This window comes from Bos indicus, chromosome 8, assembly GCF_029378745.1.
Source record: "Bos indicus isolate NIAB-ARS_2022 breed Sahiwal x Tharparkar chromosome 8, NIAB-ARS_B.indTharparkar_mat_pri_1.0, whole genome shotgun sequence".
Lineage (NCBI taxonomy): Eukaryota > Metazoa > Chordata > Mammalia > Artiodactyla > Bovidae > Bos > Bos indicus.
Window position 1 is genome coordinate 43,427,790 of NC_091767.1, and position 72,089 is coordinate 43,499,878.

At 43.1% G+C, this 72,089-nt stretch overlaps 1 protein-coding gene across 5 annotated transcripts; it reads right to left on the minus strand.

Moving 5' to 3' along the window:
* Nucleotides 1-23,733: 23,733 nt before the first annotated feature.
* Nucleotides 23,734-30,875, minus strand: DMRT2 (doublesex and mab-3 related transcription factor 2). 5 transcript variants are annotated; one of them, XM_019966027.2, is made up of 5 exons: nt 30,464-30,875; nt 29,105-29,664; nt 27,328-27,430; nt 25,633-25,713; nt 25,111-25,244 (listed from the first exon to the last, which is right to left on the minus strand). In XM_019966027.2, exons 2-4 carry the CDS (start codon nt 29,618-29,620, stop codon nt 25,658-25,660), a joined length of 675 nt encoding a protein of 224 aa, XP_019821586.2. In that variant the 5' UTR covers nt 29,621-29,664; nt 30,464-30,875; the 3' UTR covers nt 25,111-25,244; nt 25,633-25,657. The 5 variants fall into 5 exon arrangements, with proteins under 5 accessions (XP_019821585.2, XP_070650701.1, XP_070650700.1 ...); XM_019966026.2 differs by lacking the exon at nt 25,633-25,713 and having other exon boundaries at nt 23,734-25,244; XM_070794601.1 differs by lacking the exon at nt 25,111-25,244 and having other exon boundaries at nt 25,564-25,713.
* Nucleotides 30,876-72,089: the final 41,214 nt, after the last annotated feature.

The window sequence follows — 72,089 nt, forward strand, 5'->3', positions numbered from 1 at the left end:
AACATCTACTCCTGAGGTTACTTTCCTGGCAGGAGCCTGATGGCCCAGCTACCAGGCTTTCCTCTTTCAAATCTCCCTGAATATTCACAATGTTACCATCCTGGGAAGATATCATTTCTGTATTTATTCTCCAGTCAAGCTCACAAAGAAAACTCAAAGTAAGAAACCACAAATAAATATATGATTTCATGTTTACAAAGCACATTTCCAAGGAGATTCTCAAAAGTGCATAAGGTGGACTTCATTATTGCCTCTACACCATGGCGAGTAGATTTGGAAGCTAAGAAAAGCATTAACTTCTGGATGAGAACACAGACTGAAAAACTTTTGTACACAATGACAGCCAAAGTTTACTTTCAGAGTTCACCTCTTAAGTGCGGTTTTTCCCATGAATCAGTCCATCAGATTAGCTTGATCACCACAGAGTTCCCAGGGGCAATGGGACATAGGAAAATGTTAGGATTTGGGGAATTTGGAAAGCATACCACATTGTGGGAGAGACCAAAGCAGGATGACAGAAACTTAGTGAACTGGTAGGATTCAGAGAGATACAAATGGAAAAAGAGTAGCTATTCTCATACCTACAAAATAGGGCTGATAAGATCTCCCAAGGTGACTTGGAGAAATAGCTGAGCCAACATGAGTGAAAAGTACTCTCCAGCTTCAATTTGTCATAGATGTTAAAGTACTAATGATGACAATAACTGTAAAAAAAAAAAAAAAAAAAAGAAGTACATTAAGTTATACAAGAAAAAAAAGAGAACTCAGACTAACAGCTTTGCCCACGGTGGCCTAACCATCTTAGCCTAAAATCACTACGGGCAGGAAAAATTACGAAGCTGGGACAGACACATTCCACCTTACTGACAAAATTCCAATTTAGTTTTAGATAGTTATGTACTCAACTGAAACATTCCTCAGCCACACTGAAGCTATGAATGGCCAAGGGAAGTTCTGGACATTGAGGCATAAACAGAAACCAGACAAAAATGTCTGAGAAAGTTTTGTTTTCCTGTCATAAACATTGACCTTTCCTCTTTGTCTGCTTCCATGAATACGTGTATGGAGAGCAGATGTAATGGCTGGAACTGCAGCAGCTATATTGTATGCATGACAGAGGGCAAAAATTGACAGACCTCAATACTGAAATCCTTGAGCCACTGAATCAAAACAAATAACTTTCTATCTCTAGAGTTCTTTTTGCATGAGAAAAAAAGTAAGCCCTTAATTGTTTAAGTAGCTATTATGCCCATTCTTTGAATTTTCTCATCCTTGCACCCAAACAATTCTTTACTGATACAGAAGCCTCAAGTAGGCACTAGAACTGGTCCTGGGAAAACTTGTGCCTTTGATAAAATGAGGTTTTGACACTTTCCCAGCTTCACTCCCAAAGTCCATCTCTTTCATGATATCCCCTACTCTCTCCTCATTGGCCCACTTCTCAGAAAGCTCAAATCATTGAGATTTAGTGCAGTCCTGAAAAGTATCACTCTATTAGATTCCACCACCTAACTTATGAGACCTCTCTGTCCTGATGTGATTAAATTAATCTCTAGCATTTCACAGTGTTTAATAATTGTGGGAAATTATTTTATTTTATTTACATTATCTCACTCCTAAAACAAATCCTTAGAGCCATGATTTTCAAAGTGTGGTCCCTGGCCTGAGCAACATCAGCACCACTGTAAGAAATGCAAATTCCTCAGAAACCTTGAGGATTTGTGCAGCAATCTGTGCTTTATCAAGCCATCCAGGGGATTCAGATGTGTGCTAAAGCTTGAGGGCCACTGCTATAGAGTATTATGCACATTTTTCATATAAAGAAATTGAGGCTTTTGTGAATTATATTGATTTATCAAAGACCTCATAATAATGGGTTGGAAAAAGGCCTTCTGGCTCTTATCTCAGGGTTAGATTAAATACTACAAGTAATTTTCCATCCATATACATGCCATTCTAAAGGGAGCTGTCATTTTGAGAAAAAAAGAAAACCTTATAAACTCACTCACTCTAGAGTACTGATAACCTGATAATATTTGCTTTTCCTTCTCAAGGGAGTTTGCATTTAAAAGAAATCCAACTCAAATCACAATGAGATATATGCAATAGGATGACTGCTAGTAAAATAAAATGAAATAACAAGTGTTACAGAGGATGTGGAGAAATTGGAAGCTTTCTGTACTGCTGATGGGAATGTAAATTAGTGCATCCACTACAGAAAAAGTATGATGGCTCCTCAAAAAATTAAAAATAGAATTACTATATGATCCAACAATTCCACTTCTAGGTATATATCCAGAAGAACTGCAAACAGGGACTTGAACATAAATGTGTACAGCAATGTTCACACCAGCATTGCTCACAAAAGCCAAAAGGCGGACAAAACCCAAATGTCCATCAACAGGTGGATGACAAAATGTGGCATATATGTAGTAGAGTAATATTCAGTCTTGAAAGCCAAGAATATTTGACACATGCCCCATGGATGAAACTTGAAGACATTATGCTAGGTGAAACAAGTCAGTCACAAAAGTATAAATATAGTATCCACGTATATGTGGTACGTAGAGTAGTCAAATTCACAGAGACAGAAACTAGAATGGTGATTGCCAAAGCCTGGAAAGGAGTGCCAAAGGGGTGGGAAGAGGGAAGAAGGAAGTTACTGTTTAATAAATGCAGAATTTCAGTTTTTCAAGATGAAAAGAATTCTGTGGATGGAAGGTGATGAGAGTAGCACAGCAATACGAACGTACTTAACGCCACTAAGCTGTATGCTTAAAATGATTATCTTATAAATTTTATAGTATACATTATATGTATATCATCACAATTTTACATGTATTCACTACAAATTTTAAATTCATTTTAAAGAAAAAAATAGAAGTATTATGCAACTTACAGAATTTCTGTTCACTTCTAAGCAAAGCATTGGCGATAACACAATCTGGGTGACTTGCTTAGCACCACACAAAACACATCCCCAACATGACTCTGAGCTCCATGCAGAATCCTGGAGCACAGCAGAGACTAAACAAAAGTCAGTGGTTTTTCACTCCCCTCGGGTGCAGGGTGTCACTGAGGGTTGATTTCTTAAAGATTATTATTATAAATACATCAAATTGGGAAACAGAGTCTTGGCAAGGCTTAGGCTTGCCATCCACCATTCTGAGCAAAGGAAAACAATAAAAACCTCTATTCACTAACAAACGCCTCCTTTCCTTTTAATAATGGTACTGAATTTACAAGCAAGAGAAGGCAGATAACCAACAAGGAGCTTTCTGCTTCTAGAAAGTCCATCTCGGGGACAAATGTGTAATTTATGAGTGTCCGTCATCCATTCTGTGGGAAAACACAGATGGTATGGGTCAAATCTGTCAGTACTTTCAACAAAGGGCTTTACTAGTTCTTACTCAATATTTTTTTCATTCTGAAATAATTTCATAATTTCTGAAAATATGCAAAAATTGTACAGAGAACTTCCGTATTGCCTTTACTCAGCTTCACTAATTTATTACCATCATGCCACATTTGTTTTCTCATTCTTCTACCTGTACATATTTTATTATTTATTTCCTTTCTGAGCCATTAGAAAATGCTCCATTTCCCCTTAATATTTCAATATATAGTCCTTAAAAGCAAAGTGTTTATATGGTGCTACAATTGCTATCTAATTCAAGAAATTTAACACACGGTTTTATCTCATCTACAGTCAATAATCTAGTTTTATCAATTGTACCAAATGCTTTTTTTTTTTAATAACATTCCTTTCTCCAGGATAGGATATAGTTAAGGATCACAAACAGTATTAAATTTTATATGTCATGTCCTTTTCATCTCTTTTAAACTGAAACAGTTCTCAGTCCTTCAGGACAGGTCAGCTATTATATAGAATACTATTTTATAAAATATTCCTCAGTTTGGGTTTGGTTCATGTTTCCTTATGATCAGATTTGGTTATATACCATGATGCTGCACCCTTGAAGTATCAAATCTAGAGCCATACAAGCCCATTTTTGATGAAAATGATTTTTATTGCTAACTTAAGGTGTTGTCCAATTTTTCCACTGTATATTTATTATTTTCCTTCCTTGCACTAAAGGAAAAAAAAAACCTCTGGACAGACATTTCAAGACCATGCAAACATTCTGCTTCACGTGGGAATTTAGCATCCATTGATGATTCAAGCCTAAAACAATCTCTGCAGTGATGGCTGCAAAATAGTGATTTTCCCAACTACACCACTCCCTCCGGGTTTATCACGTGTACAAAAGGAAGAATCTTTTTTTCTATCTCAATTTATATATTTGTTAGTACAGACTCATGGATTCTCACTTTATTCAATGGATTACAACTAATTACTGTTCTTGTTTCTTTTGATGCTCAAATTTTTCCAGATTTGACCATCAGGAGCCCCTTTAGCTGGTTCTTGTACCCTTTTGACAGGTCCCTATCATTTTTTATGAGAACTTCTTTTACTTTCTGGCATAACAACACATTCCAAGATCATCTTGTACCTTCATGGTATCCTGAAACTGGTAATTTCTCAACGGAGCTCTAGTTCATTTTTCTTTTCCCCAAATTTATAGCATATTGAGATGGAATTGTTTTGTTTTGCTTTTGATGACTGACTGGGTTTCATCTTTATATCTCTTTCATATTATCAATAGAGATTTTTTAAGGAATACAATAACAGTGTGTGGGAAAGACATGAGCTTTGGAAAGAGATCTGAGTCTGAACACTAGCTCTATTACTTGCTAAGGCTCTGATGCTAGGAAAGATTGAAGGCAAAAGGAGAAGAGGGCGGCAGATGACCAGATGGTTAGATAGCATCACCAACTGAATGGATGTGAGTTTGAGCAAACTCCAGGAGTTAGTGAAGCAAAGAAAAGCCTGGTGTGCTTGAGTCCATGGGGTCGCAGAGTCGGACGTGACTTAGTGACTGAACAACAACAAAAGAGAATCTGTGAAATTTTCCCTTTTACTCCTTTTCCCCCATTTCCTGGTTCCTCTCCTCAAGGCAATCAGCATTCACAACATTCCAAGAAAACAAGAAGTTATTTAACTTCTTTAAGCCTTTGTTTCTTCTACCTTAAAATGTGAGAATAATTCCACCTCACATGGTTATTATGAGGCTTAAAGAGACATAACAGCTTTAAAGTTGCAAACTAAGATCCTGACACACAGTAAATACCCAATAAATTTACTTTTAATCACTATATTATACAATTTTAATGAGATTTTTTTTTCCTCTCACAATCCCTTCAACTGCTTCCTACGAAGCCCTAAAGAGCCATAGATTTAACTGCCCCTGGTACTATTCATTATCTCCAAAGAGTCTGCCCATAATCTCCAATTCTTACTTTATCCTCTCAGCATTCTTTGACATAGGACAGATGCTTAATGATGTGATGTGGGAAGGAAGGAAGAAAAATCATGTGATTACCTAAGAACATGCAAACAAAGCATTCAATAAAGATCAGTGATCCAAGAGAACTATTTCCCTGAGTTTAAATAAACTATATGCCACAAACCTATATTAAATATCACATATAATAGAGAAACATTTCACTTATTCCACTAATAATGAATACCAAACAAGAATGTCCCATATCACTTCTTCATTTAACAAGAGAAACTGACAAATGCTATAAGGCAAAAAAGAAAAAAAAAAGACTTAAAAAGTATAAGGATTAGACAAAGAAGATAAAACTTACTGTGCTAAGGTAATAGCATTATCCACAGAGAAAACTCAAGAGTTTCAATAAAGTATTAATATTAGAACTTCTAGAGTTTAGCAAGAGTGTTATAAGATAAATGTACAAAAGCAGTACTATCCCTCTATGCTAGCAATGATGAACTAGAAAGAAGATGCCATTTACAATAACAAAAGTTACAACGTATCTAGGAACTAACAATAGATGACCTTTATAAAATAAACACTAAAAATATTCTATTAAAGTACATAAAGGAAAATCTGAATAAATAGAGAAATACTGGAATGATGTCAATGCTTCTCAAATTAATCTATATACTCAAGGCAATCTCATCAAATTTCCAAGGGGATTTTTTAAAGAATTCCATAAACTCATTCTAAAATGTATATGGGAAAGTGAAATTCCACAAACAGCTAAGGTGATTTTGAAACAGACAGTCAAGGAGGAGACACTCACCCCACCAGATACTGAGACATATTACAAAGCTGTGCAGACAGCATGGCACTGAACCAGGAATAGGCAAACAGACCAATGGAAAAGAACAGAGTTTTTAGAAGCAGCACCACACATACACGGGAACTAATGTGAGATAAAGCTGGTACCACAAAACAAGAAGAAAAGGATGAATCATTTATAGTAGTAAATTCTGATGGGAAAGTAGGTCACCAAGATGAGGCAAAATAAGGCTGGACCTTATACGAGACTAGTGAAAAAGGGTGTACTTCAGATGGATTAAAGGCACAAATGTGAGACGTGACTTTATGAAGAAAATACAGATGAGATATGAGGGAACAAAAAATGTAAAGAAAATGTACAATAGTACATTTTTTATATAGGGTTAGCGGAAGACTTCTGGAACAAGACACTAAAAACATAAATGCTAACATTAAAAAACTGATGATTTGATTTTGTCAAAATAAAGTTCCTCGGGAACAACAAAAATAAAAACAATAAAATGTGTTTCTTGAAGAATAAAAAAGATGAAAGAGAAATAGGTGGTGGTAACCTAATGATTCCCCTGTGCTCCTGGCCCCTGGAATCCTATTTTGTCATCATTGCTGGCTAGTTTGTTACAAATTAGAAAAACAGGAATTTTGCAAGTTAGAAAAACAGGAATTTCCCAAGGCTGACTTCTTGTACAAACAGCAATGCTAGAATTTTTCAGGTAGAGAGGACAAAGCTACCTTGATGATGTCCCCCAACTGAGACGAGGTTGATCATGGGAGGTGATGAGCCACTGCCCACCTGCAAAGGAAAAAAAAGGATTATCAGTTTCCACTGTCATATGGAAATGCATCATCAACAATCAACTTCCCAGGGGAGTTTGGGGGAGAATTGGTACATTTGGCTGAGTCCTTTTGCTGTTCACTAGAAATTCACAACATTGTTTGTTAATCAGCTATACCTCAATACAAAACAAAAAGTTTAAAAAAAATAATAAAGAACACCATAGACAAATTAAGAGATGAGAATTTAGGGGGAAATACTTTTAACACAAAACCAGCAAGAACTTTGCACCAAATAATATCCAAACAACTCCTGAAAACCCATAAGGAAAAAGTGGGAATTCCAATTTTAAAATGAGCAAAGTATTACAAAGGTAATTCTCAGAAACAGAAGCCCGAGTAACTAAAAAGAATATTAAGAGATGCTCAGATTCTTTAGTAAACAAAGAAATTTAAGTGAAAATAAGACTATTACCACTGAAGAAAATTAAAAATAGCTAATTCTAGAGAAGGCAGGATATAGCAAAATAGAAACTTTGGGATACCTTTGGGGAAACTGTAAACTGGTACAGTCTTTCTAGAAAACCATGTATCCTCTATGATTCCAAAATCTCCTTCTGGTTCTATTAAGCCAGAGAAATTCTTGCACAGCTTCATGGGGGATCTATATGAGGTCATTGGTGGTGGTAGGGTTTGTGGTACTGGGACTTGCAAATAGCCTCCGTGTCCATCAGTAGGGGAATAATAAAATTCAGTAGATGCAATGGTGGTTGCCAGGGGCTGAAGGGAAAGGAGAATGTGGAGTTCGTGTTTAACAGTTAACTTTTGGTTTGGTAAAATGAACAAGTTCTGCAGAAAGACAGTAGTGATGGTTGTAGAATCATGTGAATGTACCTAATGCCAAAGAACTGTACACTTGAAAATAATTAAATGGTAAATTTTATGTGATGTATATTTTACCAGAATTTTTAAAATATTTTTTAAATACAGTGGATGCTCACTATGCAATACCTTGCAGTAGTTAAAAATACTGAGCTAACTAGCTACAGCCATATGATATTAAATACAAGATTGAATCACAATTAAAAACATAAATATGTTCCAAACAACACTCTATATTTTAGTAACACACACACATCTTTAAAGACTCATTATCAACATATTAGCTGGAAATATATTGGAGAGGGAACTTGAAGCGGAGGTTGGGGAATTAGGGGAAAAAAATGATAAAATAAGAGGGAATTACATGGACCAATAATGAATGACAGTAAAGTATTATGAACTGAAAAGTTTGCACCTTAAAAAGAAATTACATCATACACATGAAAACCCTTTGAAATGATATTAAGTCTTACAGTTTATAGTTCATTATTTCCTTCATTGACGAGGAACAAAATGAACCAAAATAGATTTGACTTCTAATTTTTTGTATCTTCAGTGAATTCTGAAAAATGGTGATCCACACATTGAATAAGCATCACACATTGGAAGTTCACCTATATTTTATGAGCTTGTAAATGTCTCCAGTGATCTCTCATTACCACAAATTTCTTTTTTTCTCTTTTTTATATTCTATTCCATACTGAGCCAGATTAAGAGGTAGGTCAGGAAGGAGTTGCCTGGGGTGCTAGTATTTAAGAGGTGCTAAAAATATCACTAGAATTATAGCAAGATGGAAAAAATTATTTTTCCTAGCACTCATGTTACCGAGAGCACTTTGCAAGGTTAGAAAAGAACTGAGTTATAAATTGTGTGAGGTGGGACTGTGTGTGGCCCCTCTCCCAGGGAAACACACGAAAAATAATAAGAATTATTTAAACTCAGTGAAACAAGATCATAATGCGAAGTCTGCACAACTCCAGCAGATGTCATTTACATATGACCTGCAAGGCTGTCCATGGTGACCTTGTTTAAACTGCCACCATAAGAGGCTTGCTCAATCATTTAGGTGAACAAATAACCCTACTCAATCAGAATGCAAGGCTTTTGTTTTAAAAAGATAAGTATGTTTGGGGCTGGAGTTGAATTATTTGGGAAAAGAGAGAAGCAGAGCACCACTCATGCTTCTCCCATGCAGCCTGAATAACAATTGGACACATATTTACAGAGCATCAAGGTACCAAGTATGAGACTGCCTGGGAAGCCACCTGCTCCTATCTAGCTCTGCTCCCCAACAAAGAAGGACAGATTCAACAGAAGCTCCTCTAGTTTGGAACACTGAAGCCCCATGTGCCAGACCTTCAGAGTCTAACTACCCTTCATCTGGCCATCCTTCCTTACATGGCAGGAAGAGGTAGGAGTAGTGGATGGCAGCTGGCCAACAGTGGTCAAGGGGTTCTCTGTGGATTGCATTCGCTTACTGAGCAAAACGCGCATAGCCATGCAGAAAACCAGGCCAAGAATCCCGGCCTGAGCCTACAAAAAGGGTGTTTTTGAGAAGAGGGATAGGCATCTTTATTTGATCCTAACTCGGGGAAAAATAGATGTGAGTCATTACTAATTCCTAAAGGCATTTGGGGACCATCAAGAGAACAGTTTGTTCACTAGTTTTGTTTGTTTGTGCATATTCTGTAGGATGTTTGGTAACCACAATCATTTAACCTTTCTTCTCAGTTTAACGCATCATAATCCTAGGTGTAAAGCAGACATCTAAAAAAGTATTTCCTAACAGCCTAAGAATGATTAGGGTTTCAACTGCACTGTCATACATCAGTTAGCAGTTTTCCTTCAAATATCCCATTTTTTTGTTCAGTACACATATTAGGCTGCTTAGTAATTTGTCTTATGTAATAAGAAGTTCACAATATTTTGTTCATTGACTCTTCAGAAAGACATAAAAGCTGAAACACAAAGCAAAAAAAATGATCTCTTCTGGTTAAAGTTTAGCATCCTTGAGTTTCATTTACCATCTGGACAAACTTTCACTGAACGCCAGGCACCATAACAGGCATTGAATACACCTCTGGGGGCCCTGCCCTGGTGGCACTTAGAGTCTGACAGTAGCATGGTTTAGCAGGAGCACCATGCTAAGGCTGAAATATGTGCCTTTTCCAGCCTATTATGCCCATCCTTTCCTGGGAAAAGCCACTGCCTCAAAATCAGGAAGTCTCTCAAAATGAGTAAATCGAACCAAATCGTTTCAAAGGTCCTTTCCAGCTTTTGAATTTAAAAAGTTGAATGAAGCCTTTCTTATATGTAATGAATTCTAATTTAAAAAAATACACTCTACACTAGAGCATAAGAAAATCATTTTACGCACACTACTGTTACTCATTAGCTCAGGAGGTAAAGAATCCACCTGCACTGTCAGAGCCACAGGAATGGCAGGATTGATCCCCGGGTCAGGAAGATCCACTGGAGGAGGAAATGGCTATCCATTCCAGCTTTCTTGCCTGGAAAATCCCATGGACAGAGTCTGATAGGTTTCAGTCCAAAAGGGTCACAAAGACGTGGACAGGACTGAGAGACCGAACACAGACGCACGCACTGTCATTCATCCTAAAAGTTCTCTGAGGCAAACACAGATAGGCCCAATTTTTGGGAGCAGAAACTAAATAACTTCCTCTGACTAGCAAGGGCTAGGTGGAACACAACCCAGGTCTTCCGGGACAGAACGCAAGACCTTGCACTCAGTGCCTTTTTAAACTGCCTCTGAGGTTTGTCCCTAGTTTTCAACAGTATCGTTTCCAGGCTCCGCTTGTGACCTACCAGCTGTCAAATGTCGGTGTTTCAGCTCTGTACAAGCCAACCACTTACTTTCTGTGAAATAAGCAGCCAGCCTCCAGAAGTGCATCCCTTTGTACCAAGCTCCAGCGAACCGCTGCTGCTGCCAAGTTGCTTCAGTTGTATCCGACTCTGTGCGACCCCATAGACAGCAGCCCACCAGGCTCCCCCGTCCCTGGGATTCTCCAGGCAAGAACACTGGAGTGGGTTGCCATTGGCTTCTCCAATGTATGAAAGTGAAAAGTGAAAGTGAAGTCGCTCAGTTGTGTCCAACTCTTAGGGACCCCATGGACTGCAGCGTACCAGGCTCCTCTGTCCATGGGATTTTCCAGGCAAGAGTACTGGAGTGGGGTGCCATTGCCTTCTCCCCAGCTAACTAGAGGAGCTATAATTTCAGGGATGTGCCCTGGTGACTGACAGCAGCGTGGCACATGCTCCTTGAGGCTCTCTCCACTGAGGGTTGAGAGGCGTTCGCATACTTTACGTGCTCTGCTTGAAATATACATGCTGAAGCACCAGTATGATACATCTGTTCCCTTGACTTTTTAACCAAAGAGTGCTAGTTTATTGCTGAGCTTAAGGATAAAAGAAGCAAGAAATGAAAGTTGGGTTGATTTTTTTTCAAGTTTCCTCCTCACTAAGTACAATCAGATGTTGGACTCTCAGACCCTGTTGCTGGGTGGATGTTCATTTCACTTTGCCTTGCAATTTATCAGCTCGTTTCTTGAGGTAACACTTTTCATCACAAAAGAAAACCCAGGACTCTATACAAATATTTTCAATTAAATGGATCGAACAGCCCTAATGTTGTGCCTGAAAAAAAAATCAAATCAAACAAAAACAATATCAAAACTGATTTATGAGGTTTTGTGGAAAAATAACTGTCCTTTCATCTCTGGAGACACAGTTTATCTTTGCCCTGGAGTACTCGCTGGAATTCTGGGCAAAGGGCACCTATTCAGAAGTAATCTATCCAAGACCTAAGGAGCTCCAACACGAACCAGAGATCAAACATGTTTTATGTTCTTTCTGGTCCAGGATTAAAACTGCAGACCTATTATATTTTAATGCACAAATAAAGAATCAAGCAGGGAAGTCTGCTGCCTCAGCAAACACCTTCATCCCAAAGAAAAAATTATTTGTGATATCAAAGCCAGTGAGTGTCTCCACTGAGTATTTCAAAGGTGGGGAGGTAGGATGAGCCTTTGCAAAGGAAGTTAGGGAAATGAATGTGTTAGTGGTTTGATATGTCTTTTTATGGGGAAAAGAAAATGCCAAAGTGATCATGTTCACCCCTGGCTCTAAGAAATGTGTGTTCCTTTAGGGTGTGTGGTGCAAGAAATTTCTCTACATCTTTATCCTATGGCCAAGAGGATCTTTTCCCCTGGGCCAGAGATTATTATGTGGTCTTCAGGTACATCATCCAGAGTTCCTCCAGATTTCTATACCTGGATTTCAGCATAGGAACATACCAAGTGTACAGGATTTTTTCAGGAAATGAAGAGATGCCTGAGCACCTAAAGAGACCTGGGACTAGCAAACTGTGGTTGGTACCAAATGGGGTCTACTTGACTCAGGAGTCTCTCTTCTGGTCTCTGGTAGCAATGCCTAGGCCCTATCTCTTCATCTTCCTGGCTAGGGTTGATTGGTCCAAGGTTGGTACTTTACCCAAGCCTGACCAATCAGAGTTCTTTCCCAGGACTTTTAAATGGAACAAAGGTAGGAATTCAGTATTCTCAGGGGTGAAAGCTATGAAATATGACGCTTGGGAGGGACTTGGTCTGCAATGAGAGTGAATGAAGGAAGAATACCGCAAGAAGAAGCAATGATAGATGTTAGACATGAGAGAATCCGGTACAGAGATAAATGTCCCAGTTCCAGTTGTTCCTGAAGGGAAGTCTGAACATTTCCTTGCTTCTTTTGAGATTTTATTTATAAATCCTTCTTCAATTATGTAAGAAACCCCTGTATTTCAAATATTCTCCATTTCTGTTTAAACTAAATGCTTAAGGGTTAGATTTCTGTCACTTGCAACACAAAGTATTCTAACACAACACCCAGTATACAATCCTGTCAGCAGGAGCTGGTGAGTGGATATTCTTCTCCCAGGCACATAATCAGTTTATGGAGTGCAGCGGTATTTCTGCAAACCCAAAATCTAGTCTACATCAAAAAACTTACTTTTTTTGATGCCCTAAATCTGCAGGATACACTATCAAAATTATTCAAGATACATTGAATTTTGAGAACAAGCATAAATGAATCATGAATATGCCTTTCAAATACCCCAGCCCCTACCTTCATTTCAGTGTCCTAGTTTATTCTGTATTATTTAGGGTTTAGGTCTCCTGCGAATAAAAGACCTAATGATTACAATAACAGTCTGGAAAGAGGAACATTCCTATCCTGTCCTGATTTGGCAACATCTAATAGCTCGCATTCTCATCCTCAGTAGGCTTCACCTTGAGTATAAGCCATTTTCAGTCATTACTTCATTATCAGAAAATTAGATACTGAAAAAAATTGAATTATTCTTTGCTCATAAGTATCCATGTTTTTATAGCAATGAATTATGAAAAAATTGCATCCTTTACTTTCTCAGAAAGAGTGTTGGATTCTGGTTAAGTGTTTCAAAATAGTATAGTCTAGGAAAATACAACTTGTTTAAAAATCAGCACTATGTCTAGCAGTGATCTGGGAACCTATTGGTTATGAACATCCACATTCTAAAAATCTTTCTTGATCACAAAGGTAGGCTGTAAGCTAAAAGGCTTTCCCACAAATAAAAAAGACAGGTTAGAACATAGAATATAGCTGCCAGGAAAATCCATTTTTGCAAAACTATGAACATCGATATAATAATTATCCAAAGTTAGCGTATACTTATTGAGTGCACACAATACAAGACCTAATTTAAATCTGTGTGACATCCCGGTGACATATATGTAAGTAATTCCACTTTATGGACAAGAACAGAAAGGCATAGAATATTCGTTATCTTGCACAAAATTATACAAAAAGTATGTACATCCAATAAGAGGTTTATGAAGCGTGTTCCCTTAGTTCCCCTAGCTGGATGGAAAAGCATGCCAATCCATGTTTCCTCAGTATCTATCTGATCCATGAGACCATAACTAATCACCACTGCCTGGTAGCAGGTGCACCAAAAGGCAAGCAGAGCTCTGGAGTTAGATTTACAAACTCCAACCCCATGAGTTTTCAGTGGGAAAGCTACAAGAGTTGTGAGTGATGAGGAACTGATTCATGAGATTATAGAAGTTGAAATTCTTCCCATCTGAAAGCTGGAGACCCAGGACAGCCAATGGTATAATTCAGTATGAGTCCAAATGCCTGAAAACCAGGAGAGCCAAGTGTAAACCTCAGTCCAAAGGCAGAAGATGAGATAAGATGTCTGAGTTCATGCAGTGAGGCTGGAAAAAGGGACTCATTCTTCCTTCCTCTGTCTTTCATTCTATTTGGGCCCTCGATGGACTGGACAATGCCCATCCCCAGTGGGGAGGGCAGTCTACTTTACAGAGTCCTCCAACTCAAATGCTGATCTCATTGGGAAGCACCCTCTCAAACACACCAAAAATTATGTTTAATCTTGGGCACACTGTGCCCCACCAAGATCACATGGTAAGATTAACCCTTTGTCAAACTGGCATCCACATGCATCTCTTTAAACCATACTTGATCTTTAAATAAAACAGTAATAAGGTCATAATTCTGCCTAACATGATATAACTATCTTGTGTAGGCTGAAATCACAGTAACCTCCACCTCAGAAGAAACAGGGGGTAAAGTCCTTAAGTCATGTTTACTCTTCATCATATCCCATAACTTATAGACTATGATGTAAAATAATAATAAATAATAAAATACTAAATAATAATATTTAAACATTGTGATATAAAATTAATACATTTTATGCTACGTGATAAGGGAATAAAAGAGGAAAGAAAAAAAGATACACACACACATACACACACATACTCACATACACACACATATTCAATGCAAAATAGGGAAGAAACATTCATGACACTACCTGTGAGCAGGGAGTGCTTTTCAACTTGCCAGAAAAAGGCAGATCCTGGCCGGAGGCAGCCAGCCACCATGGCTGTGGCCACATTACTATGTCATCTACTATTCACAATCCACTGTCATGGACACAGCCTTAGGATCCACTGTGATTCAGTGCTGCAAGGCAGGCCTTGCAGGAATCTAAACCTATAACATAAATGAGAAATACAGTGGTGTTTTCACTGTGAGTGAAGGTGGCTCGAATGATTTTGTCTTCCAAGTCTGATAAGGGAGCACATTCCAGGGGAAAGAGGGAAATGAAACTGGGCAACACATGCCATGGTTTAAAAGAAGAAGTGGGATGCTGACCAAGTTGGCTGACAGGTTTGGTTCTTACGAACAAGACGTCACTTAGCGGTGTCATTCTGAGAGAGCCTACAGACTGGGCTGTCATGAAGCTGTGATGCCCTCACCACACCTGCAGGCAACTTTGACCCACACTTCCTAACGACCCATCTTCCCAGCCACCCTCACCTCCGCCAATACAACACAATGTGCCTTTCCCTCAAGATTCAACAGAGTCATTTGTTTTACGGGAAGTATGTGTGTGCGCACTTAGTCGCTCAGTCGTGTCCAGCTCTTTGTGACCCCTGAACTGTAGCCCACCAGGCTCATCTGTCCATGAGGATTCTCCAGACAAGAATACTGGAGTGGGTAGCCATGCCCTCCTCCAGAGGATCTTCCCAACCCAGGGATCGAACTCAGGTCTCCCATGTTGCAGGAGGATTCTTTACCGTCTGAGCCACCAGAGAAGTACTTCACATTTAATCAAAATCTAATCACTTTACGCCACTTTGCATCCTTTGTCCCCACTTTCCTGAAACTGTTACCTCTAAGAAGAAGAGAGAAAGCTGGGTGCAGTGCCAAAGGGTATGGATTTTAGAGCCTGAGAGAACCAAAAACCTTGAACAGATTCTTTACTTAAGCTCACTCTCCTCATTTGTGTCTGTATCTCTTGTTATGACTTTTAAATGAAAGGCTTGTTATAACTTTTAAATTAAAGGTACCATGTCACAAGTAGTAGGTATTAGCTAACTCACTGGCCAGTGTGCTCACACACGTCTGTGCACACACCTATACTCATCCACAGCTTGGTGACAAGGAAAGCTCACCAGAATCAAAATTAAGGGATCTGCAACCTTGAACAGTTCACACTCCTGTAAGCCAGTGTCCTCCTCTACACAGTGAAAGTTTGCACAGTCCTCTCTCTCTGTATACAAAGGGAATGGATGGGGAGATTGGTTCTGAGAACCCCAACAGATACCAAAATTTGTGAAGCTCAAATCCTGTAGATATAATGGTGCAGTACAATGAATACAGTCACCCCTCAGTACTGAGGGTTCTGCATTCACTAATTCAACTGAATGGCAGCTCATTGGTTGAAACTGTGAATGTGAAATCCACGGATATAGAGAGTGGACTATACTGTGTGTTAGTCGCTCAGTGGTGTCCAACTCTTTGCAACCCCAGGGACTGTAGCCAGCTAGGCTCCTCTGTCCATGGAATTCTCCAGGCAAGAATACTGCAGTGGGTAGCCATGCCCTTCTCCAGGGGATCTTCCTGACCCAGGGATTGAACCTGGGTCTCCTGCATTGCAGGCGGACTCTTTACCATCTGAGAAGGTCATCTCTGAGAATCTAGTTCAAGACACAGAGTCTACATTAAGTCAACATTAAAGCAGCTCAACATGAATTGGCATGGAATGTGTCCCAGGATACAGTACTAAAGGCAAAGTGCAGAACTCTGCACATGTCATCTCCCATTCATGCATCTGTGTTCACAGATTATCTCTGGAAAGATATGTAATGAATGAGCAATAGCAGTTGATTCTGAAGAGGGGATTCAGGAGCTTACTTTACACTGTACATCCTTTGTAGTCTTGCACCATGTACATTCTTCACCTATTTTTTTAATAGTTTAAAATCTAGAAAAGAAGTCCATATTATGAGTGGGTACAAAATGGCTCACTTTTATTATAGCATTTATTATATTTTATTACAGCATTTATTTTATTATACACATGCTATAATAAAATGTTTATTATGTTATAAAATTAAATGACATAGTCTACAGTTCTGTAGAATCTTGAGGCTAAATTTTTCCATCTTAATAATTAGTCTTTAAAACCATGTAATTCTTGTAGCTGTTTGAAGTTACAGACTCCTGGTGAAGAGAAATACCTTCTAGGGAATATCACGGGTCAAAGGTAGGGAGAGCAACTTGATTTGGATCAAGCCCTTTATACACATTAAACTACTTAATCCTCTGAACAATTCTGATGTTATTGTCTCCACTGCGCAGAAGGGAAAAAGGAAGTTCAGAAAAGTGAGATGACTGGCCAAGGATGAGCTAGATTTTAAATTGCTTTAACCTAACTCCAAGCCTGTATGCATTCTAGTTTGCCATGCTGCCTCCTGGAAGCAATCTAAGGGAACAGGTTCATATTAAGAATATGGTCATTTAAGTGAGTGGAGAAAGGAAGAGAAATGCCATATAAAAAGTAGACTAGAGCTGACTTAGTGACTATGAGCCATGTCTGTTTCCTGTTGGAGGCTTTTCAGCATCAGGGTAAGCTTCTTAAACACATCCTCTGGTTCATGCTTCAGATGTCCCCCTGGACAACTTAGTTTTATTCCACATAAAGTGGGTTTTAAAGAGTCTCTTTCCAGAGGATTAACACTACAGATGGAGCCCAGGATGAATAGACCAGCCAGAGCCACCACAGCTCAGGGGTTCTGTTGAATCTTCTTGCCACGTGACAAGCATGTGGTCCACCAGGATTCAAATTCTGCCTTTCAACAGCCAAGTCTTTCAGGCCCATTTCACCAACCCTTGTTTTACAGATGGAAACAAAATCTGAGAAGTAAAAGGACAGAAAGAGGAAGCATGAATTGGAACTCACATCTCCCACCTCTCTGTCCTCATACACCAAGATATGGGCATGAAAAGGAGCTTCGTTTCATTTCTGTGAGGTTGCATAAGATGCAGGTTAAGAGTACACTCTCTGAAATTCCAGTGACCTGGGATTCTTCCCGACACAGTCACGTCCCCAGTGTGTGATCCTGGGCAGGCTACTTCACTTCTCTAAGCCTGTGTTCTTACATGTAAAGTGAGGATAACAATTATATCTACTTCACAAGTTAAACTTTGTGTGAATTAAATGAAATAATGCATGAAAAGTTTCAGACAAAAAAATGAAGAACATAAGTTAGCTCTTTTATCATTGTCATCTGACTTAGAGTTGGATTTTTGTAAAGAACAAAACAAAACAAAGAGCCCACTAAGCATATGTATGCTTCTCTCCAGTAGGCTCTGAGCCCTTAAGGTGCAGGGACCATGTCTTATTCGTATTTTTAACTAATTTGTAAGGGGATATAGTATATTAATATTCCAAGAGCCCCCTATAGCCAGTGAGAGGTTTCCTAATGGAGAACACCATGGCTTATACCACAGGACTCCCCATGGAGACCAAATCCAAGTACCTTACCTGTAAGGCTTGGATGAAAGAAGACAACAGGAATTAGCTGAACTCATCGGATCCTACTCTTGGTACGGAGGAAGGAGTTACAGTATGATGGAACAATAGCAGAGAAAGAAGCCAAAAGATGCACGTAGAGACAATAGTAAAGAAGGGAAGGAAAATTAGAGAAAAGAGAGTGGGAACAGAGGAAAAGCAGGCACACCCAGCAGATGCTTCATCAGAATGGAGGAACCCTCCCCACTTTACCAAAAGGGATTACATTCAGCTGTTTGTAACCATGAGCCAGTGACAACGCATGCACATGGTATCTCCCATAAAAAATGAACAGAGGAAAGCAATTGAGGGCTGCTATAGCAGATCCTCTAAAGAATCAGGCATCTAGACTTTTTTGATTTCTCTGCTTCAGCCTCCTTTGAACATGGCTGCCAACCTAAATGTCATCACGTGCTACAGGATTCTTCCAAATTCCAGGAATAAAGAATGCAAAACAGAAAAACTCCAAATGTGCTGCTCCTTGTGGTTCCAGTCTCTGTTAGATACCCTCAAGGCTACCCATGGCTGTCCACCTGTGTCACAAGAGTCACGTGCATGCGTGCTAAGCCTCTCAGTCACGTCCAACTCTTCTGACCCATGGACTGTAGCCCGCCAGGCTCCTCTTTCCACGGGATTCTCCAGGCAAGAATACTGGAGTGGGTTGCCACACCTAGATGCAAATCAGGCTGGAAATGCAGACTTTTAGCTGGGCTTGTCACCAGTCCAAATAAATCGAGGGCTCTGTCACTAAAGGAGAGGAGAGTAGACATTGAAGAGGCAACTAGCACTTTCAGTTACTTTCCCTAGGTCACGCAGTAATTGCCAAGGGAACAACAAGGAAGCAAGGTTGCCAGACCTGGACTGAACCACCTTTTAGTGTTCTGACCATGTCCCAGTCTTTGGGAGACCTGCTAAGTGCCAAGATTTCCATCCTTCTTATGTCCTTCTCTTTAAAATAAAATCTTACTTAAAAAAAAAAAAAAAAGTAGTCTTCTGGGTTCTTTTTTCTACTTAAAAGAACCTAAATAATATAGGCCCACTTATCAGCATGTATCTGGCATACAAAAAGTTCTCAGTCGATGTTCATTAAACTGAGTTCCATGAACAACCACATACTCTAAACATGTTCAGATATAACAAGGTAGAAAACAACATAACTAAGGATGGTAGAGTATGATAAAAGCTTGATACAACCATTAAAATAAATATAAGTGGGTGCCACAAACCAAAGTGTACAAACTGCAGAATCCAGCCATATCAAAAACTAACAGCCCTAGGGCTTATTAAGAAATAAGCCTAAGCTTACAGACCTAGAATAGGAACAAAAAAGTTAATCCAAAAATAAATAAAATCAGGATGGCCAGTAGAATTTTAGTCCCAATTGAAAATCCAGCCTCAAAATGAAGTGATGTCTTTATGATTCTACAGGGAATTGCAGACTCTCCTTTTCTTACTTCATCCTGACCTTCAGCCATTTCTTTGCTCTTTAGCACTGCTGAGACTTTCCAGAAGACATTCCAGAAAGTTTCTTAATACAAGTTAATGCAAGTCTTTCAGTCTACAATCAGAATTAAACTTTTAAATGAAGATGATGTGATAACACACTCACTTAAAGTCACATTAAAAGGTACATGACTGACACTGGAGCCTCTCTGGGCAAAGCAGAGCTAACTTGGTGAGGAATGGAGATGGTTCACTCGCTAGGAGACAAGAAAACCATGTGGGACGGGTGTACACTTGAGAAAACGGAGTTCTTGACGCTGGAAAGTGAAATCAGGAAGTGGGGACTAGGGGAAGAGATAGCTACACACCCATGTTCACAGCAGCATTGAAGCAACCCAAGTGTTCATCAACAGATCAAAGGATAAAGAAAATGTGGCATACACATGCAACGGAATACTACTTACTGTCTTACAAAGGAAGGAAATTCTGACATATGCTACAACATGCATAAAACTTGAAGACAATATTCTAAGTGAAATAAACCAGTCACAAAGGGACAAATACATTATGTCTCCACTTATATGAGGTACCTAGAATAGTCAAATTCACTGGTGGCTCAGTGTTTAAGACTCTGCCTGCCAATGCAGGAGACACTGGTGTAATTCCTGGTCTGGGAAGATCCCACATGCTGAAGGGCAACTAAACGAGTGTGCCACAACTACTGAGCCTGTGCTCTAGAGTCCAGCAACTACTGAGCCCACACATCACAACTGAAGCCTGAGCACTAGAAAGCCCGTGCTCCGCAACAGAAGTCACCACAATGAGAGGCCCACACACCCCAACTAAACAGGAGCCCCTGCTCACCACAACTAGCCCCACGCAAAAGCAAGGAAGACTCAGCACAGCCATAAATAAATAAATAAAAGGAGAACGGTGTTTGTCAAGGGCTGTGGGGAGCAAGGAGTTATTATTGTTTAGTGGGTAAAAGGGTTTCAGTTTTGCGAGAAGAGGAGTTCTGGAGAGGGATGGCGGTTATGGTTGTACATAATGTGAATATTCTTAAATACCACTGACTGTGTACTTAAAAATGGTTAAGACAGTGATTTTTACGCTATGTGTATTTTATCACAATTGCAAATACATATTACTTTTTAACCAAATTGAAAGAATATCTAGGCATTAAAAAAAAGGGAAAACAGAAGCAACTTGTTTGCTTCATGACTTTGCCTAGGTCTTCTACTTCTGCCACCAAGGGGTCAAAAAGAAAGGGAACTTTCGTAACTGACATGGCAAAATTGAGGGAACAGTACAGAGATCTCCCATGTCCCCCCTTCCCCAACACATGTATAACCTCCCCCTTATCAATATCCCCACTAGCGTGGAACGTTTAACTAATGAATCTTCACTGTCACATCATAATCACCCAAAGTCCATAGTTTACATTAATATTCACTCTTGATGTCAGATATTCTATGGGTTTGGAGGGAAATTTTTTTAATAATTCATAGTTACAGAAAAACCTAAATGAACTTTTTGGCTAACCCAATATTAAATTATTCATAATGACTCTATTGCATTAGAACCTAACATGCACAGAAGAGTGTGTTAAATGTGTATTAAAATAATAGAAATGTAAACATTTGCTATTCAAAGTGTGGTCTAAAGACAGCAACACAGGCAGGCCCTGGGAGGAATGTTAGAAATGCAGAAGCTCAGGCCCATTCCAGACCTACAGAATCAGAATGTGCATTTATCAAGATTCCCAGGTCATGCATTAAAGCTTGAGAACCATTGTTGTAAAGGATTCAGAACTGCTTGATCCATTGAGATGGAAGGAAAATAGGTTATTAAAGTGCATTATTGTACTGTTGAGTCAAATTGAGGGAAAGGTCCATGTTTTGCTATTCCTTAAGTTCTTAAAAATGATTAAAGCCAAATCCATTTATTGTTTTGAACATAAAAAATACTTAAACTGAAATTTTTATTCAATTTGTTGAAGACAGTATTCTCTGAAGACTGTATATAGCCAAATACTAGCTTTTACAGAAGAGAAAAGATTAAAAGAAGCAAAGTGCCAAGCACAAAGCTCTCACTGAGTGGCTGATGGTAGATATGAAATTCCAAGAACTCATCATTACAGCAGAATTAATGCATGGTAGAGTAATATATTCACCAAGGAAAGTACTGACCCTCATAAATGTTCACAACAGTGAAATTTTGGACACTGGTAATGTGAGGAAAACTACTAATATTCACAGCCAACTGGATTCACTTAATGAGATTAAAATGATATACAGAGAGGTCAGCAAATATATGCTCAAATGTCCAATGAACACAAAAGTATAAAAAATTTGACAAATATATATATATATATATATATATATATATATATTCCCAATCCTAAAATGTGGTAAGAAAAAGACAAAAATCCACGTGTGGATTAAGAAAGCCATCTCAATGGGATTTTTTATGTGGTTTTTCTAATGTGATTTCCCCCATTACCTCTGCAGCAGTTAGTTTCAATGCTAAGTTTACACTCAATGTGTGTGTGCATCAGTCTTAATCATGTCCTATTCTTTGCAACCCTTTGGACTGTAGTTGGCCAGGCTCCTTTGTTCATGGGATTTTTCAAGCAAAATTACTGGAGTGGGTTGCCATTGCTTCCTCCAGGGGATCTTCCCCACCCAGCAATCGATTCTACATCTCCTGTGTCTCCTGCATTGCAGGCAGATTCTTTACCTGCTGAGCCATCGGGGAAGCCCTTATACTTAATATGAAGAATAAATTCCTAATAGGAGGAAAACAATTAGTAACTGTAAAGATAAAACAAAGATGACTGGGGGTGGGGGCAGAGGGGCAACTGCAGTGCAAGATTCTGTCTCTGACACCAGGACTTCATGACTAGAAAACACTCTGCACTTAATGAGAATCTTCAACAGTTATTGGGATCTCCACCTGCTTTCATTTTCTTTTTTTCTGGCGTACTTCCATTCACTCTGGCTTTTGCAACAGTAAAAATAAGAAAATCTGACTCAACTAAACCAAGTGTTATTTTACAAGTACAAACTGAAAATCAATCTACAGTCTGGCTTGTTTTTGCAACTGCTGTTGATTTTAAGCAACAATCCAGAGAACCCCTTGAGCCTTATATGAGCTCATCAGTAGCAAGAAAATCATTCTTAAATAATTTTTAATGTTTTTCAGAGTGAAAAATTCTTCAAACTACTGAATGTCTTGGCACATTCCATATGCCCACCTAGCGTTCCTGTTACCCAATGAGAGCAGAGTTGAAAGTAAAAACCTCACTCCATGGCAAAATAAAAGGTGGATTTGGCTCTTGATTATTTGAAATGACCATAACATCCTAGTACTTGATTCCAGGTCCACGGGTGAAGTCTTCAGGGATGAATTTCATACTTTCGTAAATGCCTTACTGACATTTTATCAATCTTATAGAACAACAGATAACATTTTGTTGAACATAACAAGGGGATAACAACTTAAAAACAGGGAGGAAGTTGTAAGAAACAAGAAGCCACCCTTATGCTGTGATAAACATCTGCAGGCTTCGGTAACTATCTGCTGAAGCAGTTTGAAGACAAAATGTTTTTATCTCAGAAGAGAGCTACACTGAAAGCTACACCTTTGACACTGGCAAAAATGTGGGACACGTGAAGCTGAGACTCCCAGATCAGCTGCGAGTTGTGACGAGGTCTGCTGCTAAATGCCTGCTGTCACCAGATCCCAGGAAAGAACAAAGTAACGCAGAGCTGAGTTGGGGTTCACCATGTGCAGGGGAACCTGCTCTGTGGCTCCCAGCAACCTAAAAAATCACAGAATGAATGTTCAACCTAGAAAGGAAGCCTGAGGCCCATCAGTGAAGGAAACTGGGACCCATGCCAAGAACCTATGTCATATAAATGATATTAAACTTCATTTCCCTTCAAATTAATTCACTTTGTCCAATCACATGAAATGAAGATTCTATAAACTAAATCTTCCTTATGTTCTCCTTAGCTATGTTTGCCTCAGTCTTAAATACCTACACTTAGATGACCTCCAAAATGCACAACAAAGGCATTATAAGTGTTCCCCTATGGCTCCCAGAAACCATTAAGAGCACCTGAAAATACACAGCATCACAGAAAAATAAAGAACACGTTTCATGGACACTTGCTTTTTTACCTAGACAGAGAAACTATTTACTTAAGCAAATTCTGGGTCTTTTAGAAAACAGTGTCAATTTTATTGCTTTTTGAAATGGTATGTAAAGCCTGAAAATTTGCACATAAGCAATTTCCATCTTTAAATATATTTATGTGGTAAGGTAAAGTACATGCAAAGATTATACAGAATTTTTTTAATCATCATCATTTACATTAGAAATTTCTTTATACAACTTTTATCTTTAAAAAAATTAGTGACTAGTAAGAATCCTCTGAGACGGCAGCAAATCCAACTTTCCATTTAAGCAGCCTTTCACTGAGAGACATGAGTGATGGCAGATGAAGGCCTCTTAAGAATAGACTCAACAGAAAATGACAGGGGTTCATTCACTGAGAGTTTTGTTCCGACTTGTTTGGCTACGAAAAGGTCTTTTGCACATCTATCTATTGTAAATGTGTATTTCTGGTTCTCCTTGACTAAACACTCCCTGGGTTTCTTAGGGCCCTCTTCAAAGGCCTCTTTGACAGATGATGTTTTCAACTCGGGACCTGATTTGTCATTATGAGTTTGTTGGAATAATGAGTGGAATGGATTATGTTTAAGTGGCAGAGGGTGCCTGGTGCTTTCTTTGCTGATCTTGGTTAAGACGTGCCCTTGAGCTGCCAGGGTGTCCGTGTCAACAACGGGCGAGAAATTCCGTCGGGGTGGGGAGAACGCAGACCTCTCCGGGAGGGCCTGGTGACCCTGAAGGTCACTTCTTAAGATGTGGCCCTCAGGAGTGTGAGGCAGCACCAGAGAGCCTTCCAATTTCGGTGGCATCATGTCATGATCTGCTCCAAGTCCATCCTGCAGTCGTACTCCCTTCAAGTCCCAGCTGGTCCCAGGCTTCAGGGCCTGAACTGACGTGGTAGTGTTCAGCAGGCACTGCTGGTAGAGGACGGTGTCACTAATGGGGCCACACTTGGGCCAAACTAAAAGTCTCGAGGAGAGGGGATACTGTCTGTAAGTCGTGGCCACGCTGACATTAGAAGAAATCAGTTCCATATTCCCAGAGCCTGAATACTGCATGGTGAGATCAAGGCAGGTGGGCAAAAAATTGCAGAAGTCTTTGCTTGGTGGTTCCACTGGGGTAGGGCTGTAGGCGCTTTTGTAGGAGCTGTACTCAGAACCATGCACCATGCGGTTGGGCAGGAATAAGGCAGCAGCTTGGGAAGCTTCCAACATCTCCCTCTCTTTATATTCTCTCTCCAGCATAATGTTCTCCAACTCTTTATCAGCAAAGGCCCGCCTTTTCCTCATCCGGTCACTTACAGGGGGAGGTAGAGGTAAACTCCCTCCCACATAAGTCTCTGGTGGAATGGGGCGGTAGCCTAAAATAAGTAAGCATTGCACATGACAGAGATTAACATCTAATAAGAAAAAATCTGGAAATCCAGAAAGCAACAGAAACAATACATATCAGCACAACAGTTATGTACAGTTCCATATTACTAATATTTTTATACAGAAAGCAAAAGTATGGGTTCAATTTAAAATGAATCCCTTCCCAGGGAAGAATATCCATACTGTAACTTTTTGTTGTTGTTGTTGTTATGATAGGTTTGTTTATTTTGACAGGCATACTTGACTGGCTGAAATTTTAATATTCTCCCCAGGCGCCTATATATTAAGAAGACAAGGCTGCTCAGCTTGCTTCAATCAATTCTTTATTACTATCCATGTCACCTTTTTCCATTATTTAAAAAAAGATATCTATACCTAGAGCTGATGTCACTTTTATTTTCTAAAGTTGGCTCATTATGTACACATTGTTACAGTTGCAGAATAATCCAAGGAGAACTAGGGAAAAAGAGAAAGTTAAAAAAGATTAGTGAGGAGAAAAAGAGGAAAGACTTAAGGAAACAGAAAAGCATAGAAAATTGAAAAGAGCTGTTAACTAAAGAGACTCTGCAGTGAACAATTTAACCGGGCCCCTACCCCCACCTCTGACTACCAGTACAAACAAAGGCCAGAGTACCCCCTGCTATACGGAAAATAACTGATCTGAAACATCTTTCACCAGTACTAATCACATTGGCCAGATACCAAAATGGTTGAACAAGCAATCACTAGAACATAGATTAAGTCATTATACATCTTATAAATAGGGATAAAGTAAAAAACAAAGATTAGTATAAATCATAAATAGAATTCCTGGCAGCACAAAATACTTTGAGTATTTCATCAGCCCCAAGCACTCACCACTGTCAAGTCTGTTTGAAGGATTCATTTGTGATGTTTGTGTTTACATAGTGACAAACCCATCATACTCATTTGCAAATAAAATATAATTTGAAAATGAATGTGTACATTTCTATGGTGAGCTCTTGCCAGAAAGTTATTTACTTGGATTTTCTATTCCATTTTGTCCTCCCACTTCTCAAGTTGCTTTGGCACAATTTCAATTTATCAGTGTGGTCCCTATGGTTATAAATCTGTTTACCCAGTTTGTAACCAAATTCATTTTGAATGCATGAGAAGCCATTCTAAGGTCAGAAGTATACAGCGCAGGGTGAGACATGAACAAACTTTAAAACCTGTCCAGAAACAACTCAATTCAGAAGCCACATAGGAAAAACAATTCAAATGCCTACTTTAAAAAAAAAAAAAAAAAACCTGCTTTTCAACCTGAGCCTTATGAAATGGCAGCAATTAGAGCAAATATAAACTTTCCCTTTCTTTAAATGGTGAGAAACAGTCAATATATTATTATATCAATAAATAAATTCCATACCCAAACTGAACCATTTTTAAAAATCAGTAGTATTGTAAGAAAAAGTAACATATTCCCAAGCTTTAGAGAAAACAAACACACGGAGAGAGAGACATCACTCTGTTCAAATTCAACCTCCACTTCTCTTGTGTGATTCAAAACTTTTTCCACATTCTACAATCTATAAACTGTCAATATAGCAAAATGAAGCGTGGAATAACTGCAATTTAAGTAGATAATCCAGAGAGAAAAGGAGTACAATTAAAAAGAGAGGTATTAAAGGCTGGACTGCCCAGACTAAAGGCAGTGGGTAGCTGTTAAACTCACTTGACTCATTCTATTTAGTTCCAAATGAAACTAAAGATTTCTTTTCTTTTAATTTATTTCCTTCCAGGACATCTGCTCTGGGATCACTTGGCAATGTATCTGTACATCCCTCACACTAGGGCAAATTTCACATGTACTCCATGTTAACCCATTAACTACTAGGCAGAAAACAAAATTACCAGTGAAAAAAAGGAGGTATGTGAGATTAATTTTCCCAAATCCTGATTTCCTTCCCAAACCCAAACTTTCCAATAAAAAGCAATTCCCCCTCAGATTGCTCCTTCACAGATAAGTAAAAATGCCATGTGCCTGAATAATGAGAATCACTGAGAACACAGTTTAAAAGGCTAAAGGATAATTCTGCGTTGCTTTACCTTCTAAAATGCTTTTGGCCAGCAAACTGGGTGCCCTGACTTGCCTCTGATACACTGCTTTGCGCTCGAAATTATTCTGTTTCCCGGAAAGCCCCTTCTTGTCCTGTAAATACAAGAAACATAATCAATAGAGCCCTAGGGTGGGGGGGGGGGGGGGGGAGGTGGTGTAAGAGAAGGGAGAGGCATGAGTAATCTTCCTCGTTCTAAATGTATTTATTTTCCCATCCCATGTAAAGATGATTCTAAACAAATTAATATCAGCACCGCTTAGTTCCAGCACAATGAGCTAGATGCTCTGTCTGAACCCTCCAATTGTGGGGCAAGGGCCCGGGCTTTCCCTGGGGCCACTTTTCGAGAGTCATCCAGACATAGTCCACATTCAGAAGTGGAGGGACAAGCGGGGAGGACGTGAAATCCACAGTGGATGAGATGGTAGGAGCCGGGCCCTAAAACAGAGCTGCGGCGAACCGCTGTAACCTCGGAGCCCAGCCTAGGGCCAAAGACTCCGCCGGGCACCCGACGACGTTGGTCAGAGATGTGGAGCAGGTTTCTCCTCGAAGCAGGGCTGATGGGATCCGGTACAGAGAGTCGACGCGGAAAAGTCGAAAGTTTCCAGGTCTGCCCAAAACTCCAAGCTGTTCACTGGGCACCCGAAGGTGAGCAAAACCAGAGTCGGGCGCACCCTCTGTCACCGCCCGGTAGGTGGAATTCCGGGCCCTTCCCCACCCGCGTCCCCGCCCGCAAGCCGCGGGGAGCGCGAGCGAACGCAGAGACCGCCTTGCAACACGCGGGACACCCGAGGAGGCCGCGCCGCGGCCCAGGCACCTCTGGAGCCCAGCGCGCCGCGCTCTCTAGGGCCTTTGGGAGGCTTCCCATGAGGATCACTGCCCAAGGCCTGCCTGTGGTCCACTCCCCGGCCCCTTCTCGCCAAAAAGTAATATCAAAAATTCTCCATCCACCCCCAAGTGGGAGCTGCCCGCTCTCTTCGGAGCGCCGCGCTTGCACAGGGACACAAGAAACACACAGTCCCAGGCCGAGGTTCAAGAAGACCCTTTCCCTTAAAGAAGATTCAGGCTCTCGTCACAGCCACAGCCCCGCGCTGGCGGCAGAGATCTGTCAACTGGTTCTTAGGTAGTTCTCCTGGAAGTCAGACGTCTCTTCAAAATTCCCACGTCACTTTTGCTCTCATCTGTAAGAAACGGCAACCCACTCCAGTATTCTTGCCGGGAAAACCCCCTGGACAGAGAAGCCTGGTGGACTACAGTCCGTGGGGTCGCAGAGTGGGACACGACTGACAAACACATAAATAGGCAGCAACTTTCCTAAGTGGCCCGTGACTGCGGAAGTGCTGTGAGCTCTACGTGCTGGGTGGTTCTTTTTCTCGATCAGCTGGGTAATACGCCCATGGACTTAGGGAGCTGCAATGGCCTCTGTCCTCCGCTTCCCAACACCACCAAAATAAACGATAAAATATAGAAAATCGAAATAAAATTATGTCCCATAATGTCCCCAAAGGAACTAAACCACTTTCAAGACCTCTCTGCCTGCTTCTTCACACAAAATCTTTTCTGCCAAGTTCCCCAGCGATGGCCATGGCTTCCTGCCTCCCGACACCGCAGGCCAGCGTGGGCAGAGGTGTCCTCACATCCTTCTGAGGCAGGGCCAGGCGCCTGGAAGACCCGGGCCGAAGAGTGTGCGTTACCTGCCTCCCCGACTCCCGACCCCCACCGCGGCCCCAAACACCCGGGAGGGGGTGAGCCGGCTGGCGGGTACGCACCTCCGTGGCCTGCTGCCTCCGGAGCGCCACCTGGGCGGCCATGACGCGCTGCCGCTCCACCACCAGCAGGCAGTTGGCGCACTGGCAGTCACGCCAGCGGCAGAAGCGCTTGTGGCCCTTGAGGCAGGAAACCACGCCGTGGTTGCGGCAGCGCGCGCACTTGGGCGTGCGACTGAGCTTGCGCGGCTCCGCGCCGCCGCCCGCGTTTGCGCCGCGCTCCGGAGGCCCGGCGGGCGCCTGCGAGGCCTGCAGCGCCGTGGACGGCCTTGGGGCCAGGGCTCCCTGCCGCTCCGGCCGCCCCGGCACCCCTGGAGATGCGGCCGCCTCCTCCCCGTCTCCCTCGTCCTCCGCGTCGACGTCGTCCTCGTCCTCCGCGTCGTCGTCGTCCTCGTAGGCAGGCGGCGGGCTGGGCCCGGGCGGCGTTGGCGGCGGTGCCCCGCGGCTGTCCTCCTCCAGCTCCAGGCTCTCCACGTCGATCTCCCAGTCCACGGCGGGACCCGGCTGCCCGTCCGCCATGGCGCACCACGCCTCGCCCGGGCCTATGCTCAGTGGCCTGCACTCTGGAGAGACAGGAAAACACCCAAAGACCCACCGACCGACAGCCGTCAGGCACCGTCCCCAGGCTTGGGGCCCAGAGCGCCTGGTCTGCCTGCCTCCGACCTCTTGAGAAGCCCACTTCTCTACACGTCCTTCACATCCAGACCACACGAGCATTTATTTCTTGTATCTTTAGGCCCCGTCACGGTTCCCCAAGCCAACAAGGTTCCTATCTGTGCATTCTAAGTGCTCTGTGAACACCAACCCTCTCTGGCTTTACACACACACGCTTTGGGGACAAGTCCCTGGGTAAAGATAGCGTGTTCAACTACCACGGCCTTGGTCACTAATCAGGCTTTGCCATATCCAACTAGTATAGCCATGATGAATATAAAAATGTCCATGGAAGAACTGTTTTCTTCCAGATCACAAGGGACCTTTGGACCCTGCGAGGTACCACCCACAATTCCCACACACCTGTCATCCTCCTACACCTGTCGGGCTTGGAGAGATTCTCTTATCCTCCCCAAACTCCCCCCACACCCCAGCACACTCCCCCCACCCCCAGGATACTCCAGATTTAATCAACTAAAAATCAAAGTTGTTTTGCTGCCAATAGAATCCCATGGGGACATTGGGCACAGAGCTGCAGACACCCGTCCAGCATCAGCAGTGTTTCAGCCGCGCAGCACTAAGCCAGGCGGGCTCTGTGTACATCGTTCATGATTTGCACTTAAAGACAAGACATACAAGTAGAATAGGAAAGGTAGGGAAAGATGATTCACGCCCTTTGCCCACCCCAGCAACATCACATCAACTCACCAAGACTCTGAGGCCCCGGCTAAGCAGCCTAGGCAAAAGAAATCCAGCCTTGGGACCTTGCTCTTGGGCTGCTGGCAGGGCTTGCAAACAGAAATCGGGGTCGCCACACCCTGTCACGAAATCTGGGGCTGACAGCTGGAGGCCCGGAGTCCAGTGGATGAGGAGTGGAAGAGAAGGAGCATGGAGAAAGTGAGTCAAATTCTTAGCGACCAGGCTCCGCACATCCCGGACTCTGATCATTCCTCAGCAGCCAGGCGCTTCACCTCGCTGAGTCTGCTTCTGGCTTTCTCTGACCTTAGCTGAACTGGAAGGTTGGGTCGTCTTGACCAGGTTTCGATCTCGAGTTCCCAGAACGCGCGGACAGGCAGGCGCAAGCAGCAGCGAACAGCGCACTGCCCCTGGCTGAAGTCGCCAGCCTCGGCTCCCTTTCCCAGTATTATCCGCTTGGGCCCCCGAGCTCTGTGCCCGCTGATTGGCCGGTTGTCAGGCGGTGTGCACGCTGATTGGCCGAGGCGCTTCGGCCCGGCGCTCCCCGCCTCCTCGCAACCGCCGCGCCCCTCCCGCCGCGCTCCGCCAGAATCCTCCCTGGCGGCCTTCGGTGCAGCCGGGAAGTCTGTCCCGAGGTTAAAACCGAAGTGTGACGGCGCCGGCGGGAGCGAAGTCGCCATTTATCTCGTGGGCTAGAAAATAAGTAGACAACAGTCTTACAAATCACGTTGTCCTCAAGAGAAAGTAACAGACGACAAGGCAGCTTTCAGAAAAACTTAAGTCATCTGCATCACCAGTGTGTCTGCGACTCAATCATTAACCCAGTGTTAGGAGCGGAAATAAGAGAAGCGCACGGAGGCATCCTACTTTCTCCTGCAAGAACAAATCAATGGTTACCTTGCACCCCAGCGCCGGCTTAAGAGGACATAATGACCTGCAGATACTTTGGGGGCTAGCGCCACTCATCCTCAAGATGAAAAGTGGTTCCTCGTTAACTTTCACCACGCCCGTGAGATAGGCAGGTCACCAAGTCACTTATATTTTTCTATATGAATTCCTATGAGTTGATTTGGGAGAGAACGGGATATACGTGCCTTTAAGAGATCTAAGTACAATATATTCACTCTAAGCATTTTTTTTAAACGAAACCGCCTTTTAAAGAGAACTTTTTGGTATTCGTGAATGTATTTACAAGAGGGGAAAGGGCTCCTTCGTAAATCTCTTACGTAAATGTTTTAATAACGGTTACGTTTCTGACATCTTGAAAAAGGGAATTAGTCTTCTAATTCAAGGCTGCATTTTATCTCGAACTAAATATAAAGTCACTTGGACACTTTTCTAGTTATATCTTTAAATAATCAGTGCTTCTTAGGATTGGTTTAGAAGACGAATTAGAAAACTGAATGCCTGTGCACTGAACACATAGTAGGCCCGCTACAGATATTTGTTAAACAAAGGAAATTACTGAAAGTTAGAAGTTAACCGCTAGTGGTAAAGAACCTGCTTGCTAATGCTGGAGACTCAAGAGACGTGGGTTTGATCCCTGGGTCGGGACGATCCCCTGGAGGAAGGCATGGCAACCCACTCCAGTGTTCTTGCTTGGAAAATCCCATGGACAGAGGAGCCTAGCGGGTCGCAAAGAGACGGACACGACAGAGCAGCGGAGCAGGCAGACAGGCAGGCAGAATTAACCAAGCTCGAACAGGTGGGAACGAGGCAGCTTAGGAAAGACTACTGTGAAACTAACGCGATGTGCTGAAGGCGCAGGGGGCGATGCGGAAAGTTCTTCCCTAGTTACCAGGCACTTGGATTTCTCTCTGTGCGGGTTCTTCTCTCTCGAGCCGCTTTCCATGCCCAGCGAAGGAGGTAGAGAAACAGTTCTGTTTATTGCTGTCCGCTGCTCAGTCCCTCTGGGCATTTCGCAGGGTGACATGGGAGCTGTGTCCGCTCAAACACAGGACAAAGAGCCAAGCAGACTCCTGTTTGGCACCACCTAGAAACACTGTGATTCTTAACCTTTTCCGTAGTTTTTTACACTCATCAGTGTGTATTTATTCACCATGTTAGAGAGTTTGAATTCTTGAGCGCAGAAGTGTGTTATTTGTCCCGTTTTTCCCAATGATGAAACTGAAGTTCAAAGAGGAGCCCTGGGTCACGCAGTGGGAGGGCAATGGACTGGTATGCAAGGTCCTAGGTCTGCCTCTGTTCTGAAGTCTCATACTTCGAGAAGCCCTTCGTTTCAAGCCAGAAAAACTCACAATGGTTTCGTGTTTTTTATTTCCCTGCGCGGCTTCTGATTTTGGTACCTGCCCTTCTGCGTCTCCCCGTTAGCTGTTTTTACCTTTGTAGCAATGGCACCCTACTCCAGTACTCTTGCCTGGAAAATCCCATGGGTGGAGGAGCCTGGTAGGCTGCAGTCCATGGGGTCGCTAAGAGTAGAAAACCACTGACTGACTTCACCTTCACTTTTCACTTTCATGCATTGGAGAAGGAAATGGCAACCCACTCCAGTGTTCTTGCCTGGAGAATCCCAGGGACGGGGGAGCCTGGTGGGCTGCCGTCTATGGGGTCGCACAGAGTCGGACACGACTGAAGCGACTTAGCAGCAGCAGCAGCAGCAAACAGCCTGTTCATTGCTTCTACCGAGACATGCTAACGAACTACAAACTTCCAACACTGCTGGCTGCGTGGGCAAGCAGTTGGCCGACTGGGTTTTTATTTAATTTAGTGCTTTTACCGGGGGAGGGGGCGGAGGACAGGAAATCGTTAGCCCTTCGCTAGTTGTTTTAAATATTAAAAAACAAAATTAAGAAAGTAGGTTTGCTAAACTAGTGGTTACCCTAAGAGAGAGGGACGGCACAAAAAAAGTTTGCAAATTTTGGGTAACTCGATTGAGGGGAAGGGGAACCAAGACAGAGTGAAAGGGGAAAGGGGGCGGAATCTGCTGTTTCCTAAACAGAAAATAAACAAGACGGGCAGCCCTTGAACTAGTTCGAGTTGTAAAAGCTGCTACACAAGGAGGAAGCACGTGGGATTTGTGAACAGTAAACCGTGCGGGCTGAAACCAGGACAAGGGATTGGAGCTGGGAGGAGGGGTCACCTGAGGACCATGAAGGCAGCTCCTGAAAGTGTAAGGAAAGTGCGAGGCCCTCAGAAGTCTCAGCCCGCTGTGCCTTTCCCTGCGCCGCATCTGGGTAGATTTGGGGAAAGCAGAGCCCGAGAATTTTCTGGAGGGGTGGAGTACTCTGGATCCAGGTGGGTGGGTCCTGGACCATTCCCTCCACTGCACGCAGGCCCCCACCCTTCCTCCCGCATTAAAAACCTACTCTACAGCCCTATTGCTTCCTCCGGACTTCCCCACCCACCTCCAGGTACCTTCCCCAACCTGTCCTATTCTCTTTGCACCCCACCTGTGGTACTTTGGGGACAAACAACTGTAATCGTGATCCCGTTGAATTACACTCCATTCCCTGACCCTGAACTCCCCAAGAAGATCAAGATCCCTCCAATTGCTGAGAGGTGAGATGGTGTCGGAGTGGAGAAGTTTTTATCTTAGGAGTTTAGGAAAACCTGAGGAACTCTAATATTAAATCAGAAATTATCTGGACTGCACAAACTGGTTAGTAAACTAAATATACAGAGGCAGCGGAAGTGAGAGAGCCTGGGCTGGTTGTTGGTTGTTCCATCCATTACCTGATTTGGTTAATTATATCCCTGGGCCTCAGTTGCCTTATCTGCACAATGGGAAGAATGTCCATCTTTGGCCCGTTGTAGTAAAGAGGACAGTTTTCACACAATGGGAGTTTAATAAACGTTATTTGGCCAGTGGGCGGCCGCCCTTGCAGCCCCAGGGGGCCCGGCCACCAACTGTCTCCCAAACTTGACTGACAGGCGATGGCGCCAGGAACCCAGCTCCTTTCCCCAGGACCCTCTCTGAAAAGGGGTCAGGCCCTGACTGCAGATCTATTAGGCGAAGAAACAGAAGTTCTTTTGGCTTGTAAACCAACACCAAATTACAAAGTGCAATTCGGCGTCTCTCTTGTAAATTACAAAGCTGCGGGCCGCCACTGTCTCCGCCAGTCCCCCATGGTGGGGGTAGCTTCGGGAGTGTCTTCTTTCTGAGCTGGCCGGCGCTGGGGGTCCTTTCTTCTCCCTCTCCCTTTGCTGCAGCTCTCTCTCTTCTCGCACCCCTTTCCTTTCTCTTAATTCTCGGACACACGCAATGCTAACTTCCCCCTACCCCACATCGAGTCAAGCAAGGGAACCTGGGCGGGTGGGACAGAAAGGGGGCGCGGGGAGTTTTCCTCTTTCAAAATGATAGGGGCTTTCTTTTCTGTTCTCAAAAAAAATAAAATAAAACATGTTTCAAATTGGCCGCGCTCGCCCGTTAATTCCTTGCTAAGAATCGCAGCCGGCCGCCCACCACGCGAGCTCAGGTCCCACTGCAGGACGCCTAGCTTCCCAAGCCTGGCCCGGTCACTTCCTGCCGCGTTCTCTGAGGCCCCGGCTGCTAGAATGGAGCGGGGTTTCTGGGTCCAGGCGCCTCCAGGGTAACCAGCTTGGAGGCCGAGTCCAGGTTTGGGAATAGGCTCTCAGGGGTTAAAATGCTTGATCTGCGGTTCCCTGGCTGGGGACATCGAGGAGGGTCCTTAACTCCCTCTGCACCTCACTTTGCACAACTGCAAAGTGAAATTAACCTTAAAGGACAAGATAGGTGCAGAGGCCTTGGCACGGTGACCCGCCCGCACTAAACGGTCAGTACCTAGGAGTTATTTGTTTCAGTTTTATCATTTGAATTCAAGGCACTGGCCTGCGGAGAGCCCAAGGGAGCCCGAAGCCGGGAAATACGAGGCCGATTTCCTGGGTCCTCGCCCGACTTTCCAGCATCCAGGCCGGGAGGTGAGGCCTGCGCTGCACCGCCAGCCTGAGCGGCCTCGCGACGTCAACCTGCCGGCAGCGCCCGGAGTGGTAAATGGTTTTTGGAACCGTCTAAGCATCGCAGAAGAGCTCTGCTTTGGCTGATAAACGCTCCGGTTTCTTTTCAGAAGAAGACCTCAAATCCACCTCCTCTAGCGGAAGGCTACTCTTAACGTTATATCGTCTCACAACTTCGACCGGCTGTGGACGCAGCGAAATAAATAATCCCAGATGGGACTGCGGCGATTCGATTTCCCAATTTGCTTTGCGTAATCAAATATATGACCTGTCAGAAGCCAAGAGGAGGGGGCCGGGGGATGAGGCAGCTAGCGGAAGATAACTGTTCTCCGCGAGGCTTTGGAAGTCTCCTTTTCCCTGCTCCCTGCTCTGCATGTCTAGGGGGAAAATGCTGAACAAAAAAGGACAATGTGATCTGCGCTCTCATCCCTCCTCCGTGGGAAGCAAGATTTAAATCACAGACATTTATGACAGAAGGGGACGCACTTAGTCAACGCCCCCTCGTTTTACAAACGGAGAAGAAAATTGAGTTTTGGAGAGTGCATGGGACTTGCTAAGGAGACACGCAGCTCCACAATGACTGCGTGGGACCAAAGGGTCCACAGTAACTCCCTCTCCACCTCAAAGTCTTCACACCATTCAAACAAACAAAAATGTGCCCTTTGTGGGATGTGAATGGAGTTAGATGCTGGGTGTGTGAAGCAATCCTAGAACATCCAAGGATCTGCCAGCCAGCCCGACCCAACCCCCAGGCAGCTTCCATCCTCCATGCTGGGAAATGTGGCTCAATTCACTTGGGGGTCAAGTAGCTTCTAGGAGATGAAGCAACTGCAGGCGTCCATGACTTCTCAGTACCCATTCCAAATGGCCGTCAGGGGAGGTATAGGCTCAGGCTTGTAGTGGGGCCTGGGTTCCAATCCCGTGGGCGTGTCCTTGCTTGTTGCCACATCGGGAGGCACACTGAGCTCCTGCTGGGGGCCTCCCTGAAGCCCCTGGGAGCCTCATGCTTACCTGACCATGAACCCTTATCCCTGAGAACTGCTCACCTCTACTCCCATCCCATACTGGGCCTTAACATTTCTAGAGGACAGCCTTTAACCACACTCAAATCACTCTCCATATTTTCCCAATAGTCCAACTATTAAAATCAAGTAGAGAAGAAGAGGAAAGCAAAGTGTTTGTGATGCAGGCACTATGGTGAAAATTTAATTCATCCCTGGTAGGGCCCATTGGGTAAATCCTTTCACTTTCCTGGGCTTCCAGTTTCTTGACTAAAGTGAAGAGTAAATTTCATTGGTTTCCAAGTTCTCTCTCAAACAGTAACAAATGTAAACTACCATTTGATGGACTCATGGTTCGGATCATAAGGGCATGAAGAAAGTCCAAGAAGGACAAGAAGAGGAAAGAGGAAAAAGAAACAGACAAACTTGGTGTTGATTTTGACATCTTGGTGATATTCTGCTCCTGCATATTTCCGTTACTGATCTTATCTAATCAAAATCCAAGTCAAGTATATGATAATAAAACCCAAAAATGTCAACTAGTGAAAGAAAGGGACATAGAGTAATTTCACAAAAGATTCAGTTCCCTAGAGCCCAGATCCAGTGTGGTGGATTCATTCAAGTGACATTCTCACATGTCATCAAGGTTCCATGATGCTGTAACTTCCAGATTCAGTCCAGATGGCTGAATTTTAAGGAAAGAAAAGACAAAAAAAAAATTACCAGGTCACTTAAATAGGTCTCCCTATCCCTATCCTGGGAGAAGGCAATGGCACCCCACTCCAGTACTCTTGCCTGGAAAATCCCATGGACCGAGGAGCCTGGTAGGCTGTAGTCCATGGGGTCGCAAAGAGTCGGATAGAACTGAGCGACTTCACTTTCACTTTTCACTCTCATGCATTGGAGAAGGAAATGGCAACCCACTCCAGTGTTCTTGCCTGGAGAATCCCAGGGACGGGGGAGCCTGGTGGGCTGCCATCTATGGGGTCGCACAGAGTCTGACAAGACTGAAGCGACTTAGCAGCAGCAGCATCCCTACCCTGTGTTCTAAGCTTCCTCTGGGGTTTGAGTTTGGGCTCTGGAGAGGGCCAAAATATTTTCTTTGCTGTTAACCCCAGGAAGTCTCCCTGAAATGTGTCCTTGCTGGCTGGCTGAATTCCTTCCAGTTTCTACCAGAAGCATCCCTATGGTCAAGCTTTACTCTAACCTAGTAGAAGAGTCCAACAGTGTGACACAAAGAGCACAGATGCTCCCTCCTGATGGATTGGGGGTGGGGAGGGAGTGGCTAAGAAAAGAGGATCAAACTGTACTTGGCTCCGGCTCGCCCTGGATTCACATAGATAGCAAGCAACTATCCATACATCCAAGTGACTGAAGTGTGATCACAGGTCTGGAAGCCAACTGGCAAAAACACAGACACTTCTACACAGCACTTGACCTGCCTGAGACAGTTCTAAGATTCTTTTCCTCTATGAAATAAGCAGTGTAAAAAAAGTAGAAGAGTCTCCAGAGATTTTCCTGTTCTAGTCTTGGTTTTGCCAACTAAAGTAACCCTTGACCTTGGGCCAATTTACTCACCATTACTTCTTTAGGCTTTGACTGGCTACTCTGCAAAATGAAAGGCTTGAACCAAGTCACCTCTAAAGGTCCTTCCCATATTTTTAAAAAAATACTTTTGGGTGGGGTGAGAAACTGAAAAAGGCTTGTGTGATGGTTTCTCCACGGAGGTGTGTGGGGAGAGAGGGGACGGGAAAGACGAAAGCCCAGCTTGAGCGCGCAACCCTCTTACAAAGCGCTTACATAAACTTGAAGAGCCAGGAGGAAATACTCTCTTTGAAAAGCTGACCCCAGACAGCAGGCGGGTGTTCTAAGGAAGGAAGATGAGTTTGAAGGGGGCAGGCAAAGGGGAGATGTCACTTGCTTCACACTGATTCAACGGGGCGGGAGTGCAGGTGCAAGAAACTCCCATTCTCGCCTCCTGGTCACCAAGCCTCGCCACCCCGCCCCCTGCCCTCCACCCCTGCCCCTTCTTTAGTAGAAAATTTATTGTCGAGGTGAGGCCAAGCTAACAAAACTGCAACCCCGGGTGCCTGCCTCAGACCCCTCAAGAATGCTTTGATCCTCCCACAGTGCCTAGTGGACTCTAGCCGATTGTATTGTCAAATGCCAGGGACCCCCCTGGGCCAGGCCACTGCCCAAGGATCCAGCTTCCTCCAAAACAGGGACGGGTGCATCCTCCCTACCAAAAGAAGCCACACGGGGGCGCCATGGGGCGGGCGCACTGCTGCTGCTGGAAAGTCGCTTCAGTCGTGTCCGACTCTGCGCGACCACATAGATGGCAGCCCACCGGGCTCCCCCGTCCCTGGGATTCTCCAGGCAAGAACACTGGAGTGGGTTGCCATTTCCTTCTCCAGTGCATGAAAGTGAAAAGTGAAAGTGAAGTCGCTCAGTCGTGTCCGACTCTGCGACCCCATGGACTGCAGCCTGCCAGGCTGCTCCGCCCATAGGATTTTCCAGGCAAGAGTACTGGAGTGGAGTGCCATTGCCTTCTAACCAGCATTTACTAGACTCGGCTGAGACGCAGAGCACTGCTTGAAATCTCCCTGGCCCTCCCGTGCTCTTTTCTAGGTGGGGTCGGTGGTCAGAAGCACTGATCCATTGAAGTCTGAAGGGTCATCAGCGAGAGAGAGATTGTAAGCGTCATTTGCTTGTGGCGCGGGGGTGAGTGGGGGGCTGGGGTGGCGGAGGAGGGAGCGGTTCTGAATCCCAGTCTTAGCCTTTTACACATCTACCTGGAAGAATGCAGAGGGGCCTTTCTTGCATTGACTCTTGGACTGCATTTCCCAGGAAGGATAAGAGAAATAGGATTCACAGCTACTGAGGGCCCACAGTTCTGGTGCTGGGCCCTTCTAGCTTGGTGTTATCCACTCTTCACAGCTTTTCATTTGACAGTTAAAGATGAGGGTTCTAAGAGGCTGTCCTGTCCAGGGGGCTAGGACAGCAACAGAACCCAGATCTGAATTTGAACCACCCCATTCCAGCACAGGTCCCAGCTGCTTCTGAAGGAAACCAATCCCCCAAACTAAGAAATGACCCAAGACAAATCCACACAATGCCAAGGTTACAGGAAGCTGTGTAAACCACCCTAGGCTCTGAAAGCATCAGTTCAGTTCAGTTCAGTCCCTCAGTCCTGTCCGACTCTTTGCGACCCCATGAATCGCAGCACTCCGGGCCTCCCTGTCCATCACCAACTCCCAGAGTTCACTCAGACTCACGTCCATCGAGTCAGTGATGCCATCCAGCCATCTCATCCTCATGTCATCCCCTTCTCCTCCTGCCCCCAATCCCTCCCAGCATCAGAGTCTTTTCCAATGAGTCAACTCTTCGCATGAGGTGGCCAAAGTACTGGAGTTTCAGCTTTAGCATCATTCCTTCCAAAGAAATCCCAGGGCTGATCTCCTTCAGAATGGACTGGTTGGATCTCCTTGCAGTCCAAGGAACTCTCAAGAGTCTTCTCCAACACCACAGTTCAAAAGCATCAATTCTTCAGCACTCAGCCTTCTTCACAGTCCAACTCTCACATCCATACATGACCACAGGAAAAACCATAGCCTTGACTAAATGGACCTTTGTTGGCAAAGTAATGTCTGTGCTTTTGAATATGCTATGTAGGTTGGTCATAACTTTCCTTCCAATGAGTAAGCGTCTTTTTATTTCATGGCTGCAGTCACCATCTGCAGTGATTTTGGAGCCCCCCAAAAAAAAAATTCTGACACTGTTTCCACTGTTTCCCCATCTATTTCCCATGAAGTGATGGGACCAGATGCCATGATCTTCGTTTTCTGAATGTTGAGCTTTAAACCACCTTTTTCACTCTCCTCTTTCACTTTCATCAAGAGGCTTTTTAGTTCCTCTTCACTTTCTGCCATAAGGGTGGTGTCATCTGCATATCTGAGGTTATTGATATTTCTCCTGGCAATCTTGATTCCAGAAGACCTAAAATCATTTCCAAGGCTCCTGAGAAGTTTTGGTCAAGGCCCTTGACCTGTCTATGTCTCAGCTGCTCATTTATAACATGGAGATAAATACTTTTTCCTTACAATACCAGTGGTTTTCTAAGTTCAAAATGAAAACAAACAAAAAACCCTGGAATTATTTGAAAAACATAAAGCATTTTGAACATAAGGTATTAATGAGGTCCCCTTTGTCTTATTTTGTCAAATCAAGAACATCATGCCCTGGGTAAGCAAGTTGATAAGATTATGACTGTGAACAGCCACAGAGGGGACTACTGTGCTGGTTTTATTAATGACTATTCAAGCAATACCCTTCTCTGAAATGATGCTGCCATTATGTTCCTTCACTTGCCAAATAAAAAAAAGTACTTTACTTTCCTTGTGGCCAATGGGAAACAAAGTTTTGGAATGCTTATAGATTTCTTTATCTGTGTGAAAGCATTGAGAAGGAAATACTATTCTCACTTTGAAGAGCAGGAGGGAGGCTGAAAGGTAACAAAACCTTGCTAAATAAACACACTGAACCACAGGCTTTCCATTTCTCTCCCCAAAAATCCTGTGTGTCATTATGCAGGGAAGAATAGGTTCATCTTTAACTGTCTTATCTCAGTCTGCTAAGATTGGTTTCCAGCTAGAACTTTAAGCTAAACTGTTTTCCTTCCCTTTCTTTTTCTTCTGCTTTTAATAACGGAAATGTTAAACAATATACAAAGGCAGGTCAAATAGTGTAATGTCCATTAGTAAAATCCAACAGTGTAATATTCATGCTATTCATAGAGCCATATGGATACACAATGTGTATACATCCGTTAGCCAGATTTAACAGTTGTCATGGGCTAGTCTTTCTGCTCCTCCCTTCTCAGAAGAACACTTCAGAGGTCCACTGCTTTTATGTCAGTTGAAGCTTCAGCCCCATGGGCTGAGTTGGTAAGATTTAATTACAGTAATTGGATAGAATTTCTTGGGTCTCTGATCTGATACCTTCTAGAATTCACAACCTTGTGATAAATCACTCCAGCAAAATACTCGTTTGAGCACTTGGCTTGATGCCAGTGGACTGGAATCAGAGACACAGGTGGCAGAAGTGAATCATGGCTCTAGATTCTAGGGTCTACAAACTGAATTCCTGCTTTTCTAGTGCAGCCTGCTTTTCTAACCAACTTGGAGGACTCCCTCAAACACACAGAGTAATTACTCACTCTTTCAAAATGTTTAGAATTTTTACACTGTACGAGCCTGGAATCAGTTACTTTCACAGAGTTTTAACTAACGTGGTTCAGCACTGCTGTACATCTAAGAACCCAGGTGGACTCTCTACACTCAGAGAATTTTACCTTTTGTCCAAGACACATCTTGAGCCCAGCCTAAGACATCTGCACCTGCCTCACACTGACATGAACAGACTACCTCCCAGGAGTTTCATTGTCACTGTTTTCTTTTTAACGGTTTTTCTTCAGTCCAGTTTGCACCATGCATGCAGACATCTGCACACTTAACCCTCATCTATTTAACAGTTACAAGGAGGAGAGAGGGACGACAGAGGATGAGATGGTTGGATGGCATCACCAACTCAATGGACATGAGTTTGAGTAAGCTCTGGGAGTTGGTGATGGACAGGGAGGCCTGACCTGCTGCAGTCCATGGGGTTGCAAAGAGTTGGACATGACTGAGCGACTGAACTGAACTGAGTCAGTAGACTTGGCTTATCTTTTTCAAAAGAACTAGAACTGGCCTCAGTACACAGTCCACCATATGAAAGCACATAATCAGGTTCCAGTTACAGCATTCTCTATAGTATTCCCAGATGCTCTGGGTCATTTGGCAAATCTATAGTGTAATAATATTGATGGTTCCCTCACATGTGGTGTTAAGATTTGCTCCGCCAAATATTTTTTTTCTGCACTCTCTTTTAAAAATATGTCACTAGAATTGTCCTGAAATTTGTTTGTACTCTGGCAGCTTTATTTAAATGTCAACCAGATGCAGAATTTCATTGTAGTGTTTCCTTTTTTTTTTTTTTTCAATTTGTCCCTGTGGATTATTGGTGTTTTGAAACATTTTTTAAAAGTCTTTCTAAATATGTTGGTTGCTGACCAAAGATAAAAGATTTTAAAAATTAATGAACTTCCTCAGTTAACATGTTTTAATTTTCCCTTCTGGCTACAGGATCACGGTTTCTGAATTTCAAATGTTTTTAAAGACAAGACAGAAGTACAGGAACTGCCTCATTGAGTGCAGCCCAACATTACTGTAACAGTGACTTCTGCAGCAGAGAAGGGACGTGTGGCAATGTCCCCCTCTTCTTCCAGTTACACACACTTCCATTCAAAACCCTGTTCTCGCTCCTTTCGAAAAATATTATCCTTCTGGGGTGAAATTTTTCACGCATAAGCTCAGCTCAACCAGTGACTTTCTTTGAACAAAAAAAAAGGAACTCTGATTATTCTGTGTTGTACTCAGAAAAGCAAAATAAATTTCAGTAAATTTAGAATATACAGTTAAAAATCTATATTGTAGATAAATTTTCCTGGAAGATATTAGGTGTGGAATTTTATCTAGAACTTTTTATAAATGTACACCATAATGAAATTAATGGTAGTTTTGTCTGTGTGTCTGTAAAACAAAGTTTATTAACCAGAATTCTCATACTTGAAACAAATTAGAAATAGAATTTAAAAGTTTTTCTAAAAGTACAGTTTAGCTTTTACTTCTTTTGTAAAATTAGTTTCTCTAAAAACTATGAAATTAATTAAATTGATATGAAAAATACAAAGTGTGCAGTGCCTGCTTTGGGGAAGGTGACAACTCGGTGGTGCCAATCATTTCATTTCTATTTCTTATTAACTGCTTTCAAAACTTTAAATGAAAAAAGCCACAATAGACTACTCTTAAAATTACTCAATAATTACAATAATCTAACAAAAGAACTTGGGAGTACAATTTATCATGTGCAATGGTATTCAGGATGACAGGCAAGGGATTTTTCATGCAATGCTGCTTGCTTTATGCTACTGTGTTATTTGATAACCATCCCCAGGGACCTGGGTCCCAGCCCTACCTTGAGTTGAATCTCATCCAGTCAAGAGATAATTAATCTCAATCTGAGTCAACCCTACTAAGCTTCAGCAGGGCCATACTGAAATTTGGAGCACCCACTAATAAAAACCCAGAATAGAGGGAAAAGTTACATGTAATACTGTACCAGTTATTTGCCTCTGGGAAAGCAGATCTTAATGGGCTTTAGAAGGCATTTCTATGAATGCATTTTTTCACTCTTACTTAGGTTTGGAACATTGAAGGCGCTTCCTTCCTTTGTAGGCAATGAATTTTTTAATTCAACTGTCGGTGAAATCATAAGAAAAATTCTAAGTCCATATTTGAAGGCTTTCCAAGATTCCAAGTCATAATTAGACCTCAGATATGCAGATGACACCACCCTTATGGCAGAAAGTGAAGAGGAACTAAAAAGCCTCTTGATGAAAGTGAAAGTGGAGAGTGAAAAAGTTGGCTTAAAGCTCAACATTCAGAAAATAAAGATCATACCCTCTGGTCCCATCACTTCATGGGAAGTAGATAGGGAAACAGTGCAAACACTGTCAGACTTTATTTTTTGGGGCTCCAAAATCAGTACAGACGGTGACTGCAGCCATGAAATTAAAAGACGCTTACTCCTTGGAAGGAAAGTTATGACCAACCTACATAGCATATTCAAAAGCACAGACATTACTTTGCCAACAAAGGTCCGTCTAGTCAAGGCTATGGTTTTTCCAGTAGTCGTGTATGGATGTGAGAGTTGGACTGTGAAGAAAGCTGAGCGCCGAAGAATTGATGCTTTTGAACTGTGGTGTTGGAGAAGACTCTTGAGAGTTCCTTGGACTGCAAGGAGATCCAACCAGTCCATTCTAAAGGAGATCAGCCCTGGGATTTCTTTGGAAGGAATGATGCTAAAGCTGAAACTCCAGTACTTTGGCCACCTCATGCGAAAAGTTGACTCATTGGAAAAGACTCTGATGCTGGGAGGGATTGGGGGCAGGAGGAGAAGGGGATGACAGAGGATGAGATGGCTGGATGGCATCACTGACTCGATGGACGTGAGTCTGAGTGAACTCCGGGAGTTGGTGATGGACAGGGAGGCCTGGCGTGCTGCAATTCAGGGGATCGCAAAGAGTCGGACATGACTGAGCGACTGAACTGAACTGGACTGAATGTGTTTGAGAAATTAAATTCACATCCATCACACAGGCTGTTAGCAAAAGAACACCCAGAAGCCAGTCGAAGCAACAAGAAGTAATTCAGAGACTAAAACTGCCTTGATCATTTGGGTTTGGGGAGAAGGGAGCAGACCGTGTCTCCAAACAGACACGAACAGATAATTCTTACAGGAGTAAGCAGTAGGCCATTGACCTTACAGGTCCTCCCAGACCAGCAAAACACCTGTCTGACTCTGATGTTACACCTTGCCAGTGGAGCAGTTTCTAAACAAATACACTTGTGAGCACTGTAGTGAAACAGCCGAAACAGTTTATAGGAGAGAGTCCTCGTCGCTGTCTCTGGGCACGTGAGACTGGGGATGGGCAGGTGATGTAAACTACCTTGATGGACAGGCAGCCTGATGTAATTAACATTTAGAAAATATTAAATTTAATGCTTACATATTTTTTTTCCAGCTGCACCGCGAGGCTCCTGGGATCTTAGTTCCATAACCAGGTATTGAACCTGCATCTTTGGCAGTGAAAGTGCAGAATCCTAACCATGGGACCACCGGGGACTTCCCCCATGGTGTTTATTTTTTAAATATTCATAAAAGCCCTGCACCCAAGTCTCTGGCCCTCTACAAACCAATTCTGAAACTGCAGTTGAGAAAAGTTTTAAACAAACTCTCGCCCTTCTTACCTGGTTAAAGGGGCCAATGAACCATGAAATGACCAAAACACTAACTGTTAATATAGGAAAAATAAGACAGGAGGCCTGGATAATCCCCAAGATGTCTAACCAACCTCTGTGTAATCAAGAGTTTATTTGCAAAGCCAGCCTTCCTGGCTGGTGTGTGGCTCAGTCTCCCATGCCCTCAGCCTGGCTGTTTGCACAGCCTCCTCTGTTGGCAGGTCTCTCCAAATTCAGTGCTCCTTTACATCAGCAGGTGCATCATCTGAAAACATCATGTGGTCTACCCTCCAACTCTCACTCCCAGCTCAGTGCCTCAGGACAGTGCCACCAGCCCTGACTCTCTTCCAGCTTGCAAAGCCATCCACAACCTCAAATTCCGCTTTTGTCTATGAGAAACCACCCACCCATACTGACCCACCCAATGCCCTCTAACATACCTGCAGGTCTTTACTGATACCTCCTCTCTGTCTGTCCGCTGATACCAGCCCCTCAGTACTCTACCAATCACAGTCCAGCATCTCTTAAGGATTTGTTCACATTTTATGAAACCTTCTCTGCCCAGCCCGTCCAAGGAATACCCTTCTCCTTGACCCCTGATTTATCTCAATGTCTATGCTCTTTATATTCTACCTTGTATTTTTAGCTATTTTTATATTGTTTTGTTTGGGAGAAGGCAATGGCACCCCACTCCAGTACTGTTGCCCGGAAAATCCCATGGACGGAGGAGCCTGGAAGGCTGCAGTCCATGGGGTCGCTGAGGGTCAGACATGACTGAGCGAGTTCACTTTCACTTTTCACTTTCATGCTTTGGAGAAGGAAATGGCAACCCACTCCAATGTTCTTGCCTGGAGAATCCCATGGACGGAGGAGCCTGGTGGGCTGCAGTCCATGGGGTCGCTAAGAGTCAGACACGACTGAGCAACTTCACTTTCACTTTCCACTTTCATGCATTGGAGAAGACAGTGGCAACCCACTCCAGTGTTCTTGCCCAGAGAATCCCAGGGATGGGGGAGCCTGGTGGGCTGCAGTCCATGGGGTCGCACAGAGTCGGACACAACTGAAGCGACTTAGCAGCAGCAGCAGCATATTGTTTTGTTTAGTTTTGTCATTTTTCATATGTTATTTTTCTAAATCTAGACTGTAAGCTCCTTAAGAGTAAGGACCATATCTTAAAACTCTTTGTATTTCCAATAGCACCTAGAACACCACCTTAAGGAAGATATGTAGTGAGTGAATATGTGCTGATTAAATGTTTAAGTCACCCGTTTGTGAGTGGCAGATAAGGGTCTTTCATTCATTAATTTAACAGACATTTATTGAGTACTTATCATGTGTTAAGCCCAGTTCTAAGCTCTGGAGACACACCAGTGAATAAAAGAGACTAAATCCCCTGACTTTATAGAAGGAAGACAGACAAACAAATAAGGTAGTACATAATATGTCAGATGGAGATAAGTGCCATGAAAAAAAACCCTAAGTCCTCTCAAAATTCACATATTGAATCCTTAACCCCCAATGTGACTATACTTGGAGAAGGGCTTTTAGAGGGTAATGAAGGTTAAATGAGATCATGAGGGTAGGGTCCTAGCTGAAAGGATTGGTGGACTTGTAAGACATGAGATCAATCACTGTCTCTCTGCACACATGCTCTGAGGAACACAGCGAGGTCACAAGGAGAAGGTGGGTGTCTGCAAACCAGGACGACAGCCCTCACCAGAACCTAACCATTTCTTGCACCCTGATTGTGTTCCAGCCTCCAGAACTGTGAGAAAACAAGTGTCTATTGTTTAAGCCAAAACAAACAAAAAAGCCTTTAAGTCAGAGTGACTAAATAACAAGAGGAATAAGGAGTGTCTGGAAGGGGTGCTATCTTATACGGAGTGGCTTCACTGATAAGAGATGTTTGAGCAGAGACCTCTGATGGAAGAACATTCCAGACAGAGAAAATGACAAGTACAAAGGCCCTGAGGTAGGAATGTGCTTGGTGAGTTCAATGAACAAAAAGTGGCACAGTGCAACTGTATCAGAGTGCGTAAGGGAGACCGTGGTAGAGAAGTGGGGAGGGGCGTTCAGATATAGAGCCTAGAGGACCTGGACTTTGGAGCAAGATGGGGAGCTTAACAAACAGAGCTGTAAAGCATTAAAGCACTTAGTGCCATTTAGCATGAATGGCAGTGACTAAAATCAGACTAATGCTCAGGCTACTTGTGTAAAATAAAATCACTCCCACATTTATAGAGCACCCATCTAGGCCAGATGCATTAATAGATTATCTAATTAATTTATCTGAGTTGAGCAATATGTCCATTTTGTAGACATACCAAGTTTAAGAAACTTGCCCACAGTCATACATCTGATCAACTATCAGTGGGCCTGGAATTCATCTCCAGATAGACCGAATTCCAGAGCCCATTCCTTTAACCATTGCTGGTGGAAACTGCAGAATTATACTTGACTACACATGCATGCATCCTAAGTCACTGCAGTCATGTCCAACTCTTTGTGACCCTATGAACTGTAGCCCACCAGACTCCTCCATTCCTGGGGATTCCCTAGGCAAGAATACTGGAGTGGGTTGCCTTGCTCTCCTCCAGGGGATATTCCCAACCCAGGGACTGAATCCGTGTCTCTTATGTCTCCTGCATTGGCAGGCCAGTTCTTTACCACTGACCCACCTGGGAAGTTCTCAACTTCTGGAACAGACAGATACTATCTGTGAAATCTGGGCTCTCCTTCACCCCCACGAACATCGCTGCAGGTGCCAAATCAGGAACCAGGTATGAGGGCCACCAAAATTAAGAATCACTGACTCAGGGGCTCAGATAGTCTGTTAGATCCATGATATCCAGGGACTCTTTCCAACTCTTTGTGACTGAAAGCCTTACTTGACAAATATCTAGCCAACAAATTCTCTTTTTTTCTATTTCATTTCAGAATCATAAAACACGTGTGTCAGCCAAATATACTTTTTGACTCCAGATTCGGATCCACATATGTGAAAGGAGGCGTTATGAAAGGGTACACTATCAAGCGGAGAAGGCGATGGCACCCCACTCCAGTACTCTTGCCTGGAAAATCCCATGGACGGAGGAGCCTGGTGGGCTGCAGTCCATGGGGTCGCAAAGACTTGGACACGACTGAGCGACTTCACTTTCACTTTTCACTTCCATGCATTGGAGAAGCCAATGGCAGCCCACTCCAGTGTTCTTGCCTGGAGAATCCCAGGGACGGGGGAGCCTGGTGGGCTGCTGTCTATAGTGTCACACACAGTCGGACATGACTGAAGTGACTTAGCAGCACACTAACAAGCAAAAAAGTGTTGTCACTGCAAAGAGAGAGATCCACTGGCCCAGTGGATCCTTGAGTCAGGAAGCAGTGCTGGGCAGAGGCAAGATGGCAAACGGGTTTCAGTTCCAGAACCAACTCAGATTGCCAATGTGTGGCTGACAAGAGCATCGCACAAGGTAAAGGGGCCCAAGGCCGGGCAGCAAGGAGCAGATCTGGATTAGATGACTTCTCTGGACATGCAGACAGAAAGCACACTTTATATGACAGTTAAGTCAGACAATATCATGTTAGAGGAATATATCCTACCTTATTCCCCAAAAGGATGAGACTGCAAGAAACCAAACTCAGTATTTAGCAAGTAAAAATCCATCTAGTCTGTACTTAACCACTGGCATATTCATAATGAGACCTTAGACAGAAAAAGCCCCATCTTTATAATGTTACTTATTAACTTACATAATGATGCTAATATTTAAAAGGAAAGATAGATTTGATAGATTTCATTTACCAGGTGGTTTATCAAGCATATCATGGATAATGAAGTTGTATTTTAGGGTAATCCTGCAGGTGGAGCAAAGCCACCAACAATTAGCTAATTATCAAATTATCGATGTGCTGCCACTATTCTTCCTAATCGAAATGTAGTTTACTTAACCGCTGTCTGTCTCTGTCACAAGCTTTTACTTCTTCCTCTGATTCTTCTCGAGCCTGACAACGTGACATTGTTTGCTTTTGTCCTTTCTCCCCAAGGCTTATGTTGACTTGTTTTGTTATTCTCTTGATATGCTTACTTGTTCAACACTTAAATAAGCAAGCCCCCACGCTAAGAATATGTGAAAAAGAAGCCACTATCTACCAACAACCTCATCTTTAAAAATATTTAAGCAGGGAGGGCACAATAAAAACATTGTTAGGTCATCTTTCTGCATGCAATACTCTTAAAGTTACTTTTACTTTTCCTCCTATTGTTACGGAACAATTTCTGATATATAATTTTTTAAATATTAAAATATTCTAGGTTATGCATAGCTATTTTCTATTTCATGAAACTATTAAGTATATGTATATACCACATAGATAAGTATATGTGATTTCATGATAAGTACATATAATATCTTACATTATGCATAACTATTACTTTGGCACAGAATATGTCAGGTATACTTCAACATGAAAAGATTTGTTGACTCTGGAAAGATAACAATGAAAATCTCCCATGATAATGTGTGCTCATGCCAATATCTCCTAGTTATGCTATAGAATGACAAATATATTAAATTGAGAGCTGGGATCATTCGCTCATGATTTTCCAACATATTTTACCTTAAGAACCTTTCTACAAAAGAAAGCATCCTGCAAGGTGCCAATGTGAAACTTAAATTCTGAGCCATCCTCACTGAACCAGGAGTGGGGACCCTGTGTATCTCTGCTTCTCCACTTGCCTCAGCCCAGCCCCACGTGGCAGTCTCTAAATCATGGAAACTGAGGAAAGGGAGCCTTAACCAGATGCTATATTACACAAGATTTGTTTGCTGAGCATTTCAACACCAGACTATAAGCCGCTTTATCATGTTTCCCTTGGATCAATCACCCCTTTATGAGAGGCCTCTAAAGCAGGAATTCTTAATATTTTATGAGGCTCCATCAGGATGGGCTTTGAACATGCTCTTCCCTTTATTTTTTTTCATAATTTATTTTCTAAGTTTACATCCAAAGTCACTTAAATGAATGGGAATAATGTCATTAGAGAATAATGACCACAAGATCTGACAAGGTGATGGATGCCTAGTATAGTAACTTCAGCATCTGTTTCTATAACTTGTTTTGACTATAAGACACTCAGAAAGTCCTGATTCATTCGGACACGTAGCTGTAAAGAGTAATTTTTAGAACTTTTTAATTGAGGGAGAATTTATATTTAGTGAAACGCATAGACGTTAAGCGTACGATCCAATGGCTTCTGACAGAGGTGTACACCTGTGTAACCAACACCCCAATCAAGATAGAGATGCCTATCTGCCTGGGTGACTTTGGGGTGAGGGGATAAATGGGGATAAATGATTTTGGCAGTGTGCAGGTAAGCCAGTTTTCAGTCAGACAGAAAATCTCCCTTCAAGGCCTGCTTAAGAGCTGTGAACAAGGCAGGGCCCCAAATCCCAGTCTGAATGGTAGCCCAGGGTGTTAGAGAAACACTATGTCCCCGTGCCCACCCCCCCACGCCCTGGTCAAGCACACTTGGAGAGCCCACCCCCTCCAGCTCCGTGAACTCAGGCGCCAAACACCAAGGGGACAGCGGGCACCAAATTTACAGTGACACACAGTAACGATGGCATTTTTGACATGGTGGGGCAGGCCTAGCCCAGGGAGAAGGGGCCAGAGCTCCTTTTCCCAATGTGAGCTCTCCGTGGGTCAACAGCAGGGTTGTTATGAGAGAGTAACCCGAGCCGGGTAATGTGTGTAGGATCTGTGGCTTTATTGTGTCCCTGCTATGTTAATTAGTATTAGGAGCATGATGGATTGGCAACACGTGTGCGCTCGGAGTCTTAAACCAGCCTGAGAGTTTAGCACTCCATTAGTTACACATCACAGAAACCCAGGGGATGTTTACTCAAAAAGAGGATCACTTACAAGAGGGAAACATGCTAATTCATTCCTGATACCGTCTGGGGAGAGGGACACCCCATCGGCCAGGGAGTGGTGTAACCCGTTTTCCAAGACAGAGATGGAATGAGGGGCTGGCGGGAAACTACAGAACGCCCTGCCCTCCCCTCCACTCTGGCCTGGAAACCCTGAAATCTCAAATCCTCAGTTGTTCCTACATGAATCCCTCTGAGACAGAAGCTCACAGAAGGCTCTGTGTTGACATTTCAATTCATTACCCTGTTCCAGAGGCAGGGAGCTCTCGACCCCATCTCTCCCACACCCTTGCCAGGCCGCAGAGAGGGGAACTCCCACCCCACCCTCCTCATCAGGTTTGCCAACAGCTGGACCAGCTCTGTCTTCCCCCACCAGAGCCCAAGAGCTACCAAAAGGGCCCAGAAAGGATGTCTCAGGTCTTGTGGCTCCTTCCAGGCAGGTGATGCTGTTGTTGCTGTTCAGTTGCTCGGTCATGTCCAACTCTTTGTGACCCCACGGACTGCAGCACGCCAGGCTTCCCCGTCCTTCACCATCTCCTGGAGCTTGCTCAAACACGTCCATTGAGTCGGTGATGCCATCCAACCTTCTCATCCTCTGTCATCCCCTTCTCCTCCTGCCTTCAATCTTTCCCAGCATCGGGACTTTTCTAATGAGTCGGCTCTTTGTACCAGGTGGTCAAAGTATCAGAGCTCCAACTTCAACATCAGTCCTTCCAAAGAATATTCAGGGTTGATTTCCTTTAGGATTGACTGGTAATACTACTGTACTTTTTTTTTTCCTTTTATTTTTCTTAAACACAGAGAATTTTGAGAAAATAAATGCCAAGTTCCCTTCTCACTCTAAGGTTCTGACATCTTAATGCCATCAAAGCAATATTCTAGACATGAGAAAATATAGCTGTGGCTAAAATATTAATGAATCCATGAATGGTGCTGGCTTTAAATTAGCTTTCGTAATTGGTATGTAATATCTAGTAAGGATGTAGACTACACACACACACACACACACACACACACACACACACACAGATACATTTGGGCAATGGTGTGATGGTAAATATTTAACAACTGGCTGAGGGTGGGGAAGCCCTGACGTGCAACACCTGATAGTTTCTGGGGTGTAAATATTCCCAGAATAACACATTTTGAGCAACCCATCTGATATTACTGAAATCAGAGTTGGGGAGAGATGTTAGCAACTGGTTCTCACCCTGCAGGAACAGGCGCCAGCACACTGTTAGAAGCTGGGTGCTGCTGCTGCCAAGTCACTTCAGTCGTGTCCGACTCTGTGTGACACTATAGACAGCAGCCCATCAGGCTCCCCCGTCCCTGGGATTCTCCAGGCAAGAACACTGGAGTAGGTTGCCATTTCCTTCTCCAATGCATGAAAGTGAAAAGTGAAAGTGAAGTCGCTCAGTCGTATCCGACTCTTAGCGACCCATGGACTGCAGCCTACCAGGCTCCTCCATCCATGGGATTTTCCAGGCAAGAGTCCTGGAGTAGGGTGCCATTGCCTTCTCCAAGAAGCTGGGTAAATACACCTAAATAAAAGTCACCCTTGTCTCTCATTACCTACAAAGCGTGTCCTCCTCCTCTCCTGTCTGTTATTATCCCCATATCTCAGTGTGATTGCAAAGATCTTGGGCTATTAGTCAGCATATCTGGTTCAAACCCCAGTTCTGCTGGTGTGAAATCCTCAGTGAATTCCTTTGTCTTTCCTTGTCTACAAAATTGAGACTTTCATTTTTTATTTACTAGTTATTTATTTTTGGCCATGCCTGTGGGTCTGTATAGCCTATGGGACCTTAGACCCCCGCCTAGACTCAAACCCACAGCCCCTGCCTTGGACATGCAGAGAGTCTCAACCACTGGACTGCCAGAGAAGTCCAAGACTTTTTAAAATAGGTTGTACTCCACAGGGTTGTCATGTGGATTATATAACTTACTCAGCACTCCCCAAAACAGTGATACTCAAACTTCAGGGTACATCAGAATCCCCTATAGGGCTTGCTATGATAAAGAGAGCTAGGCTTCATCTCCAAAGCTTCCAATTCAGCTGAGGCCTCTGTCTGCATTTCTAGAAAATTTCCAGGAAGTGATGATATGGTTCGCTCAGAGCTCTCACTTGGAGTACTCTAAGGGTTTCAGTACAGTGCCTAAAATCCATTAAATACTGGCTGTTGTACTGTCAATTCTAAGAGGTCAGAGCCACTGCCTCTAAAGACCATACCAGGAAGACCCCAGGCCCTTCCCCTGAACATACTATATCAGAGGGGCTTCTTGGGATCTATGAGCAACCTTGGCTGCCCTCAAGTAAGGAACAGCAGGAGAGAGTCCATTCTTCCCTTGCTGCTCCCTCCATCAGCCAGCAAGGCAACCCAACTACCTTGAGTGTCCACTGTGGGCCAGCTCAGACAGAAGAAGATCAAGTAGGGCTAAAAGACACATACATGACAGAGGCAGGAAGCAGAAACAATTACCTCCTGAGGTCACCAGCCAAAGGCAGAAGCCCTGAAGGGCAACTGTCCTTCCTTCAGGCATTCAAGCTTGCCTACTGGCTTGGTTTTCAGTAGTTGATCGCAGGTGTGCCTGGACAACATTAATATTTACTGGTAAAAAACAGGGGCTGATAGAGGCCTTTATCAGCACCAGACAGAACTGAATCTTAAGTGAAGCTCAGAATTTCTCTTCTGCGTCACTAATCCTTCATAAATCTCCCATATTGGGTTTCAGGCTGTACTGAGATCAAAATTATATAACTTCTTACACTCACCTCTCATTACAATTACCATGTTCGCTGCATAACTAAGAGAGGAAGTACAAATAGTTTAAATCTCAGTGACTTTTTAGGTCAGTTACACCAGTTTATCAAGTTCTTTGCTAAAATACATCACACGAGCCACATGCTGCAGTCAGGCCGTGGGGCAATGATAACCTAATGCTTAAAATAACACAAGGGAAAGCAGGACTCACCCCTGAGAAAGAGAATTTTCACAGCCTGCCTCTTCCCATGTGAACTGCCCGGAAACTAGTTCCCCGAACTGGCACGCTGGGACAAGTGCTGTTTGGTTATGTAACAACTAGCACCATTTTTGCCCCGAACCCACCCTCCACGGGAAACGCAAAAGTTATTGAAAACCCAGATGGGAAACCCCGGAGAGGAAGGCCCTTCAGATCTTTCATGGAACTAGTCTTCAGAAGTCTCAGGGTTCTGATTTTCAGATACACCCGGAGGAGGCCTGGCCTAACATTTCCCTCTCATTTGAGGGCTGGTTTTCTTCCTTTTTGTGTAATGCACTTGCACACTGGTGCCAGCACCAACATTCCCGCTGTGCACAGACCCCCTAACTCAGCCTTAAAAACCAGCTTTGCAAGAGCCAAGAAACACTGACTCCAGCCTTCCTCTTTCCCACATGTTTCACTTAGGGGGCAGTGAAGCATATTTCACTGTCACAGACTCTTCCTTCCTCCAGTGCTCAAGTCAGCTGCCTTTCTCCCCACTTCCCATCTTCAGTCTTCACAGAGGGAGCACTGCTGCTGCTGCTAAGTCGCTTCAGTCGTGTCCGACTCTGTGTGACCCCAGAGACAGCAGCCCGCCAGGCTCCCCAGTCCCTGGGACTCACCAGGCAAGAACACTGGAGTGCGTTGCCATTGCCTTCTCCAATGCATGAAAGTGAAAAGTGAAAGTGAAGTCACTCAGTTGTCTCCGACTCTTCTCGACCCCATGGACTGCAGCCTACCAGGCCCCTCTGTCCATGGGATTTCCCAAGCAAGAGTACTGGAGTGGGGTGCCATCGCCTTCTCCAGAGGGAGCATTGAGGCAGGAAGAAACAGAGCCCTCTGTCTATTTACTGCTAATCCCACAGAACAAACGCACTATGGCAAAAGTGTCAGAACTATAACCTGCCCTTCACACCATGAGCTAATCACACAGCTGAAAATTCCCTAGGTAAACATGGAGTACGTTTCCTTGGTGGCTCAGTGGTAAAGAATCCACCTGCCAATGCAGGAGACCCAGGTTCAATCCCTGGCTCAGGAAGATCCCCTGAAGAAGAAAATGGCAACCCACTCCAGGACTCTTGCCTGGGAAATCCCATGGACAGAGGAGCCTGGTGGGCTGTAGTCCACGGGGTCAAAAACAGTCAGACCTGACTTAGTGACTAAACAACAACAAAATATGGAGAGAGATGTAAACTAGCCAGCAATACAAGACTAGAGAAATTCTCCCACCTCATGTATCGGTGCCTCTCGTTCCCCTCTGTTTCTGGCATTCACATTCTAAAGGCTGATAAACAAAAAAATCAAAGGAAAAGATCAACAGATTGGATTAACTGGACATTAAAACAATAGAAGGGAAAAAGGAAGGTATACAGGAAGGAGAAAGAAAATAAGTAAAAAAATAGACTAGGGAAAACATTTACAGCACACAGTATAAAGGGCTAATAACTTTGAAGATACGTGTCATTTCATTGATAATAGAACACAGTGGTGAACAGAATTCACAAAACAGTAAATTCAACTAGCAATCAAAAACAGAAGACGAGTCACCGGAAGTCAAAAAAATGCAACATTAAATATCAAGAAACCATATTTATCTGGTTAAGTACCAAATGAAATTTTATGTTAACAACCAAAGCCTGTAAGGGTGGCGTGAAAATGGCGCTCAAACATTACGGGGGCATCAGAAATTGGCACAAATCTTGGGCAAAGAAGTTTAGAAATACATATCAAATGCCATAAAATCATCCACACCCATTGACTCAGAAATCCCACTTCTGAAAGAAGAAATAACCTAAAAGAAATAAAAAGCTATACACGCACAAATATAATCAAGGTAAGGTTATTCATAATTTTTTTAAAAAGGCATCCTAAAAGTCCAACAACAGGGAACAGCTAAGTAAACCATGGTCTGTTCATCAATTCATTTATTCAACAAGCATTTATTAATCACCCTTGATGTGCTAGTGAATCCTTTCCCAGTGTCAAATTCTAAGGTAATCAAATAACAGATAAGAAAGATAAAATCCACATTTAAATTGTTTCCTTTTAAATCAAGAAATGTCAGTCTTTGGTGGACCATGTATAGATGGACCATGTATAGGCATATATATCACTCCAAAATCATCAGGAAATAAAGTGTACAGTTAGAAAGGCTATCACCCAAAAGAACACACGTTGGCCGGAACGCAGAGGAAAGAAAACCATTGTGCACTGTTGCTGGGAGTGTGAACTGGTGCAGCCACTATGGAAACAGCATCAGGGTTCCTCAAAAAATTAAAAGTAAAAATGCTATGTGATTCAACAATTCCACTTCTGGGTATTAATCTGAAGAATATGAAAACACTAAGTTCAAAAGATATCTTTCTTTGAACACCCCCATGTTCAATGCAGCATTATTCAGAATAGCCAAGGTATGGGAACAACCTAAGTGTCCGTCAACAGATGAATGGATAAAGCGTATGTGGCATATGCACACAAATGGAACATCATTCATCCACGAGAAAGGAAATTTTGCTGTTTGTGACAACATGGATGAATCTTGAGGTCACTGTGCTAAGTGAAATAAGACACCTCACTTAGATGTAGAACCTAAAAAAGCTGAACTCATTGAAATAGAGTAGAATAGTGGTTAGCATGGCAGGGAGTGAGGGGAGATGCTGACGAAAGGGTGCCAACTTTCAGTTTTAAGATGAATAAGTCCTGAGGACCTGATGTGCAGCATGGTGATAATACTATTATTACTTGAAAATTCCTAATACTATTACACTTGAAAGTTGCTAAGAGAGTAGATCTTAAATGTTTCCACTATAAAAAAACAGACGTGTGGCATGATGGAGGTGTGAGCTAATGCTATGATGGTGATCATTTTGCAATATGTGTTTCAAATCAACGCATTGTACTCTTTAGACTTAGACAATGTTATATGTGAAGTATATCTCAATAAGGCTAGAAATAAATAAAATGAAAATTTAAAACCTTTTAAATAAAATGCCTAGTGTGACCATCAAGGAAATTGATGGCAACTGTCCTTAAGGTCTGCTTACCTATTTAGGGCATCTGGATGTGAGCCTTAGGAAAATTATGGGAGACAGTCATGCCAAGGGCTCCCAGTAACCCATGATTCACAGTCCACTGCTTTAAGAACTTGAACCTAAATGAGTGGCGCCTTGGACCTGAGCGACCACTTGCCGTCAAGAGCCCTATAAATGTTTACGTGACGCTGGGTCTTGGGGGCAGCAGAAGTGACAGGCAGAAGCAGGTGATGAAACAGCTTTGCTCCCCAGCGGGACTTCTTTCCTCAAACGCATTCCCTCAGCCCTTATTATGTGTCCGTCACTGCACCTCCAGGTCTCTGGTGGCCCCACGGACTGTCCGGGAGAAAGGGAACACTGAGCACGATGGGAGAGGAGCAAGCCTGTGGGCAAGGAGGCTGATCTGTCTTGGGACGCTGGGCTCCTGGGTTCCCTGGTTTGGCCAAAGAGGGCTGTCCTGCCTGCACCATTTGCCACTAGCCTCTGAGAGCTGCATCCATCTCCCTGGCAGAAAGGGCTGCCCCAGCTGTGAATCAAGGAATCAGCTAAGATGCCCTCCTCTAAAGAAGTCACTTCCCACCACTCCCTAAAAGCTAAGCTATTTTTTCAATAGAGGATAACCCTTCATTTCACAACTAGACATAAGGCATAAAATTGTGAACTGTGGCAGAGATAACAATAAATTAAGCACTAAGTATAAGACTTGCTATGTGCCAGATATCATTGTTTTATATATGGTAACATTTAATTCTCACAACAAACCTCATGATCCATCTCGCTTTACACACAAGGAAACTTAAGCATGGAGATAGCGAGTAACTTGTCAAGTTCACACACTAATAAGATGCCTTTTGACCCAGTGATTCCACTTCTGGGGATAAAAATCAACCCATAGGAATGAAAAATTCTATATACAACTGGATCTGTGGTGTCATCATGTAACATGGGAAGAAGTTGGAAGCAAACTAAAACGAGTGACAAGGCGAGAAAAGCTAAGTAAATGCATCGGTTTATTATGGGACTTGGGCACAGGCAGGCGGGCTCCAGTGCATTAACCGCCACACCGCTCTGCCTCCTTAGACAGAGATTAACCACCACAATCTCTACGTGGGGAAATGGCTGATATACAGAGCCCTTCCTGATGACAGTTAGTACAGAAGTGAGGGAGAAACTAATCCCTGAAGGATGGGGGATGCTGTGGTGTGATTAGGATCAGGTGCTGACCTCATGTGTTGCTGTACTGGGTGTGGGTGCCTCGCTCCTTCCCAGAATCAAACTCCACACCTCTTCCTCCTCCTCTTCTTCTTCAAGATAAAAAATAAACAAGAACTAATCTAGGTACGCTGGGCTGGAAGAAGCACAAGCTGGAATCAAGATTGCCAGGAGAAATATCAATAACCTCCGATATGCAGATGACACCACCCTTATGGCAGAAAGTGAAGAGGAACTAAAAAGCCTCTTGATGAAAGTGAAAAAGGAAAGTGAAAAAGTTGGCTTAAAGCTCAACATTCAGAAAACGAAGATCATGGCATCTGGTCCCATGACTTCATGGGAAATAGATGGGGAAACAGTGGAAACAGTGGCTGACTTTATTTTGGGGGGCTCCAAAATCACTGAAGATGGTGATTGCAGCCATGAAATTAAAAGACACTTAGTCCTTGGAAGGAAAGTTATGACCAACCTAGACAGCATATTAAAAAGCAGAGACATTACTTTGCCAACAAAGATCCGTCTAGTCAAGGCTATGGTTTATCCAGTAGTCATGTATGGATGTGAGAAGTTGGACTGTGAAGAATGATGCTAAAGCTGAAAGTCCAGTACTTTGGCCACCTCACGTGAAGAGTTGACTCATTGGAAAAGACTCTGATGCTGGGAGGGATTGGGGGCAGGAGGAGAAGGGGATGACAGAGGATGAGATGGCTGGATGGCATCACCGACTTGATGGCGTGCTGCAATTCATGGGGTCGCAGAGTCAGACACGACTGAGTGACTGAACTGAATTGAACTGAATCTAGGTACTGATCTAATGTTTTAAGGAGATAATTGTGCTTTTATTCTCCCCCAAAACCTCAGAACCACTAAGCTAATCAAAACCAAAACAAATCTTCTATCCAACTGCTTAGGGCTGGCAAAGGAACCTGTTAACAGCTTCTGGTGTGACCATTGGTCAGAAACCTCAATACACTAAGTAAAGTAAGCCAGACAGAGAAAGACAAATATGATGCCGCCTATTACCTATACGTGGAATCTTAAAAAAAAAAATGACACAAGTGAACTTAGTTACAAACCAGAAACAAATTCACATAGAAAACTGACCTGTGCTTACCAAACAGGAAAGAGGAGGGGGATAAATTAGGAGTTTGGGGCTTCCCTGGTGGCTCAGACGGTAAAGAATCTGCCGGCGGTGCAGGAGACCTGGGTTTGATCCCTGGGTTGGAAAGATCCCCTGGAGAAGGGAACAGCAGCCCACTCCAGTATTCTTGCCTGGAGAATTCTATGGACAGAGGAGCCCGGTGGGCTACAGTCCATGGAGTCCCAAAGAGTCAGACACGACTGAGCGACTAACATTTTCACTTTTGGAATTAACAGATTCACACTACTATATATAAAATAGATATTCAACAAGGTCATACCTTATAGCACAGGAAACTACACTCAATGTTCTATAATAACCTATAAGGGAAAAGAACCTGAAAAAGATGTATACACACACATATTATATATATATATATATATATATATATATATATATATATATATATAACTGAATCACTTTTCTATTCATCTGAAACTAACACAACGTTGAAAATTGACTATAGTTTAATTTTTTAAAAAGCATCAAGCAGAGCTACCCCAGAGCCTAGCAGAGTCCCATGATTCCAGGCCACTGAGCAGAGCTGGGTTTCCCCATACTCCATAGCCCCTCCAGTCATGCCAGGCTTTGGCTGGGACGCCCAGCACTGAGAGGGCTGACCCGCCATGTGCAGCGGCCTCAGCCACACGCACCACCTCACGCGTGCCATGCTCACGGGAGCATGAACCTGCGTGCACGCACACACACTTGCCTTCTCTGGTGTGTATGTGCCCTGCCTCCTCCACAGTTTCATAGCTGGAAAGCCCAGCCTCCCCTGAGACTCTGCTGAGAGCTGTCTAGAGACACGGGTGAGGGCTTCCTGAGCTTCGGCTTCCATATGAATTTGGGTGTTCCCCTCGTTTCAGTTCTGAAAAGATCGTCCTAAATTCCTAGATTTCATATCCGAGGATGTGGGCACAGTGATCCGGCACAGAAATCAAGGGCTAGCTCAGACTAAGTGCAGAGGTCCCCTGGCATTGCCAGGTTTGACATTCACAGTTTCAGCTCTCTGTGAGCAGTCTTGAAGATCTGAGCACACGGACATCTGTGATTTAGGCAGGGGTGGGGGGAAGCAGAGGCACGAGCTTGAATCAGCCCAATGCAAGGGGCCCAGGTTTGATCCCTAGTCAGAGAACTAGATCCCACGTGCTGCAACCAAGTCAAAGTGCCACCCGGTTATGGCATTTAAAGACCCCGCACGCCACGACTGAGACCCAGCACAGCCAAATAAATTAAACAAACAAAATAAATCCACAATTTAAACAAAATCTCTCTAAGCCTCAGTTTCCTTATCTGAAATGAGGATAACAAAAGTGCCTTCCTCTTTGGGGTTCTTAGGAAGATTCAAAGAGAAGACCTGTGTGAACTGTCCGGCAGCTAGTCAACAACTGATTAACGTTAGACAGTAGTTTTATTATTTTACTATCTGTTAGAGAATGATGGAAATTAGAAGTTTCCTGAATGCCTAAACCACTACTTTCTCCTTCACCTGCCATTGGCTTAGAAGTTATTTTCCTGGTCTAGACACACGCCTCCTGGGTCCTTCTGTGGGGTCAGAGAGGGCTCCACTGGCCACCTCTAAGCCTAAAGGACATAATTGGCCATCTTGGGTAACTACACTCTCTGTCGGAAGAGAAGCAAAGAGGCCAAGGGATGGCACATCTGGTCAGACTGCTCACTAATAAAAGCCAGGACGCTGAAGAAGAAAGAGACAACTTTTCAGAAATGTGATAGACCTCCTCCGGTGATGGACAAAACATCTGTTTGCTCCATCTTGCAGATTGAGAATGCTGGTCTGAAGCTGTTTATTCTGACAGCATTAGATGGAATGCTACTTCTAGGCTCACACAGGGTGTCTTTTCAACTCCGAATGTAAACATTTAGCTCCAAGGATGGAAGAAATACCAGGTTGCAGGGGCAAGCAATTACTTGGTGTTGCTTTAAGAGATTCCCTGGTTTGGGACTACTTGATCAATACGTGATATAGCTTGGAAAGAGTGAAAATTTTAAAAATTATCTCAGAAAAAAATAATCATAATACAAATATTTGACAATGGACTTGTAACTAAAAATACATATAAAGAACTCTAACAATTAAGTAATACAAAGACAAGTTATCCAATTTATAGACAAATGGGTAAACGATTTTAACAAGACACTTCACCAAAGAAGATATACAAATTCCTAATGAGCAAATGAAATGATCTAAACCTGATTAGTCATGAGTGAAACACAAACAAAAACTTCAATGAAATAGCATCGTATAGCTATTTAAGTGGCTAATTTTTTTAAATTTGACAATACTAAGTGTTGGTGATGTGGAGTAACTGGAACTCTCATACACTGCTGGTGAGGATGAAAAATGATAACATTCTGGAAAATATTTTGACTTTTCACAGAGTAAAACATCCAGTAAAAATTGCTGGTCAAGGAACCAGCAATTCCATTCCTGGGTATTTACGTAAGGGAATGAAAACATGTCCACAAGATGTCTGCGTGAATGCCCATAACAGCCTTATTCATAACAGCCAAATTGGAAATAAAACAAATGCCCATCCGCAGGCAAATGGATAGACAACGTGTGACACAGATATGTCCCCACCATGGAATACTGCTCAGCAGTACAAAGAAATGAACTAATACCTAGGACAGTATAGCTGGCCCTGAACACAGAACACTGAGCAGCTAAGTCAGACCTGAGAGATTCTGTACTCTACACTTTTATTTATATGACACTCTAGAAAGACAGAGGGAATGTACAGAGACAGAAGGCAGGACAGTCGGTGCATGGGGCTGGGGTTGGAGGTGATTGACCGTGAAAGGACAGAAGAAAGTCAGTGATTCTCAATCTACGTTATCTCTATGGCTGTAGAAACATGTACGAATATTCCTTTTCAAACATTTCTTACCAATTAAGAGAAAAAAAAATGTTGCTAATAAGAATTTAGTTTAAGAATTGATTGTCTTTCTAGTATCCAAGGTGAAATAATAATAGAGGAAAGTTACATGATGCTTTGGAGAAGGAAATGGCAATCCACTCCAGTATTCTTGCCAGGAAATCCCATGGACAGAGGACAGAGGAGCCGGGCAGGCTACTGCCCACGGGGTCCCAAGAGTCAGACACAACTCAGAGACTACACCACCACCACCACCATACGATGCTTATTCTTTGCCAAGGCCCTTTCTGGACACCTTAGGTATGCAATCCTTCAGGAGCCTGTGAGGGACACACTAGTATTTTCCCTACAGTGGAGGAAACAGCGGTGCAGAGAGGATGCCTGGCTAGTGTCTCAGCTGTAAGAGGCAGAATGAGGATTCTGGATGCCAGCCGTGTGGCTCCAGGCATCTGCTTCCTTAACCACCTTGCTTTACTGCCTCGTGGAGCAGATCATGTTTCGGTCCCAGTGATTTTAAGTTCCCAGAATGAAAGAGATCTCCAAGGAACAGAAGCACCCCTGATGGCAGAGAAGGGCCACCACCCAACAGGAACAGATAGGTGTTTCTGCTCAAAAGAGTTTCTGAAAAAAAAAAGAAGAACAGGTAACTTTGCTCACAGGAATTTCTTTTTTTCTGGGGGCAGGAGAATAGATGCAAATAACCTTTGAAAGCCCCTCCCCATCCCTGGCCTCTGCTGGAAGTTATAAAAAAGTGTATCTGTGTGCCTGGTAAAGATAACACGTACCTGGGCCAATATATTGAATTGCAAGCTCATCCAACAAGAGGATTGGAAAAAAACACTCCAGAACAAACAGTAAGAAAGCAAGGGCCCACCAGGCCCCCAGGATGCAGAATACCAGCCCACGTGAGACAGGTGGGGACTTTCCTGGTGGTCCAGTGGTAAAGATTCCGCTTGCCAATGCAAGGATCAAGGGTTCAATCCCTGGTCCGGGAAGATCCCACATGCTGGGGGCAACTAAGCCTAACCACACCTACGGAGCCCACACGCCCTGGAGCCCATGCACCGCAACAAGGGAAGACACTGCAGTGAAAAGCCCTTGCACCACAACCGGGAAGGAGCTCCTGCTGGCCGCAACTAGAGAAAGCCTGGAAAAAGCAGCGAAGACCCAGCACAGCCAAAAAAAAAAGAGAGATAGAGAGAAGGGTATCTGGTGACTTCTTTGTATGCAGAGGGGACTGGGCAGGAAAATGAGAAAAGAAACCCGGTGCCCACTTTTGCAGGAGCATACAGAGCTGCTCTTTGGCTGATCCCTGAGGGCGGAATCAAAGGAGGTTGATCTTGGTGTCAGGCATCAGTACTGGTATCTAAGAAATTCACTTGACCACAGAAATCTTCCTAAAGAAGCCACGTGTGAGGATGAATCAGCCCCTTCCCAAAGCAAACTAATAAGGAGGGGAACTACCTAGGAACCTCTGTTTCCCATAAGCCTTGAGTCACTCACAACTATCTAATCACCCTTGCCAGTCTCCTTCCCTCCAACCTATTTACAAACTTGGGATACTTTTTAGACATGGTCTTGCCCACATTGTGTATTTATTTCCCCTAGAATGAAAACTCCACGAAGGCGGGGATCACGCTTAAACCTCTGTGTAGTCACCTTAGCATCTACCATACATTAGTAACAGAACATATTTGATGGATTAAAAAAAAAAAAGGAAGAAATGGAGGAGAAAGAGGGGAGGAAAGAGGGAGAGAAGGAAAGGAGAGAGGGAGAAAATGAGTAAATGAATGAATGAATCCATATTTTCTTAAAATACTAATGACAGAAGTGATGTTAAGGAGCAAACTTCCCCAGCCTGCTAAGACTCACGCTTCACCATGTTAAAATGTCCTTGATGGCTTTATGTCCTCTAGGGACCGTGATGCTTCAGCACCAAACGATGACTTCTGCTCCTGCATTGTTACTCTGCCATCATAACACTGGCTAATAGATAACTCTTTGGACTGTCATCAATGAATAATATTTTCCAGGTGCTGAATGTTGGATAAATACATCTGTCTTACCAGAAAGTTCAAGAGGGTTTGTGTGTGTGTGTGTGTGTGTGTGTGTGTGTGTGTGTGTGTGTGTTTAAATGGGAAACTATAAAACTCCAAATGGATTTGCATCTGCTGGGTCCATCCTCCTCTACCATCCTTCTTCTGGTTTGAGTAACAAGGTCCAGATGAACTGTAACGTTAGTTCATTTCTCTCTGGGCCCTGATTTCCTATGAGAAAGGAAGGTGAATGACATTTCAAAAGAGTTTTCTGAGATTTATGTTTTTGTATCCACGGAGGTCTTTCAAGAGCCTGGCATTTTCTCATAACCTGTGGAAGCTCCTTTTGTCTGCCTTTGAACCTATTTATTAGCTGGACTGTATTTTCAGGCAAACTGAAAAAAGGAACAGTCTTCAACTAGAAATAGAGGGGTTAGGAAAAGTAATAAATCATATATGGATTTCCAAGTTAAGAAATGGTTTCACTAGAAAAAATTTTTATATATACACATGTATGTAAATGTGTGTGTGTGTATATATATACATATATACACATACCCATAAAATGTATATATGACTACATATACGGCTATATATACATGTGCAAAGAAAGGCCTCTATCCTTTTAGCACACTAAAATAAACCTAGAATAAGTCTAGTTTCCCTAGACTGTGTTATAGGGACACGAATATCCTATTTTTATGTAGTACAACCAAACCAAACTTTCAAACTTCAAGTTAAATGAAATCCTACATGAATAACCATCACAATTCACCTGCTGGGCCCCTGTGATGCCCACAGCCCAGTGCTGGTTCTGAAGCAGATAAACATAAGGCTCTAGCCCTGCTTTGAAGAGCTTGCTGTCTTCATGGAGACACTCAAGATGGGCATATAAATCTGACTGTATCAGTCCCCTTCTGAGAGCCCTAGAATGGTTTCCCACTGCACTTAGCACAGACCGTCAAAACACGTAGCACATTCCGCTAAGCCTGTGGTCTCGTCTCATCTCTCTCTGCATGTTCATCCACGCATACTGGCTTCTGCAATTCCTCAAATGCACCAAATTCATCCTGACCCCAGGTCCTTAGCACCTGCTGTTCCCTCTTCTTAGAATCTTCTTCCTCTCACCATCCCCCCTTCAAGTCTGTCATATAGTCAGTGTATTAGTCAAGAGTTCGCCAGAGGAACAGGACCAAAAGGTTGCACTTATACATAAAAGGGGGGCTTTCTTGGGCTTCCCTGATAGCTCAGTTGGTAAAGAATCCTCCTGCAATGCAGGAGACCCTGGTTCGATCCCTGGGTTGGGAAGATCCACTGGAGAAGGGTTAGGCTACCCACTCCAGTATTCTGGCCTGGAGAACTCCATGGACTGTATAATCCATGGAGTCACAAAGAGTCGGACACGACAGAGCAACTTTCACTTTCCTGGTGGCTCAGATGGTAAGGAATCTGCCTGCAATGCAGGAGACCCAGGTTCAGTCCCTGGGTCAGGAAGATCCCCTGGAGAAGTGAATGGCAATCAACTCCAGTATTCTTGCCTGGAAAATTCCATGGACAGAGGAGCCTGGCGGGCCACAGTCCATAGGGTCACAAAGAGTCAGACATGACTGAGCAACTATCACTCTCATTTTTCATACATAAAAGGAGATTATTACTGGAATTGGCTCACATAGTTAGGGAGGCCAAAGAGTCCCATGATCTGCTGTCTGTGGGCTACAGGAGCCAGAGAACCGATGGCGTAATTCAGTCTGAGTCCTCGAGTCTGAGAGCCAAGGTCAGATGGCATAAGGCCGAGTCCAAAAGAGAACCACCTTCACCCCTGCCTAAAAGCAGGAGAAACTGATGCCTGGGGTCAAGCAGAGAGGGTGAATTCACCCTTCCACTGCCTTTTGTTCTACTCAGGCCCTCAAGGAACTGGGTGATGCCTGTCCATCTCCACGATTAACCATTTTAAATGCTAATCTCTTCCAGAAACCCTTCACAGACACACCCAGAAATTTGTTTTACCAACTACCTGGGCATCCCTTAGCCCAGTTAAAGTGACTCTAAAAAATTAACCAGAAAAGCCTTCCCCCAATTAATTCAGCTATCCAATAATCCCCCAATTAATTCTTTGTTATCCTATCTTACCCTTTAATTTTTCCTTCATAATAGTTATCAGTTTGTAGTTTATCTGTCTTTATATTTATTCCCAGATCTCCCCTGCTGGAATAAACTCCACAGCAGTTCAACTTTTGTTCCTTGCTAGTCCAAGCACCATGCCTGGCACATAGTAGGTAAACAATAAATACCTGTTGATTAAACCAGTAACTGAATAAATATGAACCTTCACTGGGCAGTTCAAGACCAGGTAAGATGCCAAATACAGAATACTTCAGAAAAAAGTTCAGCCACATTCTCTCAACTTGTTACACATGATTTATCTGAATTTCCTATTTTTCCTTTTGGATTCTTCAGAGGCATAGCAACATGTGGTAACAGGCTCCACTACGCAGCTGACCCGTCCAGTGTAGCACGGGGCTTCAGCACGTCAGACGACCTGGCCGGAAAGTCTTCCCTCTGCTGGTTAAACACTCCCTCCTAGTGCTGGTTTTGCTTTCTGCCTTTTTAACACGAGGAAAGTGTGGTGAGAAGGTGGATGAAGTCCTTCCTGACCATAAAGAGTTTTTATAAACCTTCCAGAGGAAAAGCCATTTACAGTTATAAGTGCTTGTTAAACATACAGGGCCAAGACACAAAAAAGCAGGAACATAGTTCTGTATATTCACTAGGTTAACATTCATATCTCTTGATACACTTCATGAACAGCCTCCAGATTCAAGGATTCAGCCCACATTTCAGGAAGGTAGTAGCATTTTTGTCTTTATGCTTAAAGACAGAGATTACAAACCCCCACTTTTCAGAAGGAGAAATAGAAGTGGCATGCTCATCTACGGCTATACCACCCTGAATGCACCTGATCTTGTCTAATCTCAGAAGCTAAGCAGTGTCAGGCCTGGTTAGTGCCTGGATGCTCAAAGTGACACGGAAAGTACTCAAGAATATTAAAAAGCAGGCCTCCTGGTGGATGAGCACTGGACACCAAGGAAATCAGGCACTCAGTTGCATTTATGATGTTCCTTTTGGGGAAAGAAGAAGTCATTTTGCTTTAATGACAACAGTGGCAAGAGTCAACACCCGGTCAGATGGCAAGGCTTCAGGAGAGAGAGGAACGCTGCAGGTGCTGGAGCAGAGGAGTCTCTGATTGCCAGACTGTGTGGTTCCTTAATTGGGGTGGATATCTTTGCAGTGTCATAGGCTGATCACTGCCCACCCAGTCTTCCATGAAATTATATATATTCCACACCCAACTCTTCCACTCCTTCTGCACTACATCATGAAGACAGCAAAGCCCAACATTCATGAGTGAAGTTATCTCTAATCTAATCCAGGTCCTGGGGAAGAAAGGGGTAAGAACCACAAGCAACACAAGGAAATGTCCCAGAAATCAGCCATCCATGAGTAAGCATGAGACCATGAAGAACTGAGGGTCCTGGGGTCATTGAGAAGAACATGATGAAGGGACTATTTAGAAGAGTAAACAGTACTGGTACAACCAGATATTCACAGGCAGAATAAAGGTGGGCCCCCTCCTTACACCACACGCAAATATTAACTCAAAATGGACCAGAGACCTACATGCAGAGCGCGATGTAAGGGCTAAAACTGCAAGTCTTAGGAGCAAACCTCTGTGACCTTGTACTAGGTCCAGCCTTCCTAGGCACAACACCAAAAGCACAAGCAATAAAAAGAAAGATAAATAAATCGGACTTCATCAAAATTAACAGCTTTCGTGTGGCACACGATACCGTCAAGAACGTGGAAAGACAGTCCGCAGAACGGGAGAAGACATTTGCAAACTGTGTAATTGATAAGAGACTGGTACCCAGAATACATAAAGAGTTCTTACAACTCAAATTAAGAGATGAAACATTTTTTAAATAGACAAAGGCTCTGAGTAGACATCTCTTGAAAGAAGAGATACAAACGACAAAACAGGACATGAAAGGATGCTCAACATCATCAGTCATTAAATAAATGAAAAGTTATAATAACCTTTCATTCACTAAGATGGTTATAATTTAAAAAGTAATAATGGAAAGGAAGTGGAGATTCCTGGAGCCACGGTCCCTGAAGGAAGAGAGGCCCGGGGAGGTGAACATGACGTTCAGTCCGGCATCTCCCCTCAGGCATTTTCAATACACACTTGGTGACCAAGAAGATGAGAAGTTAAACAGGGTTTCTCAAACTGGGGAGAGAATATGGGGTTTAGGAGGAAAGGCCCTGTGAGACGTCCTGGCTTTTGTTAGGACCCCTGAAGGCATCTAGAATTAGGGACAATGGAAATGAGCCAGCTCTCACAAATACAGAAATGGAGTTTCTAATCAGCTCAGACCCAGACTGGACAAAGTAATCCACCCCCAGCCCATCTGTCTGCCAGAATTAGATCATATGACTGTGGAAGTTAAAAAACAAATGAACAAACAAAAATCAGAAGAATCAATCAGATCAGATCAGTCACTCAGTTGTGTCCGACTCTTTGCAACCCCATGAATCACAGCACGCCAGGCCTCCCTGTCCATCACCAACTCCCAGAGTTCACTCAGACTCACGTCCATCGAGTCAGTGATGCCATCCAGCCATCTCATCCTCTGTTGTCCCCTTCTCCTGTTGCCCCCAATCCCTCCCAGCATCAGAGTCTTTTCCAATGAGTCAAGTCTTCGCATGAGGTGGCCAAAGTACTGGAGTTTCAGCTTTATTAATAGAATAAATAAGTGAATTTAGTTAGCAGGTATCTGGATAAAAGGCTCAAGTACAAAAACCAATTGCATTTCTACGTATCACTTAGAAAATATTTTTAAATGAAATATTTATTACTTGACCATTTGCAATAGCATCAAAATATCAAATGTCTGGGAATAAATCTATCAAAAGATATGCAAGACCTTTATATAGAAAATGATAAAATATTACTGAATGTAATTAGAAAAGACTTAAATAAATGGAGGGAGACGTCCTGAGCTGGAAGACTCAAGACTGTAAAGATATCAGTCCCTTCCAACATGATCTACAGATTCAATTTATTCCCAATCAAAATCCCAACATGCTTCTTCTTCCCCTGAAGAAGCTGACAAGCTAAAGCTACAATTTATATGGAAGTACACATGACCATGAAAAGGCAATAAAATCTTAAAGTACAAAGCTAAAGGAATTCTATGGCAAGATATCAAGACTGTAGAGCTATAGCAATTAAGACAAAGTAATCCTTCCAGAAGGATAAACAGGCTGACCAGAGGACCTAAAACAGTCCAGAAACAAACCTCATATAGTCATGTGATTTGTGATGGAAGTGCAATGCAGTAAAGAAAAATAGTCTTCCCAACAAATGGTGCTGGGTCAATCGGAAACCGATATGAAGAAAAACCAATAATCTTGACCCTTACCTCATCCTATACACGAAAATCAATTCCAGGTGAATTGCATATCTAACTCTGGAATGTAAAACAATAAAGCTCCTGATGAATACATAAGAGAATACCTTCATAACCTTGGAGTTCACTAAAATTAAGAACTTCAGTTATTTACACATCCACTGCTGCTGCTGCTAAGTCACTTCAGTCGTGTCCGACTCTGTGCGACCCCACAGATGGCAGCCCACCAGGCTCCCCCGTCCCTGGGATTCTCCAGGCAAGAACACTGGAGTGGGTTGCCATTTCCTTCTCCAATGCATGAAAGTGAAAAGTGAAAGTGAGGTCGCTCAGTCATGTCCGACTCTTAGCAACCCCATGGACTGCAGCCCACCAGGCTCCTCCATCCATGGGATTTTCCAGGCAAGAGTACTGGAGTGGGGTGCCATCGCCTTCTCCATACACATCCAATAATAGACTTGAATTCACAACATATAAAACCTTCTACACATCAGTAAGAAAAAGACAGATAATTGTAATGAAAAAAGACTACAAATAGACACTACATAAAAGAGAATATCCAAATGGTTAATAAACATGAGAAAAAGTGCTCAGCATCATCAGTTGTCAAGAAAATACACACAAAATTACAGTGAGACGATCACTGAACACCCTCCAGAACAGTTAAAATTAGAAAGACTGACAGTACCAACTGTTGGCAGAACATGGAACATCGTGCACTGCTGGCAGAAGTATAAATGGCTACGCCTCTGGAACAGTGTTGGGCAGTATTAACTTCAACTGAACATATGTGTACTCTGCTCCCGCAACTCCACTCCTAGGAATATACGTAACAGATAAATGCACATATGTTCACCAAAAGACAAAGGTAAGAATGTTTACAGAAGCACAGTTCTAGGAGCCGAGATCCAAAAATAGCTCAAAAATCCCTTACCCATAGAATGGATAAACTATGGTATATGTATACAATAGAATACAAAACAAAAATAAACCACAGTAACATGGATGAACATCACTGTTGTAACACTGAGTGCTCCACGGGTGTAATACCGAGTAAAAGGAACCAGTCATGAAAGTTATGATTCCATTTTCATAAAGTGCAAAAAAGCCAAAATGAAGCTAATGTTAAGTAAGACTGGGAGCTACCTATTTTGGGGAAGCTAATGATGAGAAGGACAAAGTTTTAAGTTTCAATCCAGGTGCTGGTGAGTGTGTTCATTTTGTGAAAATTCATTTTGCTATACAGTGATCGGTGCTCTTTCCTGTAGGGATATTCAAAAATCTATTTCTAAACTGTCATTGCAAATCTGCATTTTACTAGCTTTTTTTGTATTTACTTTGTATAAAACTGTAAGAATAGGAATATCTAGTCATGTTAGTACATGTTTAATTTATATCGTAATAAAAAATAATTTTTAAAGAGAGTAGGGGGAATATTAATATATTAGGATTATTTTTAACACTTTGGTTGAATTTTAGATATTGCTAAATGACGCAGGGTAAAATGTTCAGAAAATCTAAGGTCTTAAATTTCCCTCCATCTCCCCTCCTAACTTTCTGCTTTTATTGTTAGTTTTATTTTGTCATCTTATAACATTTACATCCTGTTCAATAATCACAGCCTTATGGTTGTTTTATTCTTTGCTCTGGTTTGTATCAGTCACGTCTCACCACCAATTTATTTTCCTTCAACTTTTTTGCTCCTGAATCCATGAAAGCATGAGACCATTCTTTAATACCTGAAATAAAAAAGACAAACCTCAAACGACTGCTGTATTAAGGTCTCTCCCGCAGACCAGACTACCGACCTCACTCACCCGGGGGTCAGGGGAAGGTAGACGACATCCCTGAATGAGACAGTTGTTGGCTGGTTGGCACTCAGAGCCTTGTTTATAGGAGCCAGTCCTTCGATGCTTGGCCATCTTCCCCAAGGGAGACCACAGCACTCACCCAGTGGTGGGTGTGTAAAAGTCTGTTCACTGAATTTCAGCGTTATCGGTCCACTGATGGGTTTAAAACCGGGAACATATCTCAATCTCTTCACAGTATAATGGCTCCATTTTCAGGGCATTTTATCATCTCATTTTTG

Excerpts from the sequence above, each read along its gene's own strand:
- DMRT2 (XM_019966026.2), bottom strand. The coding sequence starts at position 29,620 with ATGGCGGACGGGCAGCCGGGTCCCGCCGTGGACTGGGAGATCGACGTG. Across the intron at positions 27,431-29,104 it reads GGAGGCAGCAGGCCACGGAG|GACAAGAAGGGGCTTTCCGG; the intron begins GTGCGTACCCGC and ends TTGTATTTACAG. Across the intron at positions 25,245-27,327 it reads GGCCAAAAGCATTTTAGAAG|GCTACCGCCCCATTCCACCA; the intron begins GTAAAGCAACGC and ends TACTTATTTTAG.